The sequence below is a fragment of the Mastigoproctus giganteus genome, chromosome 9 (genome assembly GCF_048544385.1).
Source record: "Mastigoproctus giganteus isolate SK-2022 chromosome 9, ASM4854438v1, whole genome shotgun sequence".
NCBI lineage: Eukaryota > Metazoa > Arthropoda > Arachnida > Uropygi > Thelyphonidae > Mastigoproctus > Mastigoproctus giganteus.
In genome coordinates, this window is record NC_143583.1 from 19,552,785 (window position 1) to 19,624,873 (window position 72,089).

Genomic DNA, 72,089 nt, shown 5'->3' on the forward strand with positions numbered 1-72,089 from the left:
TAAGATTTTTGCCCCTCCCTTCTCGCATAAAATCAATCAATATATTCGGAAACAACAACAAAACAAGTACATCCTGAAACAGCAAAGATCAAAGAATAAACTTCAGTTACTTTTCAATAGCGGCATTAACTTCAAAGGAGGACGACATCCATCACATGTGTTTGCCGCTGCCGACCGGCGCCTGTATAACATCCTCGAATCAGAAGTTTACTCCCGTGAGTCCTACCGATCTATTACCCATGTCATTACGATGCACGTGAACTGGTGGTCACCATTCATGTATGTAAAATACCGCAACTTTGTCGTACTTCTCTGCTGCTTGCATTTATTTTCGAAATGGAGAAGGAAAAAATCTTGCAAAGCGCCATCTTCCACCATGCTCTCCAAAGAAATACCACGAACTGAATAAAAAGTAAGGGAAACTTGCGACAAATTAAATTACTGTATTTTGTGAAAAGCAGTGAAATAAATACTGTACTTAACTTTTCCAGTGCAACAGAAATAAAATAAAACAGCTTAAAAGGTTCTGTTTCTTCATGATTTCTTCATTGCATTTTTTCTAGTTTAAAAAGATTTTTCAAAAATAGTCTTCTGAATTATAGATAAACTTAAAGTTTCAATGATAGAAGCAAAGGAATGAAGAAGAGAAATAATCTTTTTTTTTATTCCTTTCAGAATCTCTGGTTTTTCATCCGAAAAACAGATAAACCTAACATAGCATTCACCCAATATGTAGATTCGCCAAATTTAGCTTTTATTATTATTATCATTGCTGAATGATAATAATAATAACAATATGCTAGAAGACTTCAACAGATTTTTAAGAATACAGATATCAAATTAATATTCACATCTTATAACAAATTAAGTTCCAAATTCAATTCATACAAGACAACACACGAGTACGAGACACAAGATCATAACAACATTATATATTTGATCAGATGCCAACCAGATTGCCAAGCATGTTACATAGCCAGTACAACAGCAAAATTCGGGATATCAAAAATTTCCAACACGCGTGCATACTACCACTTTAATAGCTTCAAATCTAATTTAACAAGTATAGAACTAACACAGCACGTCCAACCTTATAATCATAACCCACTCATCGATTCAGCCATCACAGTAGTTAAATTAAATTCCAGCTACAAAATCCTTGAAAACGAAGCCCTCGTTATCGAATGGTTTAAGCGCCATACATCACTCAACGTGTTAAACAAAAAGATTCCCGCCAATTTCTCCCCCATTTGGAATTTAGCACGTATTAAGTTTCCAGGTGCACTGAAATGCATTTCGGGAAACCCAACCCGTATATAACACAAGCGCGCTCTCTTCCCCCCCCCCCACTATAGCTAACTGAGGACGATTTCGAAAGTCGCTCGTGCGCGGCTATTAGCTTCTATTTTTCTTCATTTAATTTAATTTAATTAGGCAACCATAGAATGGAAGTTGCACTTTCCTTTATTAGAAAAATTTTTATAGACTATAACTTAGTTTTTAAAGCCATAATCTCTGTAAGTTATTAGAATCCTATAACCACTATGTATGTAGTACAACTCTCCACCAGCTAAGCGGATTACTATGAGGTGAGTGCTGAAAATTAAGCTAAGCTATACATACGATCTAGTTATTACATTACAGCACATAAGGACTCCTTAAAAATGAAGAGTAAGTAGTTTTCATTAATTACTAAATAATTCATAACAGCTAAATATTATTATATAAATTATTAAATTAGTGTTCTTGTTATATTTGTACCTGCAGATACACATTCTCAAAGATTTCTGTCCTATACATTTTGTCTGTACATATTTTCTCTGGATCTATGTTTAAATTATTAAAATACTTCACAGTATTTGCTGGAAAGAATTTCCCCAGAGAGAGAGAGAGAGAGAGAGAGTCCAACTGAGTCAATTCGCACTTGAGACTTGATTCTTCTCTATTTATTCTCGGTCGTATCATCCGAGGACGAGTGATCACATTTCCAACTTTTGTCGCATCTATTCTCTCCGTTAGTAGCTTTGCCAGAGTTAAGATGTTTCTAGTTATGATAATATACTTCCAGGATTGGATGTCAAGATTGGCATACGAGATCGCTCTTGAAATAATAAACGGTTTCCCGGCGATCCTATTTAGCCATCTCAGGAGCCAATATTCCACTCCTAAGAAGGCCTTGACGTTGTTCTCGGGGGATGATGACTAGAAAGTCGAAGCGTACAACGGAATCGGTGTAACGCATTTAAGGACGTATTGAATCATAAGATGAGGGCTTCGGAGACCGGTTAGTTCTTGTCTAGTGCTCCAGAGTGTTGCGTATGTCTTTTTTCTAATGTGCTCGAAGTGAGGTATGAAGTTTAATCCTTCATCCCACTTAAGGCCAAAGTCGACATATGCGAGGGATTTTTAGACTCTGGTATTGTTCACAAAGATCGTAATTTCGTTTTTCTTCTTTTTGTTGGTGAAGGTCATTTGGGCAGTTTTCTTTTCGTTAAGTTTCAGGCCAATATAGTGTAGATATTCTTCTAGCTTCCTGATTGTCTTGTTTGCTTCCTCGGATAGATGAAGTGCAGTTTCTTGTTCTTCAGAGGTTAAAAAAAATTTCAAATCGTCTGCATATGTAATGAATTGTTCACAGTTTTGAGATAAAAATGGAGCTAGTGCTATTACGAAGGTGGCAGACAATACGTCCCCTTTGGGTATTCTCCTGGAGATACAGTAAGTTGCCGTTTGTTTCCCGTTTATTGCGATAATTTGTCTTTTTTGAAGTGTGTTAGTCATTTAAAGTGCTTCCTGTATTGAGGAAATACTCCTTGAGGATTACTGTCATAGCTGGGACAGAGACGCTGTCAAAGGCTGCTGCTACATCCAGGAAAACGATGTCCAACTGTTGTTTATTATTTAATGCTAGCTGTATCCGTAGTAGAGTCTCCATTAAGTTTGCAATAGTCGACCTTCGAGGAAGCACAGAATGCAAGTATTCTGGCCTGTCCCCAAAGTAGTGATGATTGAAGGTGTTCAGGATTGCTTTCTCAAATTGCAGAGAGCATCCGATTGCAATGGGCCTGAAATCTTTACTGGTTTTAGCATTGTTTATTTTTGGAACTGGTTTTACATAATATATCTTCCATTTTTTCGGGATAACCCCCTCACTAAGTATTCGTTGGAAGAGGTGGTGAAGCGGGTCGATTATATAAGCACTACATATTTTTACCATGAATAGCGGGAACTGGTCCAGTCCGATCGTTGCTTTACTGGGGAGCGAGTTAACAGCTTCCCTTAAGTTTTCCCTGCTGATATTAATTTCACGTAATATGTTTCTAACTCTAGTTTGGCTAGTGTAAGTGGTATCCATCAGTTTTTTGATAATTTTCTGCATCTCGCGTACGTTTTCCTCACAATTTTTCTGCTTTTCATTCAGAGGTTTTCGAAATGTGACTTTTGTCCACTCTCTAAATATCTGGTCCGTCATTTCTTTTTTGTTGTTTTTCTTGCTAATTATTCTCTTTCCTTTTTTTAGTTTTTCTTTCAAAACCTACAAGTATGCTCGTCTTTTCAGTCGAACGAATTTTGCCCTTTCTCACTTGTACACTGTCCAATCAGTCCGGTGCCCAGTTCTTTTCCACTTTCGGTAGAGCTTTTTGCTTCTTTTTAAACATAACTTTAACTTTTGAAGTGAACCAAGAGTTCGCCCTGTTGGATATGTTTAATACTTTCGCTGCTCCTAGTCAGGCAATATGCAAGAATAGCCGCGAAATGGCTATGGCACTGAAGAAGCCATAGCCTCGTCTATGGCTTCTTCAGTGGACATTTTATATCGGCTTTGAAAGTTATATTGCGCTAAGCATTGCAATGATGACCTCGCGTTTCGTATACTTTGTGGAAAATATCAAATTCGATTCAGTACTCTGATATGTGCCACAGTTCTTGTCGGCAGCCTGTCTTCGAAGAGCAACTTCCACTGAAAGCGCACAGTGGTCAGGGGCAAATCGTAAGGAATTGTCTATTAAGTTAGTACCTTGTTTGCTATAATAAATTAAATCCAGGCACTGTAATCCTCTTGTCGCAGGTGTTAATTGTTTCATTCCGAGTGCTTCTACTATGGCGTCTAGCTCTGCTTTTTTGCATCTTTTTTTCCTCGGCAATGGTATATTCAGATCTCCTAAGATGATTTTGTCTATATTTACGTCTAAATTTAAGACTAGCCAGGTAAAAAACTCATTTCTGGTCTCTCTCGTATGTTCTGGTGGCATGTAGATAAGACAAACCTGTATCTTGCTGTTCTCACCAGAGAATGTGGCGATAACAACTTTAAAGTTATTAGAATGAGAGCTTTGTTCATTCACAATCTGGAAGTCAGTTTTATATAACATCATTACTCCTCCGCCTCTTTTGATCTCTCTCCCTCCCTCTGCCAATGCACTTGTAGCCTAAACCGTCTACCAGAGCGTTCAGCTGCTTATTATTTTGGAGCCATGTCTCTGTCAGACAGATAAATGAGTGTTCTGAAATTATTAGAAGGCTCTGCAAGGTGTGGAGTTCATTGGATATGCTGCGAACATTTTGTAAAAAAAGAGAGACTTTTGTATCTCCTTTCAAGACTGCGAGGTGTTCGTTAATTTCTATTGCTTTGTTAGGGTGTTCACTGCACTAGTAGTGGGGATTGTCAATTGTCCTCTGAATCGTTTAACGAGGATGCCACTGGGCCATATGTTTCTAGTTCAGTAGTTGGGCTTCACAATTATTGGGGAAAGAGATAGTGAAGTAGGAGTAGGCAGGAAGTCTAGTTCGTACTTGACCTACCTCAACATCGATACCAATTCCCTCAACACATATTTCTCTGATGACACCAGGAGTAACATTGGGATTGATTCGCGACAGAAATATTTTCCCTCTCGTTTTAACGGAAGTGATGTTGTACCTTTCGGCAAAACAAGGACGATATCCTATGGGTAATCTCGACGAGGGAACAGGAATTTTTAATGCGTAGGATCGCTGTTTGGTCGCGTTGCATCATGTTGCTGATTGGTAGGTAGCGGATGGCTTTCTCTTTTAGTAGAACTTTGGTAAGCCGATTTTGATGGGAGAGTAACCACCCGTGCGTAGGTAGGTTGTCTCGGTGCATATGGCTCTAAGTTGGGGCAGTGATTCATATCTATGCAGGGTTGGCTTGCGGGTAATGTGGTGCTAGCGACAGTTGTCTTTGTTCTGTTTTCTGTTCTGCAGTTTGGATTTCTTCTGTTCGGGAAGTAGTTTTTAGTGCTTTCCACAATTTCAGGACGTATCTGTTCCTGCAGGGATCAGCTTCGTGCAATACTGTTTTTATTTTGCCTGGGATGGTAGTCCTGAGACGAGTATCATGCTCTTTCTTTTCTTCTTTAGGATAGGTAGCAGGGCCTGCTCGTAAGCGTTCAGGTGTCTGATTATCTCGTCTATTAATATCTTGTAGCTGTGCTAGAACGGTGTCTAGTTTTTTATCAATTACTTTCTGACTGGCAATTAGTTTCATGTTTTGTTCTCTTAGTTCGTGATTTTCCTTTTGGATGTCCTGGAGAGTTTTGAAAATGGGGAGAAGGAGTTCTTCTAGTGAGTCTTCCTGCTTCCGTATATCGTGGGCTAATTAGTTGTGATTCGTTTCGATTTTATCTTCTCTCTGAAATTCATTACAGCTCGCTTCTGTAGTATGGTCTAAAATGTTAGTAATATCCTGGGGGTCGTCACTTGTTTTCTTATGTTCACATTCTTCCAGGCATGTGTCATAGCCTAAAATTTGAGCTAAGGAGTAATTTAGTTTCCCGTTACGTTCCGTTATTCTGTGTTTGCTAGCGGGCTGTGGGGATGGGTCTTCATTTTCTGAGTCAGTAGTGTCTATGATGGCGCTTCAGTTTTATTCAGTTGTTCTGTTCTGTCATTTTCGTTTGTGGACCTACAACTTGTGCAAAGAAACTTCTTACGTTGTTTCTGATTTAAACGCACTATATCCACTTGAGAACAGCAGCTTCCAGTTATGATGCTGCACCGTGAACACTTGATGGTGTATTTATTTGCGGTCTTACAAACGCTGGACATTTGTTCCGTTGAATCCGATGGTGTGGTTCAATGCTAAAGGGTAAATTGTATGAGACTATAATAGCCAACTGGATTCTTTAATCCTCCAGGGAAGGGTTAGCTGTTGAAGGAGAGCTACTTTCTGACTTTGGCTCAGAAAAGGGGGGGGGGAGAAATGAGAAAAAACCATCCCATTTTACCCATCCATTCGCGCCAAACGTTTGTCCACTTTTTCCTTAAATTTATTTAAGCTATCAACTTCCACAACGACAGATGGAAGTTTGTTCCAGCAATCAACTACCCGCTGGCTAAAGGCAAATTTCCGCACGTCTATTCAACAACTGCCTTTTAAATTCAGTTTATGCCTCCTTTCAAATTATTATATGAGGATCTTCCGTAAATGATTACATATACCCGTTTATGCATTATGTCTGTAAATTGCGTGTGTTCTCTGGTCGATTTGCCTGTTTTGCTGGACGAAAAAAACCCAGTTTCTGGGGGAAAGCCCCCTCAGGTTCGTAATCTGAGCAAAAGGAAGAATCCCATCGGCAATGAGCCTACTCAAACCAATTTAAAGTCTTATCACTCTGATGAGCCAAAACATTATGACCAGCGAGTCGTTATGTAAACTGAAGCGACTGCAGGTGAACCACAGTTCACCTGCAGTCGCTTCAGTAAAAAACACCTGATACGACGCTCCGTTAATCAGTGTTACTTTTGTTCTTCAGATGGGAAAGGCAGCGGATTTAAGCGAGTTTGACAAAGGCTAAATTATAATGGCCAGACGACTGGGTCAGAGCATATCCGAAACTGTACGGCTGATGGGATGCTCACGGTCAACCGTGATAAGTACCTACTGAAAGTGCTCCGAGGAGGGGAAACCCACGAACCGCTGGCGAGGTGTTGGACGACCAGGGCTCATCGATGCTCGAGGTGAGCGAAGGCTCTCCCGGATGGTACGTAGCAACAGAAGGGCGACTGTGGCGCAACTCGCTGGTAATTGAAATGCTGGTGATTGGGGGGCTGCGTAGCCGCAAGCCGCTGAAAAGTAGTTTTTAAAACTAAAATGTGAAAATAATTTTGAAGAGAAATTTACTTTGCACAGTGTTTTAAAATTAGTTAGTTTAATATTAATATTACTATTTTTTGGAAAAAAAATACCAAATACCAAAGAACTATTTACCTAACGCTTCAGTTGAATCCACTGGAACACAAGAAAGTTGCAGCGTATTTCGTATGAAAGCTACTTCGCATTGCTTTTTGGAAAATAGTAATAAATAATAATTTTTAGATCGTAGGCAAGGTGGACTGTATTTACAATAGAACTAAGTTACTTCAGGGTTCATAGAAAAGACGACAAGTTGAACTCTTCACTCTAAGACATCCTGCTTGTGCCACCTCGGATTTATTTCCAGCGACTGTGCATGCTCTTTCAAATATTCTTAAAGCGTATTAGCTTGCGTGGAAAGAACATTATTGCTCGTGAAAATAGAAAAGTTTCTTCATTGACTGTATTTAAGGACTCACAGTCTGCGTGGATTTTGTTTCGGTATCTTCAACAATTGAATATTCCCCATTCGAACATGTAGCTTATCAATGTCCATACTCACAGAAATGTCTGCATTGTATGTGAAGCCTACGAGTCACTGTCCCAGGTGATAAGCACAAGGACACAACTGGTTTCAATTCTTCCCAAAGGCACCGTGGGTAGCACAGTTGGTAGAATCGCCGTCCTCCTCACACCAGGTGGAAAAGACCTAAGTTCGAGTCCAGTCGATGACAGGAAAAAATTTTAAGGGTCTTTTTCACAACGTGGCTGATAGTCGGTCTCAGGCAAGGGTGGCATGGTTTATCCGTTCAGCAAACAGAAAATCGACCACAGAACACACGCAACTTACAGACAGTATCCATGGAGCAATATAGACTGTCGCTGATGCTCCTAAACCCTGTTATACACAACGCTCAAAAAGATGCTCAATTTTAACAGAAAAACAAAAAAAGAGTAATTTTCTCTAGATCAGAGCAGCGGTCTGATCTCAGCTTCCTTCAACGGGAAATTTTGGGCGCGCTGTTCTGTTGGATTTGTACAAGAAGAAACTGAACATTCAGAAAAATTTCGATGAGGAATAATATGAAATAATTGTTTGTTTTAACTGGAGAGCCATTATATAGATTATCTTTTCTGTAGATAGAAGGGGAGAGTTTCGGGGAGAAAATTATCTTTTCTGCCCGAAAAGATAATTTTAGACCAGTCGTTGAAACAATCATTGATATCTTGTAGTAATTTTGGCAAGTACTGTTCAATTTTTAAGAAAGTTAAAAAAAATACGAAAGGAGCAGCTTTTATTATTATAAAAACATATCGAGATGGTAAAAAGATCGACTGATTTGAAACAAGAAAATTTTACAACTTTTGAAAAAATTAGCTAAGTTGTTGAAACTATTTACTTGAGAACTTGATTGATGAAACTGTGGTGTGCCATAACTCGTCACACATTTTGAATGTGGACGTGACGGCACTGCTCTAAAGGATCATCCTTAAAAACACCTTCAGAGGAAGAGCAAAAAATAGTGGTGTCAATCACTAGAAAAGTTGACGCTAGTCCTTTTGATGCTTTTTCTTCTCATTCAGATTATTGATTCATTTTTTTTTTACCAACTTAATTTTCCTTTTATAATTCAGCTCTTGACGATTACTATTATGTATAAAAATACTGTAATTACAAGAATATAAAACAAAATAAAATTAAAATTTTGGTATCAATATGAGATGCTGCATGAAAGTTACGAGAATGCATTTAAAAACAAAGATTAAGACGTTTAAAATTATTATTGAATAGAAATACTAATATAATTGGAGAAGGACGTTGCGTGGTGGTTTTCCATGGAATCAAGATACGAACAAAATATTTTTAATGGATATTTTATTGTGAACAGTGTCGCCGAAGGCGAATATTTGACATAATATGCATTCTGGCAGGCCTCCATAGCCGAGTGGTCTGGAGCTAGAGTGCGGTAGCACACTCTCTATGAGTAGACCGGGATTCAAGCCCCTGACTGCTAAATACGGGCGATCTGCCAACCACGCACTGGACCAGAGTGGCAAACTATGATCCATTTCCCTCAACATGATTCGTTGAGGAGGTTTTCATCCTGCAGTGGATTGATAATGGCATCAGTTCACTTTTTTTAACTACATTCCTAGTTATCTAAGAGAAAGGGACACTTTCGGTGGAGACAGTGTTCTCGTGTAGAGGGGGGAATAATTAACGGCCACACTCCTTCATGTTTTTAATAGGGATACTGTAACTGCGCATGGATACTGAGAACAGATCCTCGAACCCTATGTGCGAATTTTTAGGGGTGACGTTGGCCCAGATTTTCTTTGCCTGCATGACAGTGCCACTGCACATAGAGCTCAACTTGTGCAGGAATATCTTGAAACCAAAGACATCCAACGGCTACCGTGGCCAGCACAATCACCAATTTAGATCCGATCGAACATGTGTGGGACGCCCATGGACATCTTAATGCACGCCGATAGCCAACTCCTAGGTCACTTGGTGAGTTAAGATCTGCGCTGGTGGAAGGGATTAGTTGCCACAGAATCGTATAGACACCCTGTTTAGCCATTGGAGGGGATCATACGCCGTACTGATATCGTGTGACCATATTTCTGAGCACCTTTTATCGACTTCTGTAATACGACCTTTTTTGGTAAATCTTTTCCAACCCCTATAAATGTTTTTTATCTCTGTCCGAAGTTTCTGGTTGTCTCCTCATTTCATCGTTATTCTATAATACACCACCATACCAAATTTTGTCTGCTTCCTCGCAAGCTGCACGAGTTACACCACGTTTTCTACGTGTTCTGTTAATTTTGTCGAGCAGTGTAGTTTATTTAGCTATTTACATTAAGGTAACGTTTCGGGAACCTTGCCGGAACCAATCCTGAGACCACACAGAGGCTGTTGTAGCCTCCTGCTTGCCGAATGTCTCAATTTCAGAATGTGCAGTCGGAATTGAGACATTCGGCAAGAAGGCTAATAACAATCTGAAAAGGTTCCCAGATCGTTACCTTAATGTATAGTGATTCAGTTAATAGCTAAATGAACTATCTTACTATTCACGTGGTATAAGAGTGGTCATTATAAGAATCCCGATTCCAAAGAAATACAAACTTTTTATCACCAAGCACACCTGCGAGTTGTGGAAATTTCCTTGGTAAAATACAAGTTGTGATCAAAAGTTCGGAGCTGAATTAATATGAAATGCTGATTCTATTCAACGCTTCCGAATTCTGACTGACTGAAGATAAGAAGATGCTTAATGTATTACTTGTCTAGATGAGTCACAAAAAATATTACAAGTCGTAACTCACCATGACACCACAATTTCGAGATACAGATTCGTTTAGCGAAATTTTTGATCACACCTCGTAGAGCTGATCTCAACGATTTTACCATTTAGATAACAAAATTACCAAAACTTATATGCTAATGGGTATTAATATAATTATCATAATGCTTACGTATCATTGCGTGACATTATCGAGGAACCATTTACTGCTTTCTCAATCCATCAGAGTCAAAGCTGTTAATGCAGTAGTGGAGACGAAAAATATTTGTGCTGTGTAAATTATGAATTACATTTATAATTGTTTATTTGCCTTGTCACGTTAATAACTGCAAATCAAACACGCTTCTTCGATTCATGAAGCATCGTTAATGAGTTTTGCATGTTTTCCACTTCTGATTATCTTTTTTTTCTGACTCTTCATCTGTTTGCTTCCTGACTCTTCATCTGTCTCATCTACTTGGATGATGAGAAACTTCTCGTAGCGGCAAAGTTTTATCATCTTGTTCAGTTCATTAAAAAAAAAAAAAAAAACATTCTAGAAAATAATTAGTGTGAATATTGTGCCAGGCATGACGATTCTGAAAAATTAATTAATTCCACCGTTAGAAGAGGGTGAAATTTCGCTGCCAACAAGTGGAGGGGAGGAGTGAACAGTGTGAGAGGAAATAAGTCGACATAGGAACTCGAAGCAACTTAGAGTATGCAAAGGCATTAATTATTTAAGGCAATAAAGCTCCTGTGGAGGAGATGCACATTTCTACTTGGGGTGCGAAGTCGATATGGGATGAAGAAATGAATAATTAATCACAAAACGCTGTTTAATGGCATTTTCACAAGACAAATTCGGTCTGCATAACCAGCTTGCATTTTCTTTTCTTGGCTTCAAGAAACTGAAGAGAATGAAGCAATAATCTTTTAGTACCAAGAATTCTACGAGGATTATATTTGTATTCTTAATTTTAATCAGAGTTATTTGTTTTAGTATTCGAAAAGAATGCTTACCATAACGGTGTTGTTTTCAAAAGAATTATAACGAAGGTACAGTTATAATTCTGAGTTTACTTCAGGAAATTGAAGAGAAAAATGAAGGAACATAGTGGGAAGTAGATTTTTGTTGCTATAAATCGCTCAGAACGAACAGTGCACTGCCCTACCAAAACATTAGAGAGATGGAGAGTCAAGTTCAGGACCTTGTCCATTGCATGCATATCAAGCACATATGATCATGATGCAGCTCGCCTGGAAGATGTGACTGCTTCCCTCTCGTTTTTTCATCGTATATCGTTCGCAGTCATGTTACATCTGTTGCATTATTCAAGGCATTGTCATTGTGTTAAGTGGGGGAACAAAGAGCGAATATTAAATTTTGTTTCAAGTTGCAGAAAAATGTTACTGGAACGTACAGACTTGTAAAATAAATATATAATAGCGATGTTATATCTCGCTCGCATGTTTTTCTCATTCGTTTAGCACTTGTGGGCAGCACAGTTGACAGGATCGCCGTCTTCCCCACACCTGACCGATCCTAATAACGAAACTACGCTTCAACTATCAAAATTAAGAACACCTCACCCTACAGAATGAAGAAACTTACAGAGCCCTGACTCAATTTGCAATGGACCTATTTACCAGGAAGAAAGCGCTATCACCACCATAGTATCCAAATCAATAGGTCAGAACAACCATGGCTGCCAATTGTTGCTGCGTATCGCTGCGCCATGGATGCCAACGCCTTGGACCAACTTACACAAGACTTGACCAACAAACCATCCGGAGTACAGAACCCAACTTGATCCCTCACATATCAAGTAGTCAACTGGTCTCCCCACTTCGTTGGGACAATACTAGTAGTGCAATCAAAGACAGGGTCCACACATACCTTGACAAATTCCTCATCATTGGCTCCTGGACCAACTTCTCCCCACCGGACGTGACACATCTCATCAAGAAGAGACCTACCATCGATCCTTGGACTTGACTATCATATCTTGGACTCCCGATTTTGACCTCCCCACTGTTCCTTATCATGGACTACTGGACCAGCCTTCAGTCTCGATCCGACACAGACTCACGAAATGGAGTCTCAATGACGACACCTGAACTAGACCTTCCCGAACATGACCCATCCACCATAGCAGCACTCACGCTGCTGGATTTCCACCAAGTTGTCGGCTGCTACTGACTGACCATGCTAGCCGTACGTACTCTGCACTTGCGGGGTATCTCTCTCTCTCTCACTTTTTTTTTTTTTCTTGGGGTAGTTTTCCAGTTCCCCCCCGCCAAACCCACTCTTCCCTCTGTTGAGGCATTGGACATGCCACACTATCAGCAGAGGCCATCTTCCTATCGGCTTCTTTTTTCTGTTTCCTACCATCCGGCTTATTACCCCCTTTCCCCCTATTTTTCTCTTACACAATTTTTTTTTTGTGTAGGGGTGGTTTTTCATCCACCCGCCACCCCACTCTTCTCTCTGGTGAGGCACTGGGCATGCCACACTGTCAGCAGGGGCCATATATATATATGTGTGTGTGTGTGTGTGCTCTGTTAAAATTACAAACCGTTGCTCAAGAAACAGCGATCATCTCATTCCCAAATCTGGTCCTAGCCACTGAAATCCTAGGAAAGTAGGTGGCAGGACCCGCCAGAGTACTCTGGCATCAATGGTACACCCGGTCAGCCTCCCCGTGGCACGGTGTGATAACGTCGGGTCCCACTAGGGGTTCGGCGGCTAATAGACCGTAGGAACAAAGGGCACAATACAATATACAGCACATGACCCCCAGACACCTTCAAATCTCTGGCCCGATACAATGTACACCCGCCGAGATGGGAGAAATCCCATGAGCCGTTAGACACTAACATACCTTACACCTTACCTTACCTGACCGGAGTTCAAGTCCTGTGGATAACGTGAGGAATTTTTATGGGCCTTTTCACAACATGGCTATGTTAGTCGGTGTCAGGAAAGGATAGGATTGTGTTTTCTCCCGGAAACTCGGGTTTTTCGTCCAGCGAACAGAAATTTGACCACAGAACACACGCAATTTACAGACAATTTATACGTAGCAATATGGGCTTAGTCGCTGATGCTCCTAAAACACTACTACAACAACAGCAACAACAACCACTGGTTTGCAAGATTTCAGGATTATCGTGAGTATCTGGAAGACAACTAGCGCTCTGAATGTCCAACAACACTTCAAATCACAGAAATGGTCGAAAAAGATCATGCACTGATTGCGTGTCATTATCGAATGCTGGAAGAAGAACTTAACGTAAACGGAGAAGCATATTGTGTAATTCTGACAGAAAATTTAGACAAACAGAAGGTCTACTCTAGTTTCATTCGGCCCTGTTTGACCGAAGAAGGAAAGTTACTCGAACTGGAACCGTGTGAAGAGTTTATTCGTGCTCGTGATGTTTACCCTTCTTGTTCAATTCCATCGTAACGGGTGACAAGTTTTAATGGTTGTAATACGATCCACAAAGAGACAAAGTATTGACTGGAGATGAACGTTCTTTCCGAGACACAAAAAAATTCATTTCTTAAAATGAAAAACTGCAGAAAGGGATTGCTTTCACAAGGAACATTCCACCAGGCGCGGCTGTCAATACACAAATTTTGGAGCATGGGGATTGGGTAGGGGGGGGGGCTGTCTCCACGGCGTCATGCTTTTTGTGGGATTGTGGAGTAGTGGTATCAAGGAGAATAACTGTAGCAAAAATCACAAGGCAGGTCGGAAAAAGAAACTCCACTATCTGGATTGACTATGTCTTTATTGTGATGTAAGCAACAATCGAAAGGTTTGAACCAACACAGTTGTTTGCCACTTTGCAAACTTCTAGTATCTTAACGCAACGAATATCTGTTTCAATGGTGTCACTAATTTCGTTACCGAAACAAATATCCAACGAATTCTGTTTCACAATTTACCACGTATCGTGTCCTCTGTCCTAATTTCTGGTGGCAATGTTCTGGTGTAAGCAAGCTTTTGAAGCACAGAATTTGTTCGTTCATCATCCACGAGGATTCTGTCATTTCTCGAGTACCTCGAGTAACAAAGTTCTCCCAGCATTGCCGACGTTGTGCTCAGGCGGTAATGGAATGTGCCAGAATGAAAATAGCCTATCCATTGCGCGATGATATTGCAAGGGTGGTTTGAAAAGTACTTCGAATAAACGCAGTATCTTCCTTGACTCTACCCACCACAGTTCCCGTGGACATAGTGAACATAGTGTGTTTGTAAGGCGATTCCTGTGGTTTCTCGAAAATCCGCGTTAGTTACTCTGTGATGATGCATAACTTTGCAAAGCCAGTCAGTGTGGGTTATGTGAGCAGTGTTGTTATTTGTATTGTTCGACTGGTCACTTAGTTACTGGGAGGTACGATCACCAGGAAAGGACCTCCCAGCATTCGTCCACAGCACGGGGAGCCAGACTAGGGACAGTAGAAAAACGCCCGTCTGGCTGCCTGCGCTCTTGCAATAGCGAGAGTGAAGGGAGCCAACAGAAAAGAGCATTTTATAGAAAAGATGAAGGTAGGGAATACATACGGAGGCAGCATAGCGGAAGGCGCTCCAAGGCGAAAACAGAGGTGAGGAAAATGCTTAGTGCAAGATGGGGATGTCTCTAGAGAAGGGCCGGGTTGGGGAAGGAAAGAGAAAGTGAAAAGGGTTGAGCAGAAGTTCCGCTTGCTGCGAGGGTGGTTTGACCATGGAAGAGTTGATTCACTGGGTCTGGAGATTTGTTTGCTGGAATGATCAGGGTGGTGCAGCAGAGCAGAGCAGAGCAAACGTTGACCGTCAGAAGGAGCTTCAAATCCCACCAGGGTATTCCCTGGTAAGCTAGAAGAAGATGGTGCTTTCAGATCAGTCATTTCTACGAGGAGGATGTCCGACTGGGTGCTCATTCAGTTCAGGTTGTGGTCGGTGATGAGCGAAGAGCAGGTGCATGGAGAGGCAGAGCGGATTCAGGAACGTCTGATTGGGATGTCTCATTTGTAGGATCAGACGTGGAGAGATGATACCAGCGCCTCTGAAAGACTGTGGAGGTATATCTGCTAAAAGCTAAAAACGCTCCTTTTTAATATAATAGTTTGTCTTCCGGACTGTGTGTAAATTTAAATCCAATAAGAGTTGATTATCTAGGTCAAGGTGGATGTTATACGAGTGCATTACGTGTTGCCAGTCCTCCAGTTCTCCGCATTGAAAATGGGCATCGTTTATAAGCCCGAAGTCCTGAAGTCGCTTTTTAAATGAATCATGTCCTGTCAGAAGAAAGGTAGTATGTATGTTAGGGAAGAACCAGTCAAGTCGTTGTTTATTGAGGTGGGAGACACTAGGTAGACAATAGCTTGGTAGTTCTGCCTTTGGTGGAATCATCCCAACGGATTTGCCAGAGGTAGCCAAGTTCCTACCAAGTACGCTGGAGTTCTTGTTCGGATCTGTGTCGACAAGAGTTTTTATCCCGAGGAACTCAGCTTCTTTGTTCTTTCTGATAACATGGGAAAGCCGTGTATAGGGCGCTTGGAGGTCAAGGGGAATCAAATTGTCAATTGTAGTGCTGCTGTTGATGTCGTTCTACATGCTCGAGTCATTTTTAATAATATCAGCTGTTGTATCTGCAGGATTAGGTTCCGAGTGCTGATGATGGAGAAACGATGGAACCATACAGCAGTGCCGTATGTTAAGATCGGTACAAAGACAGCTGAATAAAGGTGGAATGCACGTCTCTTAAGACCCTAGTCTTTGCGGGTAAAGCGAGCAAGCATACCGATGTAATTTTTGGCTTTCCCGTTCATGGACTTTAGATGTGGCACTAATGTAAAACCTAAATATTTGAATGAACGTCGATTCTTGAGTGGCTGCCCTTTATAACCACAGTTCCTCTATTTAAATCTCACCAAGAACACGAGGAATAATTTTAAAAGACAGAACTAAAAGAATGACAACAGCCGACCACGATTATAGAACCTCGCTGATGACTACATTCTAAGATATTTTGGTAGGTCAGTGTATATTGTTTTCTGAAACATGGGTCTTTTTATTTGTTTATTTATTTTTCCGAACTAACAGTCCAAGTGCAGAATCTGTAGAAGCTTAATTAAACTTTATCTTAAAATTTCATCTGCAGGACTTTCTGGAATAAAAGAGAAATTAAACCGGATTGAGCGTTGCCTTCTTTGAAAACATGGTTGCGCTTCCTTCTTTATTCTCACAAGTAAATTGTAATTTAAAATTCATTGTTGTTGCAACAGAAAGTTGGAACTCCCATACATCACTGTCATCATGGGGAAAAATGCTAATTTACTTATCTAAGGCGAAGTAATTTTATTATCTGAAGAAGTGATTACGTAAAGCGAACGAAGCAGAGATTGATAAACAACTGTCGATAATGTTAAAGTCAAGTAGTTAAAACGAAAGCATAAAAGGGAGACAAAAAAAAGTTTAAAATGTATTTTTATACACGCACTTTGATAATGAATCGAAATTTGCTGTTCAACTGCACATGTTTACTGGAATGGAAGCGAGTTCTTTTCATAGTTCATACGTCATTGAAACGTCACAACACGTGGCTGAATGAATACGAAATTCACAAGACATCAGGGTTTTATGTAACCAATAAGCTCACAGTAACGAGCGACACACAGTGTCGTGTTATGTTTGCAAAAACAAAGCCTAATAAATAAAACGAAATAGGCTTACCAAACAAACAGGGACACTAACGATTGAAAATATGGGGATATTTACATTTTTCTAGCCGTCATTTTTATCTTTTTTAAGACGATTACCTGTCCCGAATAACTCGCTCGTACTGACATGTCTTGTCGCGCAACATAAATAACCGTTGGCTGTCAAAGAAAAGCCCCTATTTGTTACGTTACCTAGGCAACTAGCGAACATTTTGTCAATCATAGTTCTCGTGATTTCTGAAAATGACGTTTTTGTTGGTTCTGGTCTAATTCAATTATCTTGACAATACGTTTTCGTTGGTATGGTATTATAGGCGTAGGCTTTTTATTTTCGATAAGACAGCAAATCAGTCTATTGATTATGGTTGTTTCTTTTTGTTTTCGTTTTTCGTAGTACGATGAAATGTGACAGTGAAGTCTATTATAGTATGTGCTTGGAAAACACATGCGATTTTTTTATTTCTCAAGTTCTCAAAGATGTAATCATCGAATTGTGGCTGCTAAAACAGTCTCACAGCTGTTTAATGATCCGATTTTCAACCAGATAAATAAACAAGCCATCGAAAATTGAACGAAGATATGAACGACCCTATAAGAACTGGTGCCCTGGGTCAGGTATTGGCGAATCAATGGTATGTGTGCCGTGGGAGGCAAGCATAGGCAAAATTATGTTTTTTGTCAATGGCCGGTGATAAGGAGGTGATTATCCCCTTGTATAAGGCAATGGTCAGCCCACACTTTGAGTACTGCGCACAGGTTTGGAGGACTTATTTTAGGGCCGACCGGGCTAGCCGGGTGGGTAAAGTGCATGCCTAGCAGCCCAAAGGGCGCGGGTTCGATTCCCGCCTCGGGCTTGGATCAAAGTACTGCAAAAACCTTGGGAGGTGCATTATGGCCACAGAAGCCGATGCGCCAACTACAAAAAAAAAAAAAAAAAACTTATTTTAGGAAGGATGTACAGTTGATAGAGCGAGTATAGAGAATGGCAATACGATTGATGAGGGGAACAAAGGGGTGCTCTTACGAAGAGAGGCTTAAGTTCTGCAAATTTCAGCGTCTGGAGACTAGGCGCCTGCGAAGTGATCTGATTGAGGTGCGTATGTCCTTGAATGGATTGAGCAGGCTCAATGCTGATGGGATTCTTCCTCTTGCTCAGATTACGAATCTGAGGAGGCTTAAACTCATTTTGAGGAAAGATAGTTGTAGGATAGATGTGCAGAAGTTTGTCTTTAGCCAGCGGGTAGTTGATTTCCGGAACATCTTTTCATCCGTCGTTGTGGAAGTTGATAGCATAGCTTAAAAATAAGTTCAAAGAAAAACTGGGCAAAAACCTTTGGAGCAAATAGATGGGTTAAATGGAAAGTGGTTTTTTTTTTTTTTTTTTTTTTTGCTGATGCTGTATAAGCTTGCTTTCTTTGCATCATATGCCCCTATTAATTCCAATGCTACACGGGCACGCAGCCACCCATAAATAGTTTATACTAAAAAAAAAAGTTCTGTATTCCAAAATAAATTTGTTTTTACGGTCTCGACCACATATAGCAGGGAGAACTGTAAGTTTTACAAAATTATACTGCAACGAAGTCTCATTAGTAGCTTTCAAGTGTTGTTACCTTTTATGTATTAACTAATAAAGACTACTTACTATTTTATTCATTTTTTTTTTTTTTTTTTTGGCATACGAAAATTGTTATATTTTTGTTTCGGCTCATTTCTGGCACACAAGACGGAAAAGATTCGCCATTACTCTACTTTATATGAATCATAAAATCAGCTTCTCTCCCAAAATCCCGCGGACAGATGCAGGCTGATGTTTTTTGAAACTGGGAAACATTGATTTCAAGGCTTCGCAATGATTTCAAGGATCTCAAAATGTGACTGGGGACTAAAACGCCGTGCTCTCTAGAAAGACAATCTTTTCCGCTTAACGTAAAAAAGAACTAGCAGATGCAGCTATTTGCATTGCGCTTATTGTTATGCATTGTATCAATCCCCTCATGTAGAGACGATCGATCGCTCTACTGACCAACAACATGTGGACTAACAAGATGCACATGTAAATCACTTCTGTTAGTCTAATATAAGAACGTCTGTTGCAGCTCACTGTACTGCCTTGATCATTTAGCAGTGCAGTCACATGTCATTATGAGTGCAGTTTCACCGGTGAAATTTTACTATACTTTCTTGTTCTGTGCATTACGATTTCAGTAAATGCAGTTCCTTGTGCTGCATGGCTTCAGGTGGATTACCTCTTGCTTTCCTCAGATGGCTCAGCAGAAATGCACAGTTCCTTGCGCTTTGGCACACTGCGTCTCAGACTATAAGTACATCGGACGATTTCAGTAAGATTATGGAGTTCCTTGTACTGCGCACGACTTGGATTACCCATTTCTTCTTGGATGGTTCTTGCGCTGATGGACTTTGGACATTGTTGCCTATTTTTTGACTGGATGTAGCTCATTCTCTGTACGATATTATAAATTCTATCTGTATGTATACGGCGGGGTTGCCAGATTTTCGGTGGGGACCGCCTGGATTAAGTTCGAAAAGGTATATTAAGGAAGAATATATGCGAATCAACCTTACAGATCATAGGAAAAGTGTTTTCGAGTGAGCGACTTTTTTCACAAGAAATTGTTTAGTAAAATAAAGATAATATTGTCTCTTGGACAGCTTTCTGTTTTTTTCATTTCTTTCAAAGTCATGAGTAAACGAAATAAAACTTAAACAATATGGTCCTAAAGTACAACGGAGCTGGCAAAGAGTTTCAGACATCGCAGGAGAATTCAAATATAAACATATCAAGCACAAAGAAACTATGCGTTCTTGGCTTTTGAAATTATTCCTTAGATGCTGGTTTTAAATCTGCAATGCATAGATAAATATTATCATAGTCTCATGCGTGTATGTTTACTTACGGTTAGGCTAACTAAGGATCAAAGATTTTGCTGAGCCTAATATCTTGGACATAGTCGAATGTCCCCCGTGTATCAGCATAAATATCCTAATTTAAAGCAGTATGCTTTCCTCCAGAAACGTGGGTCTTGCAGTACATGTTTACACAGCAGTAATAGGTTTAATAAAGCATATCTTATTCGCAAGACACTTCATGAATAAAGAGCGTCTTTTGAATTAGACCAGTGAATGTCTGTCGACAATCTCGAGGCACGTTATTAGAGTGTTTGTGCTTTCTATGACCATACATCTGCTTTATTGAAGCCTCTCGCTCACGAGGGCTTAATATTGATATTCATGCTGATACACGAACAGTGTAAGATTAGCAAGACAAGATTCTTCACTTGAAGGGCTTTCTACAGGAACTTTAGTAAGTAAAGTAAAAAAATTCAATCTTTCCATTGGTGGAATGGTCTTCCTTTACGTAGAATTTATGTAGTTATTTCACTTCTGTAAATGAGGGTACGATAACTTCAGACAGTAGATGGGACCCCCACAGTGCCACCTTATTACAAGGAACTGAACAACCTTGACACAGATTCTTTGATTATTTCTATCTAATCCACATTTCCAAAGTTTTCTCGAAAAATATGCCTTGAATATAGGCGTCATATGGCGAAAGTATGCTTAAAAATGGATGTGTACTACGGAACCTCCAGGAATTTCCCCAAAATTCAAATATTTTTTAGCATTAGAACTTGGAGATGCATAAAAATAAGTTAGTTAATGTGCGCAGTGTGTTACTTTGCCAGGGTTATATTGCATAGGCTATCCATATATCATAATTTATACGATATAAGGATAGCCTGTGTGACATGTATGAAAATAAATAGATTTTTATTAATCCGATTTTAATTTAATGAAATTGTAATGAAATTTGGGAAGCTAGATAAATCGTTCTAGCAAACCGAAAATAAAATTTCATGAATATCAATCCACTGGAAGTCGAGTTATTACATGCGGACGGACGGACAATGATATAATAATTGTCGGATTTCTATTGGTCCGATTTTCATAAAATTTGGGACGGCTCGATATGTCTTTCTAAAAGGCCCAAATATAAAGTTTTATGAAAAATCCATTCACTAGGAGTCCAGTTATTTCATGCGCACAGTCAAACGGACATGGTGAAGATATTAAAACATTATGCATATATGCTAACGCACCTTAAAAAACAACAGTGAATAAACAAGTACGAGAATTTATTAATAAAAACGCATTAAAATGTAATAGAATGCGTTTTCATAAATTTATAAATGATGTCGTTCATAAAATTCCACATTCAGTACGATTTAGTGTATTAATAATATTAGATGAAATTTATTTGGATATTGAAGCCTTTAGATACATTCTGCACACAGTTTAAATATTCATTTTTAATTTTAAATCGAAAACTTCTTAAGAGGTTTTCTTTACTTAGTGTAACTTATCAAGGTGTTTGCGAAGGGGGAGAAGCCTATCGCTGGCAAACTCTACAACCTGTTCATCAGCGCAAAAGGTTCTCTTTTCATCAGAGGTGATTTAAATAGTCATTTATCAAGCGATCTTTCGACGCACTGGTAACGAGATTACCCCCAAAGCCTGCGATTTTTCTTTAACTCTTCTTACCCCCATAGAAGCTTTCCTGTTGCCTTTGATCTGATTACGTAGATATCCGTAGGGACGATAAAACTTAAAAAAAAAAAAAAAAAAAAAAAAACACCTTATCATCAGCCACGTCTGCTGATTACGTCCAAACATTGCACTTTGGAGAAGAACAATTAAGATTCATTGCTTTTCATTAAGTTCTCCGGATGATAGCGAGTTTTTTTTTCTTTATTTTCTTTTTATTTCCCGTAGCATGTTTGGGTCCTGACATGGTGTCATAAAATGAAGGTTGACATTTAATTAAAGTGCTCATTGGGATCATAGATGAAGTCTCCTAGCGGGTGGCTTTTTTTGAGAATAACAGAGTTGAATTCTGTTCATGTTTCATTAGAACAGAGAGAGAGTCTGCAAACCATGTCGACAGCTAACAATTCTTGCTTGTCGTGTAGGCGCTCTTTGGATGCAACTATATCGAAGTTGGCATCCAAAGAGCAAAGTTTATTTCGAACAGGATATGGGCATGTACGACGCACTACGTGGTGCAGAGAAAGAAAGTTCAACCGATGTATATATTTGTTTTTGTTTATTTGCTCAAGGCTTTCTCTTAAGGTGTCTTCAGCTTTCACATTTCATATTCGATAGTCATCCCTGCTGTTTTTAGTTTAACATAGTTTTTTCCATCATGGCGTCCATGGTCCAATTGCTGGTAATAAACAGGCCATGACAGAAATAGGAAGGTTTGAGAATTCACGGTGACAAATTCCTCCTTGATGAAGTTGCCACTGTGGTTTTCCACAGTTCTGTTTTGTGTTGTTTTTCCTCTCGCAGTGAATCGGTTGTTTTTAGGCTGGGCTTGTGCATGGGTATAGATTCCCTGCATATTCTAAGCAGCAGTTGTGCCTTACCTTTGCAGGATTCTGAATATACTCTATCGCTTTATTCTACTGGTAAGTATCGGCTAATTTAGTTATTTAATAATTGTTTGGACGCAGATAGCGATAGTAACTCGAAAGTGCACTATCCTCCTAAAAGTATCCGGACATATGTCAGATCTACACTGATTCATAGCAGCTGATATCAGTATCACTCCGTTTATTCTACAAAGCTGTCTACATCCATATTATCACTTACGCTGCAGGAGTGTAGTTTCACAAGGTCACACTTACTGCTAACAAGAGAATCATAGACTCGGCACAAAGAGTCATCCTACTAACCATCACCCGCGCCTCTAGCACAGTCAGTACACACGCCCTACAGGTCCTTGCGGGCGTACTCCCACTCGATCTGGAAATCATCAGACGTGAACTTCTATACCACCTTACCAAGAACACACCCAAAACTTGCCTGGGATTCACAACGGACACAACTGTAAACTGAACAGTGGAAAAGAACAGGCTCCACGTGCACCTGCTGCAGGCGTGGCAGAATCGATGGGAAAACTCCCCCATCGGTGATATTACACGGAAGTTTATACCGGACGTAACCCGGGTATATCCTAGAACGCTCATTTGGTCCTCCCCTGGTTTAAAACCAACGTATCTGTTTACAGGCCATGGGACCATAAACGCAAAACTGTCGCTCCTTGGGATCCAAGAGGTTACCCATCATGTGCTTACGGAGGGCTTGAGAGCTGGCAGCATATTATGTACGACTGCCAGCTCTACGACGACCTATGCAGCATTCTGATCACCAAACTAACCTGCTCACTTAGAGGGCAAGAACAGCACCTGCTGGACACTAGGGAAGATTACCTAGCCTTGACGGAATTCGCACAAAAACTATTTAAAAAGAGGAGAATCCTCCACCAGATACAACCGAACTAGACTACCAGATCGAACCAGATCGAACTCATAAAATCCTGACAACTACAACCTCGAGGCTCACCAAAACGTAGACAAAGCAACTGATAATCATGAATATCAGAAACCATCCTGATGCAAACCGCGACGGAACACAAGGGCAGTCATACAGGACTCCATACCCAAGAGATGATTCAACCTCGCCGGACTAGACCACCACGACCTGAATGTGACAACCTCAATATGGCAACCACAAGGATGTCACAGGACTGTGACACCAGACTGGATCACCACGACCTGAATGTGATAAACTGAGTTGACAACCACAAAGATACCACAGGACTATGATACCGGACTAGACCACCACGATCTGAATGTGACAAAGGTGAGGGGGAAAGGTATAAGTGTTCGACAACTTTTTTTTTCTTTCTTTTTCCTTTCTTTTTTGGCAGATGCAGAAGTTCGCTTCCTTGCATCATTTAGCCATTATAATATTATTATTAACATTACCAATTACTAATACAAATATTCTGGAAACTTGTGTGTGAGTCTAACATCTTCCTTACATACCGGTCGAAGTTGTTTATGTCAGTTGTTTCATATTTCACCGGACTTTAAGGTGGACTATGAAAACTGAGCCTGGTTACTTTTTCGAGGGTAATGTATACGTATTTTCAGTTAGCAGTCAGCAATTCTGTATGTGGGAAAAAAGTGTTCAATCTTGTAAATAATTAGTTAATCACACCACATTTGATACTTTAATTTTACCTGCTCTTTTACACAGAAACTTATGTAACTATCGCAAATCTTTTCCTCTTTTAGTCATGTATAAAAGCGAAAGAGAGTTGAGATTGCAATGATTTAAATTTCGACAATTTTATTTTATATCAAAGGTATTTTTAACTTCTGGAACTTACGGATTACAAGTTATATTTATTTATTTCTCTATGAGGTCACTTTCGAATCTTGTTGCCCATAAAGAGATGAAATGCGATATTCAAATAATGAAAGTGAAAATCAATGAAACCACTGATAAAATTAATTATGTACATGCGTTCTTCTCTCTTATACTCCCAATGTTAACGTTGGGGACAGTTAACAGACACGAGTAATCTTTAAATGAAAACTGCAGTCCTGTAAAGTGCCAGCATGTCAAACGCAATCTGGCTGTCTCTTTGCTTCCAGCGTGGAAACACCGGAAGTGATAAATCGTAGATGGAGTAACAGAAGCACGCTAAGTGGAGGATGAATACAGACCAGGCTACATTTGTTTCCTTCCGCGGACAATAAAACTTAGCCATTATTTAGCTTGAGAGAAATGCGGGAAAGACAGTTTCACTTGCTGTCACTCCTTAGCTGATAAGACAGTGAACGAAAGAAAGTGTCATTTGTATTCTGGTTAAACTACTCGGATCTCTGACAATAAAGAATGCCTTGTTTTCTTTCTTTTACCACACCGAGCTCCATAATGTACTTTTATTTAATACTCAATTGCTGGTAATTGGTTTTTTGTATACTGTTATGCCAATAACAGCTGGAATCTTTCTTTCCTTCCCTTTTGTTATGCAAATTAGCTTTCTAGACATTGCTTTATTTTTCAACTGACATATCTCTGCTGAAGATCTGATGATTTATCAACAGCTCGTGGTGCTGGGACTTAACTGGGGCGCTGTTTTATCGGGTGCCCTAAGCAGTTACGTTTAAGACGAAAATTCTTTTGACCCCTTGGGGACTATGTCAGAGTATAGAAAATAACCTTTTTTTTTTGTTTTTTTCTCTTCTTATAACACTTAATCTACTGGTTAAATTATTCTTTCGAGAAACCAGTGCTACGTACAGAAAGTAAGTGCTGATGAAGACTTTAAAAAGTCCATGCTGAGTTTTAAATATTAGTGATTTTATATTAAAAATATAATTTGCATTTCCCAAACACGTAAACTTGGGCATACAATTGAACAAATTTAAGAGCCGTTTGCAGCCAATACTATCAGCAAAGGCAAAACTGCGCTGGACTGTAAAATCCCATACAGTCGGAACTCCCTTCTTCAGCCTACAATTTTTTTGGTACATTGGATACCTTCTTTCCACCCTTTGTGGGTAGACAAAAGTTTAAGGATAATGACGAAGGTTTTTCTGAAGTTTCTACCGACAAGGAGCATTGACAGTTGTTGCACGCTTCAGTGCAGGCAGGAAATGAAGCTGTAGATTTGGATACAAGCCAGTTGCTATATGTTATATTCTTCAACCCGAATAGCCCTTAGCATATCTATTGGAAAACTTGGTTTAGATAAGGGATGAGATTTTTGGATGGAATACGGAATAAAGGATTTTATTCCTACAAGAATAATTTCACTGACAAAATCTGAGCAAATACTGACATCAGAAAATTTAAAAGAGTGATCCAACCAATGTAAAGAAGAATAGAGATCATGTAGATTCCTGTAATACGACACGAGGCTGAGAATGGCCATGAGAGAGTTCGCCCTCATGGGTAGCAAAGTTGGTAGGATCCGCCCTTCCCACACCGGGTGGAAAAAATCTGAGTTAGAGTACTGTCGTTTACGGTAGGCACTTTGTATGGGCTGTTTTCACAACGTGGCTGAATTAGCCGGTCTCAGGCGATGGTAGCATGGTTTATTCTATCGGAAACTCGGGGTTTTCGTGCATAATGGAAGAGTTTAATCTGCAGAGAGTTTCTCTGCAGATTAAACATGCGTTTCATTACTTCAAGGACTCCAATAAGCAGAGTGGTGGTGTTGCACAGGATGATGATAGATGGGGTATACTTTGGTTATCTGAAGTTCCACTATTTTGAAAGTGCAAATAAAGGATTTAGCTGGATTTCAGAAATTAGGTCTACTTCATTCGGAAATGAGACCTGAATATTAATTTATCAGCGTTTTACAGTGAACGAACAGAATTCATGGGACACCTGGTTCCTGGGCAACGCGTAACTGTCACCCCTCTCGCTAGTGAACGAACCCACCGCTTGGCAGGAATATAGGTACACTGCATCACTGTATTCACGTAGACGATAATTCGATGTCAGTATGGATAAACATAATGAGTTAACCGACCTTGAAAGAGGGATGATAATGGGTGCCCGACGCATGGGTCACTCTATAGCGGAGATTTTACCACCATGGAATGGCAATCCAGTTCACCGGACATGAACCCTTTGGAGCATCTTTGAGATGCTGTGGAAAGGACCGTTCTAGTTTTGGATTCTCCACCCAGGAATCCGACGGAATTATGGACAGCGGTGCAGCAAGCATGGATGGAAATACCTGTGGAACGCTTTCGTGAACTAGTGGACTCAATGCCTCACCGTGTGACCATCTTATCCCGGCGAAAGTGGACCTACCCGTTACTAGATAGGTATCCCACGATTTCTGTCTGCTCAGTGTAGACTCCTTGGTAGCAAGTCCTATCTTGTTATACCTGGAAGAATTTCTGTAACAACAAGAGTCATGGACCAAAAAAAAAAACTGGGCTTTATTTTTCGTTCTCGGTGTTACTTTTTCTAAACAACTACTCACCCTATACAAATCTACTCTACCATGGAATATTGTTCTTACGTGTGGGTGGTGCTCCTAAGATCTCTCTCAAGCTTCCTGATACCATTAAAAGAGGGCAATTAGCTTAATTAATGATTCGTCTCTTACAAAATCTCTCCACTCTTTGTCACTTAGACGTTCAGTTTCTGCTGGATGCCTTTTTTGCAGATATTTCTTTGGGCACTATCCTCCTGAATTGGCAACGCAATTCATACAATTTTTTTCTCCAAAGCAGCCGAACACGCGCCGAAAGCTGTCAGCATCCATTCACTGTCCAACTCCAAACTTGCAATAGCAAATTTTCTCATTTGTCCCTTCTACTTTGTTTGTCAACAAATATCTTCTATCTTCTCGTGTTTGACCTTCTCTTGGAAAAAAGGGAGTATTTGTTCTTTTGTGGAAATTATGTAGAAAATTAGTTTGTAAACAAGGTATTTAAAAATGCTCAGACCAACGCAGCTTTTCATCTTTATAAAATAAATTTTTGCCGAGAAAAAAATGTATTAAAAATTCAGAGGTGTCTCACCAGAGTGCGTTCAGTCGACGATCTAAAGACTGTTTATAAATCTCTAGACATTTCATTTATAGTAATATTGTTCTCCCAGATCGTTGACGTATCTTCGCACTCTCACCACCAAATTTTCCTAATTATTTCTCTTAATTTTTCCCTAGCGTTGAGAAAAAGACTCGTTTAGTACGTGCGTGTCAAGTGCCTCTCGTTGGAAGATTCAAATTGTGTACGAGTGACCGCGCATCTCTTTAACAGCCGAGTGAATACTGAAGCTACACCGTAATCAATGAAGAAGTATTTTTCTCCCCCTCTTCTTTCTCCGTGCTACTGACTGATTACAGCTTCTGCTTGAACCCATCTATCATACTGATGCCATTAATCACACCTCTGACAGTTCTTTTGGTAGGGTGCCCAAGGCAACAGTGATTATTTTTCTTGCTTCGTCGCAGCTGGTCAAGTCACTAATGGCTTAATGTGAGGATGCACTAAACCTTACGGGAGGTTAATATGTGCTGACTGCTTTCATCAGTTCCTCCTTGAGGTTTTAATTTCTTACCCTCAAAGGAAACTAGGCGGTAATCGTTAGTATGACAAATATGTTCCCACTTAGTAGGTTCTGTTGGCATCTAAAAAAAATGAAAAAAAGAAAAAAAAAACAACAACAAAGAATGCCTTTTCTATCTCTTTTTTCGCCTTTTAATAAGATTATAAAAAAAGGACCCTATTTTTGTTTTCTTAAGAGGAAAAAACCGTTAAATTATTTAAAGCTCCGAAAGATGATTTTTCTTTATGTTGATTAATCATTGTATGCAAGATATGGAGCCCTCGTGGGTAGCACAGTTGGTGGTATCGCCGTTCTCCCCCCACCATCTAGTGGAAAAAACTTGAATTCGAGTCGCGTAGATGATGTGAGAAATTTTTATGGGTCTCTTTCAGAATGTGGCCGAGTTAGTCGGTCTCATGCGTGGTTGAATGGTTTTCTCTTCTGGGAATTTGGATAATTCTTTCAGCAAACAGAAAATCGACCAATATGGTCTTAGCTGCCGATGCTCCTAAAATCCTACCACAATAACAAGATATGGAATGAGGCTTTATTATTTGTCTTAATTTTTTTCTCATTTTCTGGTGTTTTATTCAATCAGTCGCAGACATTAAAAAAATGCTATTAGTTTTTATAAATACGTTTTTTTCACATGTTGAGAAAAGGGCTCCTTTAGACAGAAAGTCCCAGAGGGACCCATCTTTTATTAGCAGTCATTCTTTACCAAAAAAAGGTGCTTCTCACTCATTTATCTTCTTTTGCACAATCTCAGGCAAGGAAGACAGACTTATTTAGCATCGCAAGAAAGAAATTTTATTTTAAAATTAAAAATCAATTATACTGTTTACTTCATCGGTACATGGGTTGTTAATGGAATTCAAACCATTGACAAATGATACTTATAAAATTTATGTTCATCTTTAAAGAGAATTCTTCCCTTTAACTGTCACTTACTGTCAAATTTTCTGTCGACAGATGGTCTAGCTGTTATTATTCAAGTCACCATTTCGAGAGAGGTTTATGTGTGGTGTGACATTTCAAATTTGAACGTAGGAAGTCTAACACCTGGGGGTTTCTTTTCTGGCAGTCCGTATTACGCTATTTAGACCCAACGAAAAGCAATTTGCGCATTCTATATTTTATTTCTTTCCTGTTATGGCTTCATGTCCTCATGTCGGAAACATAATGCATGTAATCCATGGTCCCCAAGGGCGTATGTGCTAACTAGTATCACGAACCCATTAGATTTGATGCCAATATTCGGTCCCTTTATCTTGGAAACCTCGAGCAATACACGAGGAGATAAAATAACACTGACAGCGAATTGAACATGCTACTTATCAAAGGAAATCCGACCAAGTCTGCTGCACAATATCCCTTGTTATCTAGCTATTCACGTATGGCTGTTGCTAAGATACCGAGCTTAAATGAAGATTTGAGATGTATCCAACATTGTTTGAAAGCCAAGCTCCTATAAATACCATAGACCTCTTTTCCAATTTTATTGTGCTCTTTTACGAGAGGCTTATCTTTCTAAAATAAAAATCTGCATTGGGGTCACTTGTCTGGATTGATGGTGTCGTTGCCCTTTTGTTGGCATCTCAATGGTCCATCAGTAGGAGTCATTTTCATTAATGAGGTAATGTAGAGTGGGATTTGGCTCTCACAAGCCATTTGTGATAGAAAAGTCGTTTAAAATTTGCCTAAAAGCTCCAACAGGAAGTGACAAGGAGCAAAACATTTTTTTAGGTTGTGTGCAGACTAGTTTTGGAAAATTCCCGAGAGAGAGAGAAAGAGAGAGGGATCAGCCTGTCATAAATAATCATAAATAAAGATTATGTAAATTACAACACAAAATGGCTTTTTTATTCATGTGAGCATTATGAATATTTACAATTTCGATTTATGGTTTGTAGGTTGGAATTAACAGTACTCAGAAATATCTGCAGCAGAAACTGAACATCTCTATGATAAAGGGTTCTGTGAGTATAAGGGGGTTGATCATGTTTGTTTATAGTCCGAATGGGACAGTCCTCTCGTGGAAGTAATAAAAATGCAGCAGAGGAATTCAGAGCTAGTTATTTGACAAAAAATATACTGGATGTCTACATGGAAATGATACAACTTTGAAGGCTTATAAATTTTTATTGAAGAAGGCAAAAAGAGGAAAATTCACATAGATCATGGTCAGTATGCTTGAATTTCATATGATATGTGCAAACATATCATATGAATGGTCAGGATACAGCACGGATTTGTTAAGGGAAAGTCCTGTCTGAAAAATTTGATTGGATACTATGATGTGGTTACAAAGTAACTGGGTGCAAAAAATAATTTTGATATCATATACTTGGATTTCAGGAAAGCTTTCGACACTGTTGCGCATAGAAGACTATTGTACAAATTGGAGCAGTATGACATTAACGGCAAGTTGCTGCAATAGGTAAAGGGATGGTTGAGTGGGGTAAGACAGAGAGTGGTAATCAATGGACGCTGCTCTTCATGGACTAATGTTATTAGTGGAGTCCACAGGGTTCGGTGTTGGGCCCACTGTTGCTTTGCATATTTATCAATGATACTGATGAAGGTATATCAGGCTCAACGTTGAAGTTCGCAGATGATACAAAGGTTGCTAGGGTTGTAAATGACGATAAGGGCAGTGTGCTACTGCAACAGGATCTAGAAAATTTGGGCAGATGGGCTCAGAAGTGGCAACTGAAGTTTAACATTGAAAAATGGAAAGTACTGCATATGGGTAGAAATAACCCCAGAGAAACGTACCAACTGTGTGGTACTACACTTAGGGTGATAGAAATGAAAAGATCTGGGAGTAATCGTGCAGTCAGACACCTCGTATTGAATGTCTGGGATGGGCCAACATCACAGACATTGAATAGGAAGTGTGGCAATAAAGTTCCCGGACTGATGCTGTTGCAAAAGTTCTGGAAATTGGGACAAGAATTCATCGATTGATCCTCAGAATAGTGGCTGATGAGTTGATAAATAAGGAGTCGTTTCGTCAAATTTTGAATGGAAATTTAGGGAAAAGAAAGGTCTGTACAAAATTTGTGCCGCTCAGCCTCGCGTGAGCAGAAGCAACGAAGAGCGTCATTATGTAAAGATTTCATCCATATTTGTCAAGGCAATCCTAATTTCCTGGACTATATTGTCACTGTAGATGAGTTTTGGGTGTTTCAGTACGATCCAGAGATGAAGCGTCAGAGCATGCAACCGACTTCAAAATCATCAGTAAGGACAAAAATTTTATGCGTACAGAAGTCCAGGATCCAGACGATCATGTTTTAACAAACAGGGTGTAATTAGCAAGAAATTTATACCTGAAGGGAGAGATTCAATGCTGCATTCTACATAGAGGTGCTTCAAAGGCTATCGAAACGCTTTTCCCCGGTGAACCCGCAATTTCGAAGGGAAAGGCAGTTGGATTTTGTTGCACGACAATGCCCCCAACCATTCTGCACTTGTTTTGAAAACATGGCATTGTGCAGATCAATTTATAGGTGGTAGATGACTTTCATCAACCGGTGAAATACCACCACTTTGCTTATTGGAGGCTTGAAGTGGTGAAACCCATGTTTAGTCTCTAGAGCAAAGTTTCCGGCATCCCCCTTCCCCCATACTTCTCCTTCAACCCATGCACGGTACTAAGTACTATACGTTTTGATACCTTTCGTGTTTGGGGTTTTCATAAAAAAAAAAAAAAAAAAAAAATCATCCACCGATCTAACACCAATGGACTTCTTACTATTTCTTAAGGTTATTGCACCATCCGGGAACTTTATTGGCAAACCTCGTGTGTACACCATTCGTAACAATGAGTAAGTCACAACGGTGTTGAACTTCTCTCCACACACTGCCTAACATATCAGGGGATACAGAGGCCACTATTGTTATGCTTTCTTTCAGCTGAACAATGTCCTGGACCTCTGTGAAGTACACTTCACCTTTCACATAACCCCAAAGAAAAAATCGAGCGAGTTAAGTTCAGACGATGTCGGTGGCCAAGGAACAGGTCCATCTCTACCCACCCAGTGATCTGGCATCAAGGAAGGAGTGGACATCACCAGATCAGTGAGGAGGAGTCCCATTCTGCTGGAATATGAAGGTAAGTTGGCAGTCTAATTTTGATGCCACAAACGCCCGAAGAATGTCTAATTACGCATGACCTGTACAGATTTTTCCTCAAAGAATGGCCCGACAATCCTGTCAATAGCGCACATTTCGCTTCTCTTATCCATAATTCAATCCGAAATATATATAAAATAAATATTTATATTTATATGTAAAAAATTATGAGGCTAGAATTTTTCATTTCTATGTAGATACCCTATATTATCATTAACGGTATTTAGCTAAATGAACTGAAACGTGTGTTCTGCTCTACTTAAGCTTTGACAACTTGGCTATGAATGGTCCTATCTCTATTTTATGAATGTTGAAGGGGTATTAGGAGCGTATAGTGCCTTGTCATTAAATACACATCCATGCGGTATTAACTGCCTCTAAATTTTGCATATTTGTCAAACACTCAACCCCTACTACCCAAGAGGAGGAGAAGAAACCACTATATCTTATGGACTAGAAATGACTATATTTTAAGGTCCGCAGCAGTTTCTGGAGATATTTATCTCTCCATCTTTCCGTCAAATAGAATCCTCGCAGCAACAGTTTTCATCAGTCGTCATACAGTATTTATTAGCACGCGCCAACTACCCTTTTGCCTTTACGTTTAATGACGAGTTTACTATTTTAGAAGAACAAACATCGATTAATCTGCCGCTCTTGTGCCCTCTCGGCAAGTCCCTCTGACGTTTAAAGGGGTATTTTATGGCCTACCCAGTCAAAGGTTATCTTTAAAGCACATTTTCAAGTCATTTTTCAACTTTCCCCTCCGGGATACGAAAGGCACAACAACAACGCCAAATATTAAGGGTAAATGAAGGAAGCAAAAGGCACGAGAAGCATTAGATGCCCCTCGTTTAAGAACTTTCTGAAACTTAAGGGGCAACGACGTGTAAAAATCCCCGAAGGTAAGATGAATTATTCCTTAAATCTACATCAAGCAATACTGGAAATTTTTCACAGTGGTATTGCATCGATAAGCTTAAATCCAATTTCGGGTTTGAATTAAGAGATTAAAAACGGATTAGGAATTTATGCTTGTTATTTAAACTGTAGAGAGAGAATGAAGGCTAGTTTTATACGCGCGTGGAAAAGTTCAGGAAGTTGATGGCTAGTGCCGCCACCTACCAATGAATGTGGTAACTATTCTTCACCTTTATCTTTGGTTTATTTATTTATTATTTTACCACAAAAACGTTATAATGATAAACGAAGCAGGCACAAATAAAAGGTACGCAGTTTTAGGAAAATCCAATAAAGTGATGCGTGGAAAGATATGCTTTTTGGAGTAAATAGCGCAGTGGATTAGAAGGAGACACGCAAACAGTACATAAAATGCCAGGATGCGAAAGAATAAAGGTTTGATTACTGATAGAGTTTTGCTGTTTTCAGCCACAACACTCCAACTCGTATAAATTTGATTATTCGACTCGCCTAGCATGAAATTGGTAAGGAATTGATTCGCCGAAGCAGCCTTTTACTATTAGCGACCTCTATGAAATCGTTTTGGCTTCGAGTAATACCACGAGAAGGAAGGATGGATTTTATGAAAGAGAAAAGACGGGGGGATTTTTCCATTGGTCTCCATTTTTCGTTGTTGGCTTCATTTCTCTTTGAACTTCCTCGCGAAGGATAAAAATATCTCAGATTTGGAACACAGTCGGTTTTATAATAACGTCGAGTCATTTAATTAATTTCTTTTTTTACAGTTTTGATGTAGATCTCATGTTGAATTCAATGGCTTTTCAGAATGGCATCGAATCTAATAACCGGTACTTTTTAAGTTCAGAAGCAAAACCAAACAACAAGAAAAAAACTTAAAAAATATTTTCGCATAAGATTCGAGAAGGGTTTTATTTAGAATAAAACTGAAACTGTTTATGCTAGCTGTTAGGGATTTTCATCAGTAAGGGCGAAGATTTTTTTAAAGTCATGAACGTAAACATATATTTTTAATAAGCTTAACTTCAAATTCTTTTATTAGCTTAAAAACAAACACTGCAGCCAAGATGAAAAGAAAAAAAGAAAAAACTCGAGACGGAATCAGCTGCTCAAGAAAAGAAAGATGAAAAAAAAAACTCAAGTAAAGCCTACTGGTAAACAATGATGTCTTTTACCTTCTACGATCTTCATAAATAATAGCCCAAGGGTATTTTTTATAAACTTTTCTCGGCTGTTGTTATTAAAGGGCAAAGTAAGGAGCAAATATTATTTTTTAAAGTTCGATATTGTAAAGTCCAGCACAATAACTTGCTTCTGGTATAAAAATATTCGTTAAGCAACCTATTCGAAACTTCTGAATAAGCTGCAAGATGAAAAGATTCAGAGAAGAAAGTCGTGATCTTAGAACGTTTTTTGATAACTTAAAAACTTAAGTTGCAGTTATTTATGAAATGGTTAAGAAATTTATTCATTTTGGACTACCTCCAGCGCAACTCAGGTAAATCTTATCTATAAATTGCAATGGATTCCAACGTCCGTTTGCCTGTTTATAAGACTCAAAAAATGAAAATATCCAACAGCCTAAGGCCAACTGTTCAAGATGGAGGGAAGTTAATCCTCATATTCATCAAACAGACCCCCACGAACCAATTTTTACCAGCTGAATACTTATTAACGATTCTATTGATGAAACTGGAGCAATGAGCCAAATAACAGAAGTACTTGTATTGTAAGTGGAACAATTGAAGTAATTCTGTGTTAGAATGGTACTTGCTAAAACATTTCTTTGCACGGATTTCAGCGACAACAGTTATTGTGTGAATTTGGGAGTCAATGGGAGTTTCAGGGTTTTGTTTTCCGTCACACGATTTCAATTGTCCTTAAAATTTTATTTCTTTTATCTTTTTTGTCTCTTTTAACTCGAAGAAAGACGTTACACTTTGACATTCTCCCTTTACGTGTGGAGAAAAAAGTAAATTGCGAGAGTTTAGCAGAGTTTCGAAGCGACACCTGCTAGAGATTCGAGAGAGAGACTTTCTACCGCTCGATAGAACGTGTCGCTAATGGGAGAAGTGAGTGTAAATTTATTCCAAGATGAGATAATCTAATGGATCTGCAGGTAATTATCACAATGAGAAGTTTTCTTCTTACCACACAAATGCTTTGTAAAAGAGACAGCATCTACTCTTACCTTGCGTGTAGCTAAGACCATTTTATCTCCTTTATTTTGTTCTATTTGCAGTAATTAGCTTGTTAATTAAAGTTTAATTGTGTTTTCAGATTCATTAATTAAGGATTCTATCATCGTGTATGAAGCGAAGCGAGTCGAGACTTTTAAAACGCTTTTTAAAGACCTAACTTAAAAATGGAGTATCCACTGTCTGCTTTGTTACATCATCGGGGTAAGATTTCTTTTTTTGTCTTTCCGAACTGGGGTCTTTTCGTAATTCATAGAAAACAACTGGCAGTTAAGCCTAATTACTATCTCTATTGCGTTACTGCAGAGAATCGCCGAGTACTGTTTTTTTCTTTCATGTACAATAGCGGTGGTGTTCCTTGTGACGATAAGGAACCAGTACAATTATTACTGTTTCTTTATTGATTATTTGTTATCTAAATCAGTTTATCCTCAATATACCACAGAAAGCTATCACAGGAAAACATATTTACACTATTAAGTATAACTGAAATTACAGTAGTAATACATAAAGAACATAATACAGGAATGTAATACAGGAAACAATAGATAAGAATACAAATATATAAGGAACATATCGAGCATCTGCACTCGAAAGCTCTACGGGCTTTCTGGAGATCGCATAATGAAGAAACAGTCAGGAAATTTCTCCTCTACTACTTCAGCTCAATCACCGATTACGGTATTGCAGTCTAGGGTCCTGAAGTGGGCCAACAATTGGGCTACCTTCCCTATACAACATCAAAATCACTGCTCTGTAAAAATCTAAGCTACATCCCAGCCCAGCACTTGGCATATGCGCAGGAGTTTACAATAGCACTCAATTTGTGATTCGCTATTCATAACTTCATCAACATCTGGGAAGTCGTGGGCTGGCTCTCAGAAACCCAACCTTACTCAAACCTGCAGAAGCTCTCGACCTTCAAACAGCACTTTCCCAAAAGCATCATCGGCGCATTGAGCTTCGCCGATCTTGATTTTGTTCTGTGGTCCAGTGATTCGGCGTACAGAGGAAAAAAGAGAAAAATCCATATTCACGTACCGTCAACATTACACCAACTGGTGTAAACAAGCCACGCTGGAGAGAAACAAGCGAAAGCTAAACTCAATACAAAGGTTTATGCCCTTATCAATCTGCAGGGCGTGCCGCACTATTAGTACCCGTGCACTGCAGGTGCTCACTGGATGTCAACCGTTGTACATTGAGGTTGTCAAAAAAGGCGCATCGCCCAACAACACCTACTGAAATTATGGCAACCGTCATGGGAAAGTATCGCAACTTTCCCATGGCAACCGTCATGGACAACCGTCATTGGCAACCGTCATGGGCAACATTTTTATGGCAACCGTCATGGGCAACCTTTATCGAAAGGAGAAATCACCGACGATTCATACCAACAATCAAAGTAATACACCCAAAGCCTCCTCCCTGGTATTCACCTGGGCTGCAGGTAACCTTCTTAATAACGGGACATGTCCCTTTCGACAAAAGTCGATAGCCATGGGCATAGAGAGAGAGAGAGAGAGAGAGAGAGAGAGAGAGAGAGAGAGAGAGAGAGAGAGAGAGAGAGACCCGCGATGCCACTGTGGTGAAGAGGAGTCCTTGGGGGCACGTCATGTATGAGTGTCCCACCTACGAAAATAGCAAGACTAAGTTCCTCATAGAAATACAGAGCAATTCAAGAAACAATGAGTCCTCTCTCCTACTAGAAGAAAGTTCGTACAAAGCGCTTGCAACCTATTCGCAGCAAGTTTTTGCCCTAAGAAGAGCCAAAATAGCAGAACTCAGCATGACGCTGAACAATACGCCCTTGGGATCAAATCAAACTTGAGCAGAAAATTTCCAAACCATTGACATAACACTGAACTTGAGTAAACCCATTTAGGGTAGGATATACTGCTGGCACTATCCTAGGTGCGGGATTGCTGGCACTCCTTGCATTCCGGGATTCGCAAAGCTCACGCTAACCTAACCAAATATGGGTAAAATTTTCTGCTGGCATCATCCTTAGTGGGAGATTGCTGGAACTCCTCGGAATGCGGGACAAAGCTCACACAGGCGCATCTGCTCCTGTGACTTTACAACCCTCACCCTACTCCCTCATCTAGCCCAAACTTGGGTGGATCAACTGTTATCTGTCTATCCACCCACGCTCTTCCCACTTTAATCCCTCCTTCTTCTATACCCCATTCTTCATGCTCTCTTATTTTTTTATTTTTATTTTATTTTTAAAAATTTTTATTATTATTATTATTTATTTATTTTTAACTTGGTCTCCGTCAGGAAGCTCAGGTGACCCTGGCGGAGTCCAGCCAGAGTATAATGGGCAGCCTGGCTCACCTCTCAGTGGTGGTGGTAGCAACGCAGAGCCCCACTAGGGCCCCTGCGGTCAAGCAACTAAATACACATCAACAAAACATAACACTACTCTGACACAAACCAGACATTACACCTTTTCTAGCTTTTACAGAGATTCTGTACTTCTTCACAAAGTACCACGGCGCAGATGTGGAAAACCACGAGTGGCGCCTTCCACAAAACACTATGCCCTCAACATTCCTGCAACTATCATTAGAACTAATACTGACTCCAAGTGAAAGTTATCTAGATGTCTCAATGTGTTCTATCAGGCTATACCTAGATCATTTTCTACGGTACGGCCATATATCATTAGTATCTCAGAAGAACCACTTCAAATCTAATTATCTATAACTGAAATCTGTTTAGGTTAATTTTATGTTGGAGAAAGCGATGTATTTGCTGTGTTCTATGGATTCTATGGATGTTTTATGTATTCTATGCAGTTTTCTATGTTTTAGCAGTTTTTTATGCGAGAAAATATAATATCTCCAATTAGACTGTTAGATTCCTCTGGATGACTGTAACGGGAATCGTATCCTTGTACGACTTTGTGAATAAAGAATTTTATTATTATTATAATAACTGCGTTACCAAGAGTATAGGTGCTTATGGGTAGGCAGATACTATAGATATCATCGATAAATACTATGATTCAATAAACAAGAGATAGTCCAAGGAATTTTGCCATTAAAATATTTCATGTCCGAAAGAATTCAAAGTCCAAAAATCAGTTGAGAAAGTAATGTTGACTGTTTTTTGGGACTCCATTATTTTTATCTATGTCGAATTTTTGGATGAAAGAACTAAAGTCCATTCAGTCCAGTATATTGAAGCATTGGGTAAGCTGAAAAAAACATTCAAACGAGCAAGGTCTGAATTCCAAACAGGTTAAATTGTTAGTGCACGATAAGCAGTGGTATCGGTGACTAAACTACTGATTTGTTTAATGTGTATAGAGCAACTGTATCGAAAGTGATGTCTGCATTCACCGAACATGGAAAAGCAAAATCTGATAGGACGAATTATGGTAGAAAATTGGAGCTGACTGAAAGAAACTGCCGGATACTGAAAAGGATTTTAGCCCTAAAACATAAAACTTCTGCGTGAAAAATAGATGCAGAACTTAAGGTGAGTCTCAGAAATTCAGTTTCTAGCGAAACATTTCTGCGAGAACTTCATGGAGCTGAAATGTATGCTATTGTGCCGAGCCACTCGTTACTGATGGTACTGTTAGAAACAGGTGTAATGAGAAATTAAAACTGAACACTTGATGATTGGAAACGTCATATTTTCAGACGAATCATATTCACGCATTTTCCAGCATCAGGAAGAATTCACTTTTGGCGAATGCCAAAGGAAGAGCATCATCCTGACTGACTTGTGCCAATCGTCAAACATGGAGGAGTACCATCAATGGCTTAGGCAGCAATGTTTTGGTATTCTTCAGGTCCTATCATCATCCTGAACGGGCGAATTACTGCCACTGATTACTTTGATAGTTTGAGTGGCCAGATTCATACCATGGTCGAAACATTGTGTCCACAAACGATACTACTACGTTTCGAGATGATAACGTTCCAACACACACACACACACACACACACACACACACACACACACACACACACACACACACACACACACACACACACACACACACACACAGGAAGATGTGTTGAATATTAGTTTGAGGAGAATGAAAATGAGGCTAAACATTTTCCATGGCCTGTACAATCACCAGATTTAAACGTTGTTGAGCCACTGTGGGCATATTTGGAGAGGAGAGTGAGAAGTAGATTTCCTCCACCTTTACTCAAGGTGCTTGAAACGTCCCCCCATGAAGAATGGTGCAATACTCCTCTTAAGACAGTTGAAGTTTATTTGAGTCTATTTCACTTAGAATATAATATATTTCATTATATCCTGTCCTGTCTTTTGAATAGCACACTGGTATTCTCCTCTGATTCTTTCATTTTTTTTATTTTTAGGCGCATCAATATAAGTCTGTAAATTGCGCGTTTTCTGTGGTCAAGTTGCCTATTTTTTTTGAACGATAAACCGAAGTTTCTGGGCAAAAAAACCAATCTACCCTCATCTGAGACCGACTAGCTCGTCATGCTGTGAAAAAGGAAGTCCATAAAAATTCCTCGCGTCATTGATGGGATTCGAACTCAGGTCCTTTCCACCTGGGGCGAGGAGGACAGTAATTATATGAAATGTGCTACGCATGAGGTCTTCTCCGATAATCTAGTTATAACTAGAATTGTTTCTACTCTTCTCCTTTTTGATTTCTCCTCTGCTTGCACCCAATGTCCCTTTCACTTGCTAATGATTATTTCTTAGGGTTTGAACTCAAGATCAGTGCTTATAAATCAGCCCATATATCTATTACAAAAAACTCCCTCGTTACTCTGTTCTCCCTGAGGTTGATGGTCATTCCATCTCGGCTGTTTCTGTTCACGAAGACCTTGGCTTACTGACTGAGCATAAATTTCTGTGTGGGATCTCAACTACAAATTCTTAGAGTTTCCTCACTAAGAAAGATGAAGCTTATTAAACAGAAAGTAGTCAACGTCTCTAGAGATACTTTATTAAAAAAATGCTTCAAGACGATGTTTCTCTAAGGTTTAGACCACTTATGTTCCTCTAAGGTTTGGTCCACTTACGTTCTTCTAAGGTTTGGTCCACCTATGCCAGAACTTAAGATGAGTCAGTCTGTGGAATATCAAATACCCAAATGGGTAGTAGTTTTATTACTGTTCTCCATTTATACATTTTCTCTACTGATCCTGTACAATTTGTTTTTCAATGTGCCACTGAGCTATATGTACATTTATTGTAATTTTATTTTATTTCTATAATATTAGCCCCTTTGGACATGTGGTGTCTAGGGCATATACGTTTGAAGTACTCTATGTACCTTCTCTTATAACAAACTGACATTTATTTATGCTTGTTTGTATTTTGGGCCAAAACTACTAAGGCAACGAGGCGTAAATATATAGTCTGTACCGTGTCTGTCAGTTGGATTTAAATCTGCGAAAATTTAAGGAAAGTGATTTAATTTTAGTGAAGGAGTCAATTAACGTGGACCCTTTTTTGAATCTCATAAAAATACAAAAGAGCCTTGGAATACACACGCAGTTTTGAAAGTCCTATAAACGTTTCCTGCCCTGCGAGCTGTGCTATAGAGAAGCGTAGATTAACATAAGCCTCTTTTAATATTTTATATGCTTCGAGGGATGTTATCTTGAGAAGGAAACAAAAATTGAGTGCAGCATATTGTTCCTCGCGTGAGACGTCCATAATTACGTAGGTGAAACTGAACAGGCATAAACTCGACTGACCTCCAAGGTCACATCGTGCGCACGAGTCAACTGCGCAGTTGCTATGTGATGCAGCTTGGTTTGGTCTTAAATTCCTCAGTTCGGCTAGAAATAGCAAGCAGTACGGTTGTTCATGAAAAATTATGATTATTCTTTACTGAACAGCCCTCTTATTTACGGATTACTCTATTCCTTAATTAAAAACAAATATCGCACCATACTGAAGATATCTAACAACTTAGAATTGAAACATTTACATATATTTAGAAAAAGTAGTTAGTTTACATCAATATGAATATTTCGCTAGTACATGTTGTGGAGTTTGAAAATATTCATTATTCTTTCGAAACGAAGAATATGCTAATGAATTTCTTCAGTTCGTGTAGGAAATTAATGCCCGGAGAAAGTTCTCAAGGTACAGAATTAATTTTTCAGAGAATATTTATCGAAATTGCTCTTTGTGTGTGAAAGAGAAAGGCAGAGAAAGTGGTTTCTTTTTTATTCTCCAAAAAGACCGAATATGTTCTCAGATAGAATTTCTTTCTACTCCAGATGAATAATAAAAAAAAAAAAAACTTTCAGAATGTATCAGAGTTAAAGAAAGTGTTCTAGGCAATTTTTAGTGACTCTTCGCAATAAGTTTTTCTTTTCTTCCCTTTACTACCGAATTTTTCTGTTATCGTTCTAAATAATATAACACGCGTTCCTTTATTTCGACAAATTCACAAGAAGTTTCTCCCAGAGGGCTTTTTTTAATAAAAAAAAACAAGTTTTGTGTAATGAATTAAAATAAATAGAAAAGCCTAATTTTATTCAATTGTTTCCTGACAATGGCAGATAAATATGCATAAAGGGTTTTTTTGAAAAAAAAAAAACGAGAATTATCCAGAAACAAACAGCAAGTTTTGTTCCAGCAATCTGAACTATTGTAAAATGTAAATTAACTGATAGAATGAATTATTAAAACTTCCGATTTGTAAATTTGATTAAACATAAAATTAATTTTGACTCTTATGTTTCTCCAGTTAAATTACTATTTACTTTTTTTTTTGAGAACAGAAATAATTGTAAGGAATATGGAAATAAGAGACGGTCAAAGGTTTTCCGATTAAATCATTGTTTAATTAAGTTAAACTTATTTTGTAATTAAAAATATTATTGCTTGATGAAAATGTTTTTATCCTTTTAAAAGATATTTTTCAGGGCACAAAACACATCGAGTAAGTTATGTTTTCATTAGCGCTGAAATTTTAATTTTGAATATTTTGTTTCATTAAAATCATTTGGGCTTTCTGCTTATTTTTGCACAGGCGATTGGTATTATTTAAGCTAAATGATGCAAAGAAGTGTACTTTTTCTGCATAAAAAAAATAAAATAAAAATAGCACGAAACAAAATAATATTTATGCTATTCCCACTTACATTATTCGCAATATGTCTGTAAATTGCATGTTCTATGGTCGATTTGCTGTTAGCTGGATGAAAAATCCGAGTTTATGGGAGTAAAACACCATGCTACTCTCTCCTGAAACCGACTAACTCAGCCACGTTTTGAAAAAGGCTCATAAAATTCCTCACGTCATTCGAATGAGTTCGAATGACGTCACGACGAGATTCGAACTCATCTCTTTTTCCATCCGATGTGGGGAGGACGAAAATTCTACCATCTGTGCTACTGTCCCCAGGGCTCGATCTTCTCGAAGCAAAATGGCTCGAATTATTACAACTGATTCGAATTGTTAACCCCGTCAAATCATCAGAAAAATTTGACATCTTTACTTGGATATTTTCGTCAACATCATTTATGAAAATTATAAATATGAAGGACCCAACACCGAGCGGTGAAGCCCTCGTGGGTAGCACAGTTGCTACGATCGCCGTCCTCAGTTCCCTCAGGAACCTCAGTTCGAATCCCATCAATGATGGGAGGAATTTTTATGGTACCTTTTCACAACTTGGCTGAGTTAGTCAGGAGAGAGTAGCATGGTTTTTTCTTCCGGAAACTAGGGTTTTCATTGAGCGAAACAGAAAAATCAATCTAAGAACACATGCAACTTACATAAAATATACACGGAGCAACTGGGGTCTTAGTCGATGATTCTCCTAAAAATTCTTCTTAAACTGACCGAGCGATGAGAGCCCACTTCTTAAACTGGCCTACTCTGAATACTAACCATTTGTGACTTCTATCTCGTGTTTTTTTGATCAGCCTGCAATCCAACGTAGGATCTTTCCCATTACTCCCAGCTTCTTCCAATTTATATAGCAGTCTTCCATGTGGGAGCGTAACAAAAGCTTCGACCTCGTTGGTAGCACAGTTGGTAGAATCGCCATCATCCCCACGCTGGGTAGAAAAGACCCGAGGTCGATGACGTGAGGAACTTTTATTGGCCTTTTTCACAACGTGATTGAGTTAGTCGGTCTCACGCGAGGGTAGCGTAGTTTTTCCCTCTGGAAACTCTGGTGTTTAGTCGCTGATACTTCTAAAACCCTACAACAACAACAGCAAAAGATTTAAAAAAGTCAAGGTAAATAATGACAAAAGTATTTTCTGCATCCAACTGTTTAATGAATATACTTTAGTAATTTATCAGATTGGTCAGGCATGATCTTTTCTTTAATGACTTATGTTGGGGTGTATTGAGAATACGATTTTTGTCAAGGTGGTCCTGAATGAACATCCTTCTATGGAGCCTTTCATAACATTGATCGAGGTGGTCCTTTCCATAGTTTTCTTTTTCTTTGAAGCCGTTAGATGCACGAAAACACAAGTGAAGTCATTTTCAATAGCTAACAAACAAAGCTTCAGGGTAAACACTACTCTAATGAAAATTTTACTTTGTACATTAAGTCCAATAAAAGATGCAAATCTTAATTGACTACAAAAATATTGAATTTTTGATGACACGAATTTTGTCATCCGTTTAATGTAGTTTACCGGAGGCTTTCTATAACAGCGCATCATCTAGTAACTGAAAATTCTTTAAACGGACGCTAATAGCACCATCAGCTGTGTTAATGTAAGGATGTTTAACGCAGAACTTTAACAAAAGACACAAAGTGGCCCTGGCTATTCAGATGTTGGAAAAGCGCTGTTTTTCCTTTGGTTGAATAGTAATAAACACAGAATGAAAGAATTTAATGAGGTGAGTGACATTCTTAGCTGTATACCTACATAGGTTGGCATAAAGTTACCTACCATCAAAATATGTAAAGTTATTTTTACCTAAACATATTATTCCACAAGTAAACATAATAAATCAAATTTTATTGCGGGAGACTAATCTACCTGAGATTTCGTCTCAGATAATGTCAATTCACACCTCAGAACTGAGATTTCCTTAGTTTTTACAACTTATATATTTATAAGTTGTAATAAATAACGCGATGCAGTGCCCCGCATGGTTACTGGACACGGGACCCTCCCGGAAGCAGACAACAAGTGTGGGAACGAGGAATAGAAGGAGCCATCATGGTGCTGAAATTATCATTGAGTGTTTTTTAATGTAATATTTATTATTATTATTATTAATTTTGTGGCCCCTATCATAGCTGGATCCGGCGACCATAGCCTCCTACCATTAAATGGATCGTTGCCAAAATAGTATAAGTCAATACTATTGCAATTAAAAAACAAAGAAAGTTTAATCTCAGAGCCATAAAAGTCCTTATCGGCCCGCTCCAAACACTTTTTAGCCACAATAATTATTTCTTAACATGATACACCACATTTTCAAAGAGCCGTTATCCTTACTGACTTATAATAAAAATCTTTCGAATTAATAAACATAAACAAAGAACGCTCAATATAATTACGTCCCACAGGTAAGGGAACGAATAGCGAAGATTGTCGTCGAAAATCAGCGAATGTACACCAGGTTCACCATTGCAAATACCATTCGAAATATCATTAACCACTCCTCGCCCCTCAAGCCAAGGAACCATCTAAGAAGTTCCAGGTATACACCCTATAATGGAGAGGCTACTGCCAAAAGCCATACATTGGTCAGAGCAAAAGAAGACAAAATCATGTCTCAAGCTTTCGTTGTTATAATTGTTTTAAGTAACTTACAAAATCTTTGGGATGCAAGACATAATTAAACATCTACCATTCTAGTTCCATGCTTTTACTGAGAAGATAGAAATAATGCTTAAAACGAATTGGTTCTTAGAGCTTCTTATATTTCCAAGAAATGATAGCCAGCGATCTTGTGTCTTACCTCTTCAGAGCGTTTTATTGGGCTATTGGTTAACGTATAGAAAATTCCTTTTCCTTTGGATAGACAAGGGAGACATATATAAACACAAGCAGGTGCTATCCTCAGATAACGAAGATTTATGCATTCAAAACACTACCGTATATCAAAGAGGCTCTCTAACTTGATGTTCCAACCAGTGTTTATAATCTCGATCCTCTGATTTAGCCTGACAATTATTGTAATCTAAGGAAAACAGCTTCTATGTCGAGGTTGTTCTCTGTCAATCCTTCCCCCTCTCTGAGTTAGTTCTGTTGAACAGAAGAGTGTCAATCTAAAAAGGTGACATCGCTTTTAAAAGTAGTTTTCTAATCAAAACTTCCCAAGGTCACATTTTCCCTATTCAGTTCTCTTCCTTTGTAGGTAGAGCGATCTCATGCCAGCAATTCGTTTCCTGTGAAGGCTGGCGCGGGGTGATAAAGCCAGCTCCTTTATCTTATCAGATAATTTTATCGCTCCAACAATTCATGCAAACTTTCTTTTCTCAACTCACATCGAGACACCATTAAAGCAACAGTTAGATGTCACCTGTTTCTGAGGGCGTTTGGTTCTTGAAATTATTCTCTTTTGACAAAGGCTTGTTTAAAAATTAAGTGCTGTTATGTTATTGTGCAGAATAATTTAAGGCTTAATTATGGTTGATTGGTTAAAATGCCACAGATTTTCTTGATATATAACTAACATTTGTAGTTGTGGTGGTTGTTGTTGTTGTAGTAGGATTTTAGGAGCATCAGCGACTAACGCCATAATGCTCCGTGTATACTGTCTGTAAATTGCGTGTTTTCTGAGGTCCATTTTCTGTTTGCTGGAGAAAACCCCAAATTTCTGGGATGAAAAACCATGATACCCTCGCCTGCGACTAACTCAGCCATGTTGTGAAAAAGGCCCATAAAAATTCCTCTTTTCATCGACGGGACTCGAACTCAGGTCTTTTCCACCCGATGTGGAGAAGGACGGCGATTCTACTAACTGTGCTACCCACGAGGACTAACTAACAGTGAATGTTATATTAGTAAGGCCACATGGTGCATGGAAGTGAACGGTTTATGCATCAGTCATACTTTCCCATTCTCACAAAGTGACCATCTAATTATGCTTTGAACGTATCCATACTCACTGACTCTGCCACGTGGGAAACAACTTACTCTATTGTTCAATAACTTTCTGTCCATGGATGAACTTCGCGATATCGAGTCTTCTATTATTCCCTGAGATTTTTATAATTATGCCCCTCCCTGGTTTTTGTCTCACCTACGATGGAGAACAGACCTTCTTCATTCATTGTACTCAACCCCTTCAGCACTTATCAGCCTTAATCGGATCACTCCTTAGATGTCTGTCAAACTTTTCATTCCACACTTATTATTCAAAATACTGAATTGCCATCTTCTTGTACAGAAGGACATTGACATCCTTCCCTGTACTAGAAAAGATCCTTAGCACTTTTAAAGTCCTATTAATCATGAAGAGTACCTCCTACAGGCCACAAAAGCACATGGAAAGGTCCATGTCAGATTGAATTGTAGATCCTGTATTTTAAGTCTTGAATCACTTTTAGCTCTTCTCCTCCTAGCTTATACCCGACTTTAAGATTTCTGTTCCCCAAATGCTCAACCTTACATTTAGAAGCATTGATCTTTAGCCCATATAAGCAACCGATCCAAGTCTTTTTGAAGCATTATGACCTGACTGAATTGCTAACCATTTTTCTCACCTTCATATCATCAGCAAAGTTTAATAGCTTCCCTGACACCCTCATTAATATTATTAATGAAAATTGAAAATAGGAGGGAATTCATTACCGGATTCTGAAGGACTCCCTTATTACACTGGCTCACTCTGAAGGTTGACCATCTATGACAACCCTCTGCTCTTTTCATTTAGCCCCAGCATGCGCTCCAGCTAAAGATCGTATCAGTAAATCCTACTTTTTGTGGTTTATACAGCAGCCTTCCAAGAGGGACCGTATTAATCCCTTACTAAAGTTTAGGGATATAATGCTAAAATTGTTTCTTGTTGTTTAATGACTATTGCTGTGGAAAGTGGCTAAAAAACCAATCTTGTTCTATTGTTTTCTCTATAAATTCCTTTCTTTTCTTTCCGCTCTTGCCACTGATCGTTTCTACAATATATATGTAGTGTCTTCTTCTTCTACCAGTATGTCTCTCTAACTTTCTACCGTCCGTATGTCTCTATCTATCTTTCTATAGACATAGATCCCACATCGTTTTATCTGTTTATTTTAAAATCGAAATAATATTCATAGCTTATGTTGCTATGGTAGCACATCTAACTTTGTCTTCTGAGGAAGAGGCAATTCGTATTAGCAAGGAACACAAAAGTGATTTTGTATCAATTTACCGTTTTCTTTTCAGGTTTTCAAGCGCGCATAACAGTAGGGAATTCAGACTCCCATTTGCAGTAACGAAATGTATTTCTCCTTCTTTGTGTGTCCCGAAGCGAGACAACAAGCATTGATTAATACCGCCAAGAGGACACTCACCTCAATAAATCATATTAAGAGTTCTTTGGAGTGACCACCAAAAGCCCCAGTTTGGCGGATATTTCTGTCCTATAAGCCTCCATTACAAACGACCAAAGTTCGCTGGTGCAATATCCGAGATATGGTATTAGTCTTCCACTCTCCGTAACTCTGCTCTGCACCCCACCCCCTCCCCCCGCCTTCTCATAGGCAATCACTTCACTGGCGTCTTGAGAGCCATGCTATTCAGATCTGATGGATGGAAAATCAATGGCGATAGGTTCCGAACTTCTCGTTCGGCTGTGATGCGAAGCAGAAGTCAAAGGGTTAGACGTTGGGGGGTTGTGTTTATGGCAGCTACTTTTATGGCTCATCCCAGTGCCCCCAGACAAAGGAGCCCATGGGTGTCCATATATTATATCCGTAATAAATCTCGCCTTTGGGGAGCCAAAGTTTAAAGTTGTTAGCTGTTATGAAGAGAAGTGGGAATAATTACCCCTTGATTTAGGGCCATCACTTGTGGCTTGTTCGCTAAAACTTTGCATGCCCCTTTCTTTCAAAGCCTTCTTATCTCAGAGACATTTGAAACAAGGGGACAAAATTTAAACTATTTTGATTAATCCTTCTATCTCTATACATTTACCTATCTTTCTTCTTTCAGTATCTCTCTGTCTTTCTTCTTCTTTCAGCATCTCTCTATCTTTATTCTCCATTTTCAGTATCTCTGCTTCCTTATCAATCTATCTAACTTCTTTAAGCGTTTCTTTCTATTTTTTTGACTAATTCTCTCTCTCTCTCTCTCTCTCTCTCTCTCTCTCTCTCTCTCTCTCTCTCTCTCTCTCTCTCTTCTTTCAGCATCTATCTATCTATCTATCTATGCTCTCCTCTACACACCACAAGCCACCATATAACTTTCAGTGGAATCTTCCGTACAGAACGAAATGTTCCTAATCGGATGCAGACATCCAGTGGAGACTGTGGCACAACATCCTTCCCATCCCAGTCAAGCTACAGAGGTTCGGAATATGTGCCTTAAACTACTGCCTCTTCTGTCCAACTCCAGGTACCCTGGAAAACACGTACCTAGCCTGTCCTGTGAACAACAAACTGATCTCAGAGTACTCATTGGATATGAAAGGCTTGCCTGCAACCACGCTCACACTCACAAGGGTTACTGGTACCTGCTTTACTACGAGCAGGCAAAACACACACCACGTACATCTTCTTATTCAATGCCGCGAAGGCCATCATTTACAACTTTTACTTGAAACACACAAGAAGCAGGGACGACGTGCCTCCTGTTGACACATCAGGACAACATCTCAAGTGGAGAAAGTTGTAGAGCAGACTTCTGCTCGAATTCCACCTTAAAAGACCTGAAAATTTGAATCATCTTAACGTTGAATGGAACAGCGACGGTCACCTCTTCACCATCACCGAAGAGTCCATCGTCTTCTCTATCGTTTTGTGAAGGAAGAAGAGAAACACGGAGATTTGACCAGGGTGCTTCAGGTTTATTGAACACGATTACTGCATTAAAGTTAAAACGCAATAAAGCAATCACAGGCCGATGAATGACCTTTAGAATGAAGCTGATCAACTGCCAAGAAACTGTTTTCTTAATTCCCGAAGTTGAATTGGTTTTTTTAATCCTAAATTTTCTTTATTTTATCTCTTTTGTACATAGAATGTTAACAGATTTTTGAAATTATATCCACTGTTCATGTTTAAATAAAAAAAAATGTATCTATCTCTTTTCTCACTCTCTTTCCTTTCTCTCTCTCTCTCTCTCTCTCTCTCGCTTCTAGAACACATGAACATTTAAGTGTTTCATGAGATCAATAATGCTGTGGCAAAGTTTAGGTTAAATCTAGTAGAAATGTTTTAGGTTAAATCTAGTAGAAATCTTTTACCCAGTTTAATTTAAAATCCACAATTTGTGTAGCAGTTGGGTACTATTTTCATTCATCAATGGCAAGGAATTTTCTTTATATTTTTGTTGTTAAATCGATTGCAATATTAATCCTATAGAAGAGCAGGCATGCGGACTTTCATTTGGACGAAGAACAAGTCAAATATTAAGTCGAAACTCAATCAGATGGATGTTATCAGAGACCAACTACACGAAAAATTTCTTTTATTAGATAACTTTAAGAAAAATCAAAACGCCAGCGCATGAAGTCGATATCGCGAAGAGTGGAATTTGGTTGATTGAAATTGGATCCCAAGATGACGTCGAGGGGAAGGAGTGGTCAGATTTGGGAACTGAGAAGCAAAATTAGAACCATTTCTGTAGATTGTTATCGTTTTGTGAAGGAAGAAGAGAAACACGGAGATTTGACCAGGGTGCTTTAGGTTTATTGAACACGATTACTGCATTAAAGTTAAAACGCAATAAAGCAATCACAGGCCGATGAACATCACGAATAAAAGAAATTCTCTCTCTCTCTCTCTCTCTCTCTCTCTCTCTCTCTCTCTCTCTCTATACTGGGTAGAAAACATTAAAACAGGTCTGCATTTGTCTTTCATTTGCCGAATACAGAGAATTAGGAAATCACCTGAGCTGCAAAGTAGTTTTCTGTAAGGACCTTTCCAGTATTTTTTGCAGTAATTTAACAATTGAAGTATGGTTTTTCAATATTTTTATATGCAATTCTCTTAAAATAATAAATGAATAATAAAATACCTCAATTTTTCTGTACCGTATTTTGCTGAGTATAAGATGAAGTGTCCACACAAATATCCGCAAAGGAAAAGTGAGAGGAATCATTTTTAAAAGATTTCCGATATCGATCCCAGTTTCTTTTTTGCACAAGGACCAATGTGGAATGAATGGATATATTTATTTACTATAGATTTCTTTTTGATGTAGTGTGGGAGGGATCTCTTTGGCTTTGATCTTCCTCTGTTTAAATTAATTTTAAAGTTGATCCAGTTTTGAAAATGGACCAAATTGGATACCAAAAGTTCAATGGTTCAAACACATTTCCGATTTTTAAACAAGGGTATGAGGGATATATCTCTTGTCCCTCCAAGGTTGCATATTCACTATATTCAGAGCAACTACTGTGTAATACTGCAGTCATAATGGAAAAGAATTCCCAAGTCCGATTATAAAACGAACTTTTACCAACTCGAACTGTTAATATACTAGGATTTGTTGTATCAGAACCGTCCGAAATATAGCCAAATGGTTGATATTTCGGATTTTTACCACCTGGAAAATCCTAAGCTTTATCACTTAAATTGGGATCTGGTCGTGCAAGTTAAAGTGATAAATTAGAAGTTATGGGACGCAGTAAAGATATCACAGCGTTTCAAAAGGGCATGATTGTGGGAGCTCGTGATTGGGTGCTTCCATATCGGAAGCTGCGTATTGTCGGTTACTCAAGGCCCAATGTAGTTAAAGGGAGCAAAGAATGGTGTCGAAAGGGTCAAACTACCTCCCGCCGATATATCACGCAAGGTGGATGATCGTGGTAAGCAAAAGGTGCAGCGCGTTGTACGGGCTCAACCGCAGGTCACTGTGCGACAGTTGACATCGCAATACAATGTGGGTAATGCAAGAATAATATCCCAAAGGACGATGCACTGCATATGGGGTTCCACAGCAGATGACCCAAGAGACACCCTCTCCTCATCGTTGACGGCGAATGCTGTGGCGTCAACAATATGCTAGTTGAACACCGCAGGACTGAAAAAGAGCGTGCTGGTCGGATGAGTCCAGTTACCTGGTGCAACACGCCAGCGAAGGCCTTCGTGTGTGGCGTAAACAACACGAGTCCATGGACCCATTGTGCATGGTGTCCACTGTCGAGGTAGGTGGCGGTGGTTGCTTAATATGGGCCATATTTTTATGGAAAGAACTAGGATCCCTGGTGCGTACGGACCAACGTTTTACTGGTGAGGTCTACCAGCATCTACTAGGAGACCATGTGCACTCTGCCATGTTGCATTTTTTTCCCGGGCAAAAACGAGATCTTCCAAGAAGACAATGCACCGTATCATCGGTGCATTGATACTTCATTGAGTTCCACCGATGATACGGTGGAACTCAATGAAGATATCACCAATCTTGATTGGCCTTCAAATTCGCCTGACTTCAATCCAATCGAACAACTGTAGAATGTTCTGGAAGGGAAGTGTGGCGTTTGGACACGCAACAATCCTCTATTCCTATCACTGTGGAAAGCCTTGAAGGCAGCATGGCTGCAGATCCCCACGGGCGTCTTCAGACATCTAATGGAGTCAACGCCTTGGCTAATATCGGCTATTATCCGGGTAAACAGTGGCCGAACACTATTAGGTAGGTGGTCATAATTCAGAGATCATTCAGTATATATAGCCAATTCTTTCGGGCATGCGCGCTCAGTCAGTTTGTGTAAACTTGAAAAGATGGCTGTGTTCGCGCTTCCTTGGAGCGTCTTGCTTTCGAATGCGCGTGCGTGAGTGTCGTGTATTATCACACACACGCGCTCGTGCTTAATGTATTAATATATGCAAAATAATTAGGAATGCAGAACCGAAGAAATTTCTTTCGAACGGCAGTAATTGAAATTCTAATTACTTCATTGATCTGAGTGGGGAAGAAATATCTTTTGCTGTTTTAAATGCTTACGATTTCCATAATGAATCCTGATAGCAGCAATTATATTCGTCTTATTATGCATATGTTCATTATCTGTTTACATCACTCGGTATTTTTACCACTTCCATTTGGGCGTTGCAAGCCAGACATTTGGTTACCTAATTATACAGCGCTGCTTACATTTCTCGAAGTAGCAGAAGTTTTCCAAGATGTCTGTAGGAAGACTCTAACGAGCCATCTTTAACTGTGTAACGCGCTGTTTTCTAAAAACTGCACGCACCGAAGATAAGAATTTGTTGATTGCGAGATCGAGCTCGAGGCAAACCATTAATGACCTTTATGTGTGACTGCGTTTAACGGAAATACTTAAGCAACTGCAAAGGACTGAATCGCGATTGGTTTATCCGATTAGAGTAAAACGCTTTTTCCGTACCTCCGAGTCACGATTTTCAATTATAAAGACATTCTAAACATCTTTTATTTTTAAATAACCGAACGCGCTATTTTTCGGGAAAGCATCAAACTTCATTTTCTTTCAGTTCTGTTGAATCATAATATGGATTCATTTGATCAATTGTTACTGGAAGCATGTCTTTACTGAACTCAGACAGTAATACCAAATTCTGCAATCAATAATGATCCAGCTACTGTATCATAGCAACATGTAGTCGGTAGAACATTGTAGATGATTCTAGAATATTCCAATAAGTGGGAGTATTGTTTCAGTGTTATAGAGGACTGTAGATGATTCTAGAGTGCTTTGCAATAATTCGGGAGTAAGAGCTGTAATTTATTATTATTATTATTATTATTATCTTTATTTTCTCCTAAGAGACACCCACTTACAGCTATTAACCAGGGGGTGCACATTCATATATGCAAATATAATTTATATACATAATTATCTATTTATAATTTATACAAATCAGTCTTTATAAATTATACAAATTATACAATGTCTAAATTATACATTTTCTAAATCATACATTGTCTAATTAATTATATTATACACATCATTGCCTTATTTTACATGACAGGCAGATAGAAAGAGAGCACAAGCATAATTTACAATTTTACAAGGAATTAGAGAATGTTCACATCTACAGCACTATTTACAGCGAGTTCACAGAAAGAGAAGACGTCCAATATAAACATAACAGGAGCAAAAACAGTCCCAACCAGTTCGTTCTTCATTTCCTGCATTCTCTTTTGTTTCCCTCAGTCGGCATCACTCAACATTTATAGGTGGAGTAATGCCTTTTGAAACACTTCGGTCCTGTATCTCTTCTCTGCGCAGAGCCTTTCTGGGTCTGCTTGTAGATCGTTGAACATCTTAATGGTGTTCAAAGAAAAAATCGAGGAAGGCTTTCCAGCTGTGTGAGCGCGCTACTGATTGGAAGGGATGTTGTTCTATTCTCCAACCTTTGCGTCATGCGGGGCCGAGTCAGCAGGTGGTCAGTTTTCGGCGAGTCGACTCTCCCGGTCAGTAGTTTTGCAAGAGTGAGGATGTTCTTGGTGACAATAATGTGAGACCAAGGCGTGACATCCAAGTTGGCATATAAAATGGTTCTTGAGATTGTAAATGGCTGCGAAGTGATCCTGTTTAACCATCTCAGCATCCAGTACTCTAAACCCAGGAAAGCCTTGATGGTAGCATCTGGGGCAGAAGACCAAATTTGAAATGCGTAGAGAGGGATAGGGATGACACATCTTAAAATATATTGTTTAACAAGGTCAGGGTTCCTGATACCTACTAGTTCTTGTCTGGAGGTCCATAGCGCTGCATAAGTTTTCTTCTTTACATGTCCGAAATGGGGTGTGAAGTTTAGGTTTTCGTCCCATTTCAGACCAAGATCAATATGTGTCCTGACTTTTTTGACCACACTGCCATTTACGCGTATTGATATGTGATTTTTAAATACCTTGTTGGTGAAAACCATTTGTGCTGTCTTGTGTTCATTTAGTCGAAGCCCCATGCAATTAAGGTATTCTTGCAACTCGGCGATTTTGGAGTTTGCTTCGTTGTTGCATTGTAAAGATGTGTTTTGGTCATTCGAGGTGACGAAATATTTCAAGTCGTCTGCATATACGACAAAATGCCTTTGATTTTGGGTCAGGAAGGGATGCAGTGCTGTTGCGAAGAGAGTAGCAGAGAGGACACCACCTTGTGGGACTCCTCTGTTGACTTGGAAGGTCTCTTTGGAAGTTCCATTTATGGCAGTGATGTGTCTCTCCCTCAAAGAAATCGTTATTATAGCTAATACGTGCCCAGTTATATGGAAATATTCCTCCAAGATGATAGTAATAGCCGAGATGGATACACTGTCGAAAGCGGATGCAACGTCTAAGAAGACAATGTCTAATTGCTGCCTGAAGTTAAGGGAGTGTTGGATTCGAAATAGAGTCTCCATGAGATTGGTGGTAGTAGATCTTTGTGGGATCACTGAATGAAGGTACTCCGGTCTATGCCCGAAGCAGTGATGGTTAATGGTATTTAAAATGGATTTCTCAAATATTTTTTGAAACGAACATCCAATTGCAATAGGCCAGTAGTCTTTGGCGGATGTAGGATTGTTATTTTTGGGAACAGGTTTAACGAAATATGTATTCCATATCTTCGGAAAGTGGTTGTCACTTAAAAGTTTGTGGAAAATGTGAAGGAGCAGATCTATGATGTATACACTGCTGATCTTAATCATGAAGAGCGGGAATTTATCAGGCCCAATTGTGGCTTTATTCCTGAGGCTATTCACAGCGGCTTTAATGTCATCTCTAGCGATACTGATTTGAGACAGTTCAGCATAGACCTCTGTCTTCAGTTTGCTGATTGCTTCACGGATTTTCTCTGTGTTGACTTCACTTTCAACTTGATTTTCTGCCAGAGGAGTTCCAAAGGTGGCTTGGGTCCATTCTGAGAAGATGTGCTCGGGCATTATATCCGTACACCTTTTCTTATTATATATCCTGCTTCTTTTCTTTAAATGTGATCGCACCATGTCATAGTGAGCTTGACGTTTCAATCGAATGACCCGCGCTCTAGCTTCTTTATATCGAATATAATCAGGTGGGTGTTCAGTTTTTTTTCCATTTTCTGAAGAGTTTTTGCTTCTTTTTAGAAGCATATTTTACTTGTGGACTAAACCAGGAATTTGCTCGATGGGAAATTTTTATGCGTTTTGATGCACCCTCAAGAGCAATAAAGTGAAGGGTATCCGAAAGTGCTTCTAAGGCATCGTCTACGGGGAGTTGGAAGAGATTTTGCCAGTTGAAATTCACGAGCCGTTTCAAAATTACGTCTGGTTTTATATACTTGGTTGAGAAGATAACATCAGCGTTGTTTTCCCTCTTCCAGTTCTCTTTTTGTCTACAAGCTTGACTTCTCAGGTTGACTTGGATTGATAGAGGGATGTGATCCGAAGCGAAGCGAGTCGTACTGTCAGTTAATGTGATGTCTAGAGCATTATAGTATACCAGGTCAAGGCGCTGTGTGCCTCTTGTGAGGGGCGTTTCAAGTTGTTTCATCGAGAGGGTTTCCATAGTATCATCCAATTCGCTCTTTGCATCTTTGTACTTAGGAGGAGGCATGTTCAAATCTCCCATCACAATAGATTCTACATTTGGGTTCAAGTTTGCGAAGAGCCAAGTAAGGAGTTCATTTCTGGCTTCGCTGTCATGGTTGGGTGGAAGGTATATAATACAAATTTGTACATTCTTTGTACCTTCTCTGAAGGTTGCTGAGAAGGCTTCAAAATTTTCGGAGTGCGACTCTTGGTTTTTAGTTACAGAGAAATTATTCTTATAGAGTATCATTACTCCTCCTCCTCTTTTGTTTTCTCTTCCTCTTGTAACGCATTTAAAGCCAAAATTCTCAGCCAGAGCATCTAGCTGTCTATTATTTTGAAGCCAGGTTTCTGTCAGGCAGGTGAATTCATATTCGGAGCTTAATAGTAGGTTCTGCAAAGTGTGAAGTTTGTTGGCTATGCTGCGCACATTTTGAAGGTAAAGAGAGACTTGCATATTTTCTTTCGAGTCTGATGAGGAATTCCTTAATTGCTACTGAGCAACCCTGGTTGAGAGCCTCGAAGCACGTTCCCTGAAGCGTATAACCAGGGTGCCAGTGGGCCACATGGTTTTGTCTAGTAATCGTGCTTCACAATTAATAGGGCATGAGATAGTGAAGGAGGAATATGCTGGATGTCTTGTTCGTACTTGTCGTACTTCCACGTCAATACCCATCCCCTCTACGCACATTTCTTTAATGACGCTCGGTGTGATACCGGGTTCAATCCGCGAGACAAATAGCTTTCCTCTTGTTTAAACTGAGGTGATGCTGTATCTTTCTGCAAGACAAGGGTGATAATCAGATAGCTGGAGTGTTGGAGGATGATCAGTAGGACCGCCATTTGTCCGTATGGCATGTTGTTGCTGATGGGCATTTAGGTGAGGGGGGTCCTTTTTAGTGGAATTTTGAAGGGCCGATTTTGTCGGCAGAGAAACAACCTGAGCAAAAGTAGGTTTCTGATTCATGTTTGGCTCCGATGGAGGGGTTGATTTCTTTTTATTGCGATCTTGGTTTGCAGAAGAAGTAGAGCTGGGGATAGCGGTCGCTGGACCGTTTTCCGACCTGTGCATTTGTGCATACCTTTTATTGGAGGATTGGGTTTTTGAATTATCAAAATTTTGAGGAGGTGGCTGCTCTTTGCAGGGATCAGCATCTTGCAACTCTGCCCTACATTTGAGGGTAGTCGTCCGTTGTGATTTAATGTGCGGGTTCTCCATCGGTTTCCCTCTTGCAACTTTCGAGGTGCCAGCTGGGCAAGCCTGTGGGTTTTCGAGTATCGGGATATTTCGTTCGATTGTTCCGTTAATTGCACGTAGTTGAGTTAGGACTGTGTCTAATTTATCATCAATTAGTTTCTGTTTAGCTATTAAAGTTCTATTCTGTTCATGCAGTTCATGGTTTTCTTCTTTGATTCCTTGCAGAGTTTTGTGGATTGGAAGAAGGAGTTCCTCGAGTAACTCTTTCAGCATTTGAGACTCATGCTTAAAGTAATCCTGACCTGTTTTTCTTTCTTGATCATTCCGAGCCCCACTACAGCCTATTTCTTTAATGTAGTCAAGAGTATCATTTCCATCTTCATATGTTTTCTTGTGCACGCAGTCGTCTGGGCATGCGTCACAACCTAAGATATCAATTAATGAGCCACTGAGGTTCCCGTTCAGCTCCGTTACTGCGAGGTTGTCGGAAACATATTGGGAAGGTTCCTGAGTTTCTGAGTGGCTGCTGTCTATGACGTGAGATTCTGCTGCATTTATTTCTTCCCGTTGTTCTGCGCTATTTTTCTCGTTGTGAGACCTGCATTTTGAGCAAAGGAACTTTTTTCGTCTGCTTTGATTTAAGCGCACGATGTCAACTTGGGAACAGCAGCTCCCAATGACGCTGCCACATCGCGAGCATTTAATGGCGTATTTATTTACAACGTTACAAATGCCGCATACTTGCTCTATCATATCAGATGGTTTCTTTTCCATATTTGTAACGATTGAGACCGTAGAAGCGTTCCTTATATGTTTTACTTAAATCTGGAGCGTTGGCCAAATATTTCACTTATTTCTCGATGAAAGGTGCGGTAGTGGGGAGAGCTATACACTCCACACCCAGTTACGGTTTAATTGGAGCCTTTAATGTGAGGAGCGACCTTGAGAGAGGATTAGTGGTGGGGGAAAGCTGAGTAGTTGAACTTTCCGCAGACAAGAAAACTTATCTATAGCTGTACCACATATAGCAAAGTTCATGCATGAGACCAAAGACAATAATCATAATTTACCTGATTGTGCATTTCTTCCTTAGTTAGTATATTTAGATAGAGGCACTTCCGAACTTTCGATTAATACTAAATATAGCTAGTACATGACTCATAATTAAACTGAAAATATCAAAAAATACGGAGCACGATAATCACACTGTTGTCATCTCCGCCACCTAGCGGTTATCATAAACCTAGCGGTTTATAAAATCGAACACCCGTCATTCAGAAAGAGTGTTTGGTGGAAGTTTTGTGTGTTTCGTGATAAACATGGAAAGAAATAAAAAACTGAGCGTTCAAATAAGAAGTTTTATTACACTGAAAGGACAGAATTCATGGGTGCCCGACCCATGGATCACTCTATCGCGGAGGTGGTACAGAAGTTGCACAATCCCCGTTCGACAGGATCAAGAGTATCGGGAATACGCCATTCCGGAATAACATCTCATCGTGAACAGCGCTGTGGGCGGAGAAAGATGGTGGGTGAATGTGGCCGTCGACGTCTTCCCAGCATTGTTTCAGCCAACCGGAAAGCAATAGTGGCACAAATCACCACCGACTTCAACGAGAGAGGTGCCAGAAACGTCTCCATCAAGACCATCAGGGGATCATTAGCCGCAATAGGTTATGGGATCCGCCGACCCACCAGAGTTCCATTGCTAACACCACAACACAGAACTCTACGCCTCAACCGGGCGAAAGAACATCGGCACTGGACCTTGGATGATTGGAGATGGGTCTCTTGGTCCGATGAATCCCGTTTCCAGTTATTTCGAGGGGACGAGAGGGTGCGTATCTGGCGGAAACCGCACGAAGCTATGCACCGTCATGTCAACAGGGTACTGTTCAGGCAGGAGGACGGTCGGTAATGATCTGAGGCGTGTTCAAATGGGACACGTTGGGACCTCTGGTACGGCTAGATGCATCTCTGAACGGTCCAGGTTATGTATTAAGACAATCTGCATCCCTTCATGGTCATCCTGCACCCACTAGGCAATGGACTCTTCCAGCAGGCAATGAGTCTCCCCACAGAGCCGTGGTAACTAGAACATGATTCGAAGAGCATTCCGCAAATTTTACTACCATGGAATGGCCTCCGGGTTCACCGGACATGAACCCTGTGAAGCATCTTTGGGATGCTGTGGTTTCCTGTGACTGCCCTTATCTGGGAGAAAGGTGGGTCCACCCGTTACTAGGTGGGTATCCCATGATTTCTGCCTACTCATTGCATAACTCTGTATAAAGAAAGTTGTTCCATGAGAAGTATTGGAAAAAAATTAAAGGTTCCACTTAAAAGTGTACAAACTACCATTCGACGATTCAAGGAGATAGGCAGTTTAAAGGACAAACCGCGATGAGGACCACCGCTCGTAAAGCACAAGATAAGACCATAATATTGATTTCTAAAAGTAATCGATTACTTCCTGCACCTGAAATCTGAGCTGAGTTCAATAGGAATAGAGAAACTACCGAGTTCATATCCATTGTAAAACTTCGTCTTAAACAAGTAGGACTTCATGGCCTTGTAGTGGTTCGAAAACCTTTATTAAAACTGGAAAATCCAAAGAAATTGGTCTTTGGCTAACAGGCATCAACAGTGGATAATTTAAGAGTGGGAAAACGCACTTTGAACAGATGAATCCAAGTTTGAAATTTTTGGATCCAAGCTTAGAATTTATGCGAGATGATCGCATAAATACATGTGCAGACTAAAACTCTGCGACTGATGATCTGTGCAGTTGCATCTTTTAGGGATTTTTCAACTGAGGTTTTTGTTATACATGTAACTTCTTCATATGGAGAAGTAACCTTAAATTCGTTATAACGCAGTCGCGTTATAACGAAGTTTGCTGTTTGGATTACGAAAAATATAGTCAATTTAGTGTAAAAATATCGTCTACTCTTAAAGACGAAATATCGTCTGCTCTTAAAGATGAAATATCGCCTGCTCTTAAAGAAGAAATATCGTCTGCTCTCTCTAAACCATAAACCTCAGACATTTAGTACAAAGATGTTATGCGAAATGTCTTAAGGTGTCATTGAAATATGGCAAACTATATTATGATCTTCTTTCATGTAATTGGTTTTATGTCTGTGAACAGAAGGTGATCTGTGAAAACAGTGTTTAAGGATTTACGGTAAAAAAGAAGTCAATTAACTCTTTTCGGAATGTTCATTTTTATTTTTATTGAAGGGATTTTTTCATAAAATTCTGTAATTTACTTGTCCAATAAAACTTTACGATGTGGATTTAGAAATCGAAAAACGTTCAGATTATCAGACAAATAACATCACGTGTCTGCCTCTAAGAGATAGTTTTCAAATTAACGATGTCAGTTGAGTTTTTTTCTCAGTTGATTTTATGAAATAAAGCGTACAATGGCCGTTCTCTTTCACCTTGACTACGCCGGCATTGCCTTCAAGGTCAGAGATTTTTATTTAAAGAAAAGCCACAGTTCTTTATGAGAGAAACATGTTCTTGGAAATCTTAATTATCTTTATAAAAATGAAACTGCTGCACAAACTCAATGACTGATAATTTATAGAGAGCTTTCAGTATTCTTTTGCATCTCCAAAAGATTTTTGGATTTGCAAAAGATTCTTATATACACAAGAAACAGAACAGTTTCCATTAAGGGAGGGAGGAGATTATGCCTGCGTGTTGTGGGGGGTGGAATTAAAAAGAAAGATTTTTTATATTTTTTTTGTTATAGTTTTATTTATTTTTATTTCGTTTTGTTCCCTATTATGTGTTTGTCCACTTTATTCTTATTTCCCCCACTTACGCATCTGACTTTACTTCCTAGGAGAATTCCAGTTTCAAGGGAACTTCTCAATTAATTATAATTCCCTTCGGAAAGGCTGAGTGTTTAGGAATGACAACTCACAAATTAACAAACAACAAAGTTTATTTACATATGTATATATATATATAAAACATAATATACAATTAAAAAAACATGTAATGTGCATACAAGGTTAAGTCAAGGATACCCTGCATATATTATTCTTATATTAACAATCAATATGCTATTTTCATCATTATAATCTGTGTTCTCGCCATTCTGTTACAATACACTGAAGACCAAATCTTAACTTTCCTAAAGTCTATTTGTTATTAGTCTTTCAGTTAGATCAACAATTCTTCATCAATACAAACACTATATTCAATTATCTATCCTTAGAACATTGCAAGATTCTCACTATAAACTTTATTTCCTTCTAACATATTATAATCATTTGAACAACTATTTAATCTATTACTTATATTTCGTTTCTCTTGCATTTTACAATAACCTTTTTGAATTAATTAAGCTGTGTTATTATATATATAATTTACTTAAGAGATAATTTATCAATCAATTTACTTCTAGTGCTTTCCTTTTTTTTTTTTTTTTCATTAATTAATCACTATACTGTTTCACTTACAGTACTTACTATTATCCTTTTTCTTTCCTTTCCGGGGAGGTTCCAAGCTTTCCTGGCTCTCAGGGTACCTTCTGGGGATCTCTTTCATCAGCTATACCTGAATTTGCTACAGATGATTTTTTTTGGAACTCTTTGCTGCACTGGGACTGACTGGCGTTCTTTCTCCACCTTATTAAAACCTATCACAAGGAAAACTCATAGGTCATCTCACACTAACTCCTTCTCCTCTCCACTTTATTAAAACTTATCACAAGGAAAAACTCATAGGGTGCTACCCTCGTTTTAGCGCTCCACCTATTAAGAACTCTTTCAAGAAGAAAACTTCACAGAGCGCTACCCTTCTTTGCTCCACCTTATACAAACTTCTTATTAAAATAAGAAATATTTTACAGCGCTCGTTAGCATGCGGGTCACTACCTTTGTCTTCCTCCATGACAGTTAGACTCGCAAAAACGGCCACTGCTCTTGCCTTCCAATGACGGACAGGCTTATTCTCCTTACACTTTCTAACATGCCTAAAAACTCAACTGTTACTAACACATATTTTCTACAACGACGAAACCCTCAACTGTCCATGTTACTAACTCATTTTACTTATCTCGACGAAAATCTCGACTGCTGTGTCTGCTGACTATTTCATTTCCCTATCACCAACAAAACTCAACTTAGAATCCTACTAACCCATTTTCATAAAACCCACATAAACTCAACTGTGGTTTCTCTCCTCTCATAAAACCCACATAAACTCAACTGTGTGTTCTTTTTAACCCATTTTCACCAAACACTAACAAAATCTCAACTGTGTGCTCCTAACTCATTTCCATAAACACCCACATGAATCTCAACTCGGGGTATATCTGACTCATTTCCATAAACACACACATAAAACTCAACTCTGTGACTCTTCTCTCCCTGTCCACTCACTTTTTTGTTCAACTCAAATTCTGTACCGCCTACATATGTCAAATATCGCCCTAGTTTTTAGTTTAACCAATCTTACTCATTTTATCAATTTTCTCTCTCTTCTTATTCGCTAATTTTAATTTTCTCAAGCTGATTCCTTGTTGCTCGATCTAACTTCTTATTTTAAGAAATTTGTAAAATTTCTCAGGCTGTCAGTACCTTTGAAGTCAGCCGCTAATAGTTATATGTAGCAGACTAATTTCCCACAATCTATAAAACTTGCCATCACTGTCGGCCAGAGCCAGACTTCCATCTAATTCCCAGCATTGTTCCGTATTTTACTGTCCAGGTGTAACCGATTAAAGAAATGTCCCGACAGCACATGGTCCACCTCGCTATTGTTTACCAAGGCTGGGAGGCAGCCTTCTTCAGATTGAATACATGAATGGCAGTTGGAATAGAGATGTGCACTGCCAGGATGGTGCGTGAGGCGCGTGGTTAATTGTTTGTTGATGTTTGTGGCTGTGACATATGGTGATGACGTGGCCAGCGTTTGTCTATGGATAGAATTACTGCCTCTGTGATGGGGTTAACTTGGCAACCACTGTTCCTGTTCAAAGAGGCATCCGAGCATTTTATATTTAACGATTCCAACCAGGTGCGCTTTAGGTAATGGTGGGACCTGTCCACAACCACGACATCGCGGTGTGGGTCGATGTCGTGGCGGGTTGTCCAGACATGCTCGGCGATAGCTGAGTGTTCTACATCTGCCAAACGGATCGCCCTTTTATGTTCTGAGAGACGTTTCTCGAGTCGACGTCCAGTCTCTTCAAAGTAGCAGCTGGTGCAGTCACGGCAAGAGATGCGATAGACCAAAGAGTGGGGACGGGTGTTTTTACGTTGGAGATAAGAGAACGCAGTTTCTTGCCTGGGAGTTGGATCCATTTTATCCCATATGATTTTAGGATTCTACCGATCTGTTGTGACAGGTTGGGGTAGTATGGGATAAAGTTTGTCTATGGATAATTCTATCCATAGACAAACGCTGGCCACGTCATCACCATATGCACAGCCATAAACATCAACAAACAATTAACCACGCACCTCACGCACCACCCTGGCAGTGCACATCTCTATTCCAACTGCCATTCATGTATTCAATCTGAAGAAGGCTGCCTCCCAGCCGAAAGCTTATTAATTGTAATTCTAGTTTAGTTTGCTCTGAGAAACAAAATAAAATTTTCGTAATGAATCCAGAGCACGTAGGCCTTTTTTACTAAACGTTGTCTAATTTAATCCTTGCCAGTGATCTTAGTAATATTCTTAACTTGTAATGTTCCGCTCCCCCATACTGCTTTATTATAAGTTTTACTTTAAATAAATCTCCCTCTTCCACAAAATATTATATTTGTAAGATTTTACATCTTACAGTGTGCCTGTGTTTTGGTCTCACCCAGAACGTGAGCATGACTCAAATGTTTTTTTTTTCCTCATTAACTAGTGAGTGAAAAATAAAACTGATACTAAATCAAAAGCGGAAATGACCAAAGAATACACCAGTTAATAAGCACAATATGCCTCAATGCTAGCCTTCGTGGGTAGCAGAGCTGGTAGAATCGCCATCCTCTCCAAAAATTTCCCACGTTATCGATGGGACTCGAACTCAGGTCTTTTCCATCCGGTGGAAAAGAGCTGAGTTCGAGTCCCATCGATGATGTGAGAAATTTTTATGGGCCTTTTTTCATTGTAGTATCTTATGTAGGACGGCGCCTGAACGAAAGTTCAACTCAGTTAGTGGGATGAAAAAGTCTCAGGCGAGGGTAGCATGGTTTTTCACCAGGAGGTTTTTCATCCATCAAACAGAAAATCGACCACAGAACACGCAATTTAGAAACAGTATACACAGAGCAATATGGCCCTAGTTGCTCATGCTCCCAAAACCCTATTACAACAACCTCAATGCTAAATCTTAAACAACCCAACAACACTGCAACATGGAAAATATGTTTTCTTATTCTGCACGCATGCTTAAAGATTTTCTTGAAGACTAAATGTTTTGACAGGATATTTTTTCCATAAGGTGGTGCGAATGGAAAGAGTTTTTTTTTTCTTTTAGCAGATTTCGTTCGGAAGATTTACTTAAGGGACTGTGGTCTTGTGTAATTTTAAGTATTGCAGCAATCTTTGCAGCAATTCACCTTTCGCTTTTGGAATAAGTTCTAAGAAATATTTAAATGTAGTGCGAATGCGTGGCAGAATTGCTAGTGAATGATCTTGACCCGCCTAAAGAAATTCTCTCTGCTATACGTTTATTGCTCTGCGCATTAAACCCTTGATGATACCACTGTGCTACACGCGCAGACAAGAGTTCTCAGTTACAGGAACAATTAGATCCTCTTCTACTTAGAGTGGTATCCCACGCAGCGCAAATAGTACGGTTGAAACAGTACCGATGCTAGTTGAGTTCAGAAAGAAGTAAATTCCTTTCCTTGACAGTCTTGCAGTAAAGTAAGATTCTATCTTTTCTCTCTATGTCGTCCGTTCCTCCTAAGAAGAAGAAAGTTCGCTTCGCTTTCACGTATACGATTGACGGCTCAGCTATTCCAATGGCGTCAGAAGTCCGAGATCTGGGGGATTTGTTTTCAAATAACTGTAAGTAGGATCATCACATCAGCAATATATTTCGTCAAGCAAGGAAAAAGTAGGCAAACAGACGTGTATAGAAATTCGTTTCTCAATTCCTTCTTTCAAGGCCCTTGCACTATTATTTATTGACTTTGACTCACCGCTTTGGAATCTACAAGGTAGTCATCTGAAACACCAGTTAGAATAAGTTCAGCGTCACTATCTCACCAAAGGAGGGCCAATACAGTACACTGTATTCTACTAACAACTATGTAGACTAAAGCCGCTTGAAATTTGTAGGGCAGTGTATGATCTAAATCTACTCTACCAAATCTTCACTGGACAGATCCTCGCAGTAGAACACTTTCAGCATCTCTCTCTTCACATTCCAAAAGCTGTAAAAATACGGCAACTACACTGCTCGACAAAATTAACAGAGCGCCTAGTAAACACGGTGTAACTCGTGCAGCTTGCGATGAGGTAGGACAAAATTTGGTATGGTGGTGCACCATAGAATAACAATGAAATGAGGAGACAGCGACAAACTTCGGACACCAGTTAGAATTTTAAGGGAACTGTATAAGAATTACCAAAAAGGTCACATTACAGAAGTCGATGCAAGATGCATTAAAATATGGTCACGTGAGATGAGTACGGCATATGACCCCTTCCAACGGCCAAGCACGCCTGACAGCGGTAAACCATCCTCGACATAATGCTGTCTGTAAGATTCTGTGGCAACAAATCCCATTCTTCCACCAGCGCAGACCTTAGCTCAACAAGTGACCGAGGAGTTGGCTGTCGGCGTGTGCAATGTTACGCCCAAGGGCGTACCACAAATGTTCGTTCGGATTTAAATCTAGTGACCGTGCTGGTCACCGCAGTCGTTAGATTTCTTTAGTTTCAAGATATTCCTCCACCACTTGAGCTCTATGAGCAGTGGCGTTGTCGTGCATGAAAAGAAAATCGGGGTCAACTGCATCCCTAAAGAGTCGCACATAGGGTTCCAGAATCTGTTCCAGGTACTTCTGCTCAAAAACATGAAGAGAGGTGCGGCCGTTGATCATTATTCCGCGCTACACGAGAACACAGCCTCCGTCGTCAGCATCTCTTTTTCAAATGATGGAGGGATGATACCGCACTCCTCGCTGACTCCAGATGAAATAACATCTAGAATCTGTTTGTTAATTTGCATAATGCGCGGCTCTGTAAGGTGGTAGATCGATTTCTATTGGATACTTGGAATTTGCATGTCAGGATTCCAGTTATATTAAATATTCGCCTTGAGCGAAGCTGTTTACAATAAAATATTCAGAAAACATTTTGTTCTGTTAATTTTGTCGAACAGTGTATGATCCATAGACTCAGATCCTAACTCGACATACATCAGAATAGATTGATGTTCCGATCAGTTTTTCTTGTCAGTGATCTGAAGTTAGATCCGTGTGCGAACTGCGATGAATCTAGTCAGACAGCTCGCAGATTCTTAAGGTCAGGACATCCTCCTGATGACTGTGAACCAAATGGTTAATTTAATTATAATGGCTACTCTTATGGCTCGCTGCAAATTTTTTATTTCGGGAATATAGAGGGAAATATTACAGAAGATACTACTTAAAATAAAAGGAGGGGATTGGACAGACACGAGAAAGAGCGAATAAACTTCGCAATGATCAGGCATAGCTTGTATTAATGAGCAACAGCGAAAGGTCGAGCTGCGTTTTTGCTGTCCACTGTTTCGTACCCCTTTCTCACCATACTATCGTTAGCAGTATTTACAGTGGCACGATGAATGGTACTGCAGTCTTCAGTGAAGAGTCTCGATCCTGTTTTGGAGACAACATAGGTGCAATCACGTTTGGAGACACAACTATTGAAGCAATTCTTATCTCGTAAACTGAAGGGATTTGCACAACCAATTCCTTGTGTTATTGTCGAGATTCGAACCCAAGCCTTTTCCATCCGGTGTGAGAAGATGGTGCTTATGCGCACCGCTGTCCGCGAGAGATTGATTCCAGGAACGTGAGAGAGAATTCATCAACTGCCGTAGCCGCTCCAGTCACCAGATCTCATTGAGCACTTGTGGTATGAAGTGGAAGCAGCTCTTGAGAGTAGAGATCCACAACCATTTCATTTGAAGCAAGTGTTTAAAGCAGTTGAGTCAAAATGGACCAGCATCTCTGTGACAAACTTTCAACACCTCTCTGAGTCCTTGCTACGATAATCCAGACTCTTTTAAGACTGAAGGAGGCCTGGTCGCTTTTAGATAGGTGTACCCAATAAAGTGGTCACTCAGTACACAAATCTCTGAAGACCACTTTATCTAAAATCTTCCAAACACGTGAGCTAATATGAATGTTCAATAAACCACATAAATCAGGTCTTTTATTAGAATTTATTTAAATAAACGAGTTACACTAATTTACATATTGATACTGAAATATGGATGGGAATTATAAGCAAAAAGAAATCTGGAACAAAAATTAATCAGATCTTGTCGACGACTAATATTTGATGTTGAATATTATAAACTGTGCAGTTGATTCATAAAGATTTTGAGTTTTGCGAATGAGAAACAGAATGTGGAAGATTATTAATGAGATTCCAGTAACGAGTTTATACCATTAACGCTCAGATAATATTGATTATATGATTAATGCGAAGTGTTATTTTGATTGAGGTCTGGAGGAAATTTTCATTTGATTGATTAATGAAGTCTCAGATAACAATATATCAATGAAAAATTTATTGATTACAGAGTTGAATAATGTAAGGAATTTTGTTTACAAGGATGATCGTTCAGCAGACTGCGAACCTTATATAGTAATTGAACTTGTAATTTTTTTTTAACAAACAGAATTAAGTTCCAAATGAATGATCTTATTTGTTCTGATGTCCTTCGAACGCATAGGTCTGCTTATAACCATCATATTCCGGCATCACTGTCCAACTCCAATAATACTTCTAGTTCTTCCTTGAATTTATTCAGTCCTATGTGCTTTTGACATAATAAATCTTGAAGTTTTTATTGGTGAGTAATAATAAGGATTTTTGTCAAATAGGATCGCCATCCTCCCCACCCCGGGTGGAAAAGACATGATTTCAAGTCCCATCGATGACGTGAGGAATTTTTATGGGCCTTTTTCATAACATGGCTGAGTTAGTTGGTATTATGCGAGGGTAGCATGGTTTTTTCTCCCGAAAACGCTGGTTGTTCATCCAACAAAACAGAAAATCGACCATAGAACACACGCAATTTACAGACAATATACAAGGAACCATATGGCCTTAGTCGCTGATGCTCCTAAAACCCAAATACTACAACAACAATAGGACGTTGGCAAAAAATTTCATCAGGGAATTACAAAACAACTCAGAAGAGTATTCAATGTTGCCAACCAAATCTCCAAACCTATCACTACAGAGTAATGTTGTTGTTCGTACAATCAGAATTAAATTTTCTAAAATTTAATTCTGATTGTCTAATCTGTGGCAGAAAGACAATATTTTGCGATGTTTATACTCTGAAATATTTCTTTTCTTTTGCGTTGGTTGTTTAACTTTAGGACACCCAATGGATTCTGATTTTAATAAAAAAACTCGGGAGCATTGGAGACACAATAAAACGTCAATCGAACATTTACACAAAAGAAAATACTCATCAGTTGGATTTCGTAGCTCCATGAGTTCTTTAAGGTGCAGATTCAAAGCGCTGGGTACTTAAGCATCACGTTGTCATATAATACACATCTCCAAACAGAATATCGTAAAGCTTCCGGAAGTAGGAGAGGGCTTAAGTACATTGATGCTAGAACGAAGTGTTTATTGTCGGAGTACGAAATAACCAGCAATAAATTCTGCATCCGCTCCTGATGAATTGGTACCCCCCTCTTAGAATCCGTTCCTCGTCTCATCATTTCGGAGAAGCTAATCTCATAAACGTGTTGCTTCGTCTTGAACAGGAAACGACTTTCACGACCCAAATTTTCAGAAGCGCAAATAATAAACAATCATTCGAATGCAATCTTGTTTATTGGAGAGCGTCGCGTTTATTAAAAGTGCGAAATCCTGTTTCGATGCGAGGTACGTAATCGGCACGAGCTTTTTAAATTCCAAATATATAAGAATTTAAGTAGTATGAGCGAGCGAGCGAGATAGCGAGAGAGAGAGAGAGAGAGAGAGAGAGAGAGAGAGAGAGAGAGAGAGAGAATTTGTTTAAAATGAAACGATCGATGAACACATTTACAAATTAAGAAAGAACTAATAGAAATATTTTTAAAAGAATGTAAACGATGATATGGGAAGCAGCAAGTGTAGTTTCTTAACTATTTAAAATAGAGAGGTTCTTAAAAGTTTCACAGCCATAAAAGACAGGATTTCTTCTATACTGTATTGCTGGGTACCTGTATGTTTCAAGAACTTTTTATGGATACAATATACACTGCCCAGACATTAATATCCGGAAACTTCTTTATTGATAGCTGGTCACTTGATATTCAAGCACGACGTGTCAGATACAAATTCAAGGATACAGTAGAACGATTGTGAATGTAGGATGAAGCATAAAATCGGACTGGTGCCGAAGCAGTCACAAAACGTGAGAAAAGAATGCAAAGCATTGACCGCTTGGTACGCAGATCAACGTTGTCGCTACACACACACCCACAGGCCCTCGGTGAGAAAATTGGGATATATGTCAGCTCCAGTACAGGACGCATGATGCTGCGCAATATGGTTCACCACGATCATGCATCCGTCCACAAGCCACTAATCACCACGATTAATGCTAGACGCTGTCTTGCTTCCTGTAAAGTCCGCCGTTCTTGGACCTTAGACCAATGGAAAGTTATGCTTTGGAGTGACGAGTTTAGGGCCACTCAAGAGCTATCTTATCCATATCTAAATGATGTGTGTCCTCTGGTCGATTTGCCTATTTTGCTGGACAAAAAACCTGGGTTTCTTGGGGGTGGGGGGGTAGATGAAACCTCACTAGTCACTGAGAGAAAAAAGCTCATAAAAGTTTCTCACTTCACTGAGGATGAGCCTGGACCTTTTCTACTCGGTTAAGGGGGAAGTTGATTCCACTCTGCTACTCGTGCAGAGAATCGTGTTGGACAGTAATGCGCTACCGTCGTTGTGTAGCACGTCAGTTCGCATTGTGACTGTTTGATGACATCATCATATCATCATCGAAAAACTGGACTGGCCAGCCGGAGTTTTGAATTCAATTCTATAGAGAACCTCTGGGATGAAATGGATAGTTAGGCATGTGTGTGTGAGGAGACACTGCCGAACAAAACAGTGCTGAATGGTCGCCCCTTTGAAAGCCGAATGGAAGAAAATATCGGAGGACATTTATCCAAAACTGGTGGAGAGAGGGTTCCACGGAGACTAGAGGCTGTCATAAAGGTTTCATCGCGTATTATTAGTTTTTCTGTAAGTGAAGGTTATTTGTAGATATGTAGTTATTAATGGTAAGGTAATATATAATAACGAGTTGGCCAATATTACACACCATATCATCGTCGATAGACTGGAAGTAATTTTTGATAAGAGGAAGGCGGTTTTTGGTGCATTCCTTCTTCAATGCAGCAATAAATTCAGCTACTTCTAGTTTGGTCTTGTCCGAAACAAACTTTTTGGTTCCTCCCGTAAGTTGTTCAGTGGGATTAAGGTCAGAGCTCTGAGCAATCAAATGAAGCTTTTGCTAGCCAGTGTCTTCAGCAGTCACTACAGCTGTGTGGTATGACATGTGCACTGTCAAGCTGAAAAATGAAAACCAAATGGAAACGTCATGGATGTGACGTGACATTATTCCATGAACCAATGGCCTACGCCCAAACCACAAAAAACAACTCCAGAGAGTGACAGAACGTCTGTCAAATTTCTTAGGTGGGATGCCACACCATGGTTAATAACGTTCTCTGGGCGTCCGCTAGACTCAAACATAGTCAACAGGTAGAAAATGCGTGCACCGTGATTCGTTACTCCTTAACACTGTTTGCCAAAGCTCTAGGGACTAATTATGATGTCATCAAATTGTTCACCGAGTACCATGTTTGTTTGGGTGCTTCAGCTTTTCCTTCTACTAACAACAACAACAAAAAAAAAAAACAAAAAAAAAACCTATTATATTTAGGCCACCCGAATAATTAAATTCATCTGCCTTGTTGTGTCTTATGTCTGCTAACTGCGTCTGTTATATGGTCGATTTGTTTGTTTGCTGGACGAAAAATCCCAGTTTCTGGAAAAAAAACCTTGCTATCTACGCCTGAGACCGACTAACTCAGCCACAGAGTGAAAAAAGCTCATTAAAGTTCCACGCGTCATACGACGGGATTCGAACCCTGGCCTTTTCCATCCGGTGTGGGGAGGACGTTGAAGATAGCACAGTGGTACCTTCAACGTCCTCCCCAGACTCCTTGTACTAACGCGCAGACTCCTTGTACTAACATCCTCGCGCAGACTCCTTGTACTAACATCAGTTCCTGTGGCATTCCCGAACTCCTAGTTGATATAGTCGATTGTGACAGACGGGATCTGTGTACCACTCTTCTGAGCCGGGCGCCTCTGATCCCTTTTCGTTAGTTTCTGTTGTCTGCCCAAATGTTTCCATCTGTAGTAACAACGTGATGTTTTCATTTGGTGATTATCCAGTGACCATTGATATAGTTGCAGTTTTGCTGCAATGACACGAAGAGAGTGATTTCTAATACAGCATCCTATGATAACTCTCCATTGGGAGTTGTTGAACTCAACACCTCGATCTCCCGTATTTCGTTGAACTTAATCTATCGGGACAGCAGTTGCTTTTATACTTATTCCTGACCGATGGCGGATTTGGTTCATCTTTTCCAAATCCCGACGGTATCCATATGCTTTTGACAATGTAGTGTACAATGACTAAGAAATGCAACATTTGTTTAAGAAAAACAGCATTTTTTCTGGTTTTCCTTTTTTTCTTCATCTCAATTTGCTGCCCCC